The 55,437-nt window shown below is 43.0% G+C and overlaps 1 long non-coding RNA gene across 1 annotated transcript; it reads right to left on the reverse strand.

Annotated features, from left to right (window-relative positions):
* Nucleotides 1-2,769: 2,769 nt before the first annotated feature.
* On the reverse strand, nucleotides 2,770-7,288 carry LOC140200855 (uncharacterized). Its single transcript, XR_011886744.1, has 3 exons — nucleotides 7,170-7,288; nucleotides 6,913-7,003; nucleotides 2,770-3,501 (listed from the first exon to the last, which is right to left on the reverse strand). It is a non-coding gene; the product is annotated as an uncharacterized lncRNA (long non-coding RNA).
* Between the last annotated feature and the right edge of the window lie 48,149 nt (nucleotides 7,289-55,437).

A 55,437-nucleotide genomic window follows, 5' to 3' on the forward strand; every position in this document is an offset into this window, starting at 1 on the left:
TCTCTTCCCCATCCCTCATCTTCTCCATTTGTCCATCACTCTCACCTTCCTCCCTCTGGTTCTCCTCTTTAGTTCATGTTCCACTGCCCTCTCTTAGCAGGTTCCATCTTCTTCAGCCCTTTGTTACTTCCATTTGCCACCTCCCAGCTTCCTACATTATTCCCACTCTCCCCTGTCTTCATCGACCTATCACTTAGATTCAACTATCACCCATTAGCTCTTATGCCACCCCCTTACCCCAGCCTGTTATACTAGCTTCTCTTCCTCTTCCTTTCCAGTCCTGATGAAGGGTCTCAACCCAAGATATGAAATGTCTACTTCCCTCCGTAGATGCTGTCTGACACACTAAATTCCTCCAGCTAAATTGTGTGTGTGTGTGTCTTTTTTGTTTTAATTCCAGGTTGTTGTGAAATTAAATTCCGCAGCTGTCAAAGGAAAATTTGTGCTCATTTCTCTGGTTTACTAGTCCAGTAAGTTAACCTGCTCCACCATTTTTGTGACAGTTTTGTTCACAAAATATATCTTTTATTTACGTGCAACAAACAATCTGATTCCTGACATAGGATTTTGATTCAAAACGCCGAGAGATCCTAATTCTGCTCACTCCCCCCCCTCCACAGACGGTGCTCGAACTGCTGAGTCCCTCCGGCTGAGTGTTGGTTGCTCCGGATTCAGCATCTGCTGTCTTTGGTGTTTCCATTTCATTTATGTCTCTTTGTATTGATTAACGAACCATTATGTGAAATGAATTAAAGTAGTCACAAATCATAGAGACAAGAAATTCTGCAGATGCTGGAAATCCAAAGCAACACACAGAAAATGCTAGAGGAATTCAGCAGGTTAGGCAGCATCCGTGGAAATGAATAAAAAGCTGAGTCCCCTCCTCCTTCCCTTTCTCCTATGGTCCATTCTCCTCTCCTCTCCAGCCCTTTACCTTTCCAACCTACCTGGCTTCACCTGTCACCTGCTAGCTATCCTCCATCCCCTTCCCACTCCACCTTTCTATTCTGGCGTCTCGCCCCTTTCTTTCCAGTGCTGAAGAAGGGTCTGGGCCCGAAATGTTTATTCATTTCCATCGACGCTGCCTGACCTGTTGAATTCCACCAGCATTTTGTGTGTGTTGTTCTTAATGTTCACAGTGCTTCTGTAACATGATGCCGTTGCTAATTCACCAAAACCCTACTGATCCTGAGTTGATGTATATTTTATTCCCCATGATTCCTATTTCTAAATGGGCACTTCCTTCCTGTCCTCCCAGCTTTTTATTCTGACGTCTTTCCCCTTCCTTTCCAGTCCCGAAGAAGGTTCTTGGCCCAAACACCAACTGTTTATTCACTTCGATCGACACTTTCACATATACTTAAGTGAAACCACAGTGTCAATGTTAGAAATAGATTGTGCAGGTCTAGAAGGCTTGGTTTCATAAGAAAATATCTCTGATTTGTGACTGAAGATATAGTAAAAAAAAATTGTGAACCTTTGGTATTCTCTGACCAAGGTTTCTGTGAAGTGAATCATTAAGTATATTGAGGGCTGAGACAGATAACACCTTTTGGACATTAGTTAAGTCAACGGTTACGGCACAGGGAAGTAGAATTCAAGTCGATTTGATCCACCGTGATTTAATTGAAAGGAATGGCCTACTTCAGTTCCTATTTCTTATTAAGTATTGGTCAATAGTAATGCAGAAACTTGTTACTTGTTACATACACCTGTTAGGGTGCATTCTCCAGATACCATATAAGGTAACCATAGCCTCCAGCCAGGAGCAGATGTCATCAGGTGGTTCCCAACCTTCATCAAGTGTTTCAACCCTTAACCCCAACACTCTCCAGTTGGTGGGCTGGCAGTGGTGGCTAAATCTCTGCCCATCTGCTCCTGGCTTCCAGCTCTCCTCCTCTCGCCTACTCCAAATCCAACAAGAAGCTCGTTCTGCCTCTTCCCCCATCCTACGAGCTGCTTGTTTTTTGCTCCTTTCGTCCAGGCCCAGATCTGACAACAACCGCCATGCTGATTTGACTGGGAAACCTCTGCAGCCGATCTCCACAGGGAACAACCATGCCTGCCATCCCTTGTCTTTACACTGCTGCAGAAAGGGCTGGTACTTCAAGGCCTTTTTCTCGTGGGCCTCTTCCCATCCCTCCTCCCACGGCACAGTCAGCTCAACCAGAATTATTTTCTTGTCTTCAGTTGACCACAGTACAATGTCCGGGCATAGGGTTGTGTGCACCACATCTGGGAACTGCAACCTCCTTCCCACATCGACCCTCATCTCCCAGGACCTGGCCATTAGCAGCAGTTTGGGCTTTGGTTGTTTGGTTACGAAAGGCCTAGCTCCCTCTTTGATGAAGGTGATGGCCTTCCTCAAATCTGTGCCAGCCGTCCCCTTCTTGCATCTCTCCCGCTCTAGTGTGTCAGCAAGAGCCAGAAGCACCTTATCATGGTGCCACCTGTACCACCCTTGAGTTAGAGCTGTTTTACACCTGGACAGTATATGAGCCAGTGTCCCCTTTTGACCACAGACCTTACAGTTCGGGTCCTCTCTCATCCCCCATGTGTACAGATGTAGTGGCAAAGGAAGGGTGTCATAAGAATATTTTCAATCAGCAAATGCACTGATACCTATGCATTTCCATGATTTGTCCTTGGTTTCTTTGAGGTAAACGTTTCTTGTATTTCTAGTGCTGTGAGGCTGATTTAAAGATACATTAATGATATTACAATTTAATTTTCATAACAAGAGAAAAATAAATTTAATATTGATCTCATTATACATCCATTTTGGTTGGAATATTCCAACCCTGCCTGTTGCTTTCAGTTGGCTCCAAATATCAATGACTATCATTGATGCAAAGGCATATAAAGGATTTGAAGAGGATTTCCCAGCTTTTATTAAGCTCACAAGTTGCATTTTTGTATCGACGTGAGGAGAAGTGCATTAAGTGGTAGAGAAGTTGTTATATTTACATATACATTTGAATATTTTATACAAACAATATCCAATCATTATCACTGGTGAGAGAATCACCAATCCGAAGGAAACAAGACTACAGACAAATCCTGTACAGCAACTTCTACACTTACTAGAGCAGTCAGAGTTCTCTGTGGCAGCCAGCTTATCTCCCTTCTCCTGGTTCTGCACTGAGATTGTGCACTGAGTGTTGTTCACCTTTTCCAACGTTTCAGTGATGGTGCAAGAGGCATAGTCTCTTTCCCCGTTTACCTTGCAGTGATCTGTTATACTACCTTCAGTATCAGGAACGCTAGCTATGAAATCGGCTCTGCTGCCAGGTAAATCTGCTGAATTTGATTTGACTTGTAAGTTACAAGAAGGTATTTTCCTCTCAGTGGACAAACTCACTTCATTTGAAGGAGTAAGCTCAATATAGAAAAGTTTCGTATCCTCCACTTTCAGATTCACTTCAGATACCACTTTCACATTCTTGCAAGATGACATGTTAATGCAATCCTTCACTTCTTAGGTGCTTCTGTAGTTAATGCCTGAAGAAATAAGAACATATATCAAAAAATTAGTTGAACTCCAACATATTTGATTGCAGCATCTGTTATGAAATGTAAAATACTTATTAGAACATAGAACATAGAAATCTACAACACATTACAGGCCCTTCGACCCACAATGTTGTGCCGACCATGTAACCTTCTCTGGAAACTGCCTAGAATTTCCCTACCACATAGCCCTCTATTTTTCTAAGCTCCATGTATCTAAGAGTCTCCTAAAAGACCCTATTGTATCCACCTCTACCACTGCTGCTGGCAGTGCATTCCACACACCCACCTCTCTCTGTATGAAAAACTTACCCCTGACATCCCCATTGTACCTACTTCCTCGCACATGAGTTAATTTTCCAATGAGAAAACTGACTTGGAATCCGTTCCTACGTACTGTCCAAATTGATTATTTCCACAGAGCAGGGTGATGTGGAGTGTACATGTGCAGGGTCAGGATAATGAAATCCTTTTCTCAAAGTTGAACTGTTGAATTTGGTAGCTTTAATCATTTCTATTTCTCAATGCAATTTCATCATTCTCACAGTAAATTTAGTACTTGAAGGTCAACCTCTCACACGCTAAAAGATGAACCATATTCTGAATTCTGTTTTTCTAATTACCAGCTCACCGTATGTATTTGTCTGGATGGCACACAAGCAAAAGCTTTCCATTGTATCTCGTGTACTACCAATGTGAATCAACAACAGAGCCTGCAGGACCTCACCATTCTGCTACCAGTAGATGTTGTTCTGTATGAAATTGTAACCTTTTGGTTACCCTGGGTGAATGGGCCAGTAACCCAGGTGACGTAGGGAAGAACAGAAGTTAGACACTGGGAAAATCAGTGGACCTGTTCAACTTGTGGTTATATGGATCTAGTGTTTCCGGGCGTATATGAAAAATAAACTCCTCTCGGGCTTCAAGCAGGGTACAGGAATCGTGTTTAGTTTTATTTCAGTGGCCTGCTTCACCGGGTGGTCCCAAAAGCCATTGGCGCAGCGCAGTAATTTTGTGCCATCGAAGTTAATCCTATGGCTGTTGTGAATGCAGTGTTCTGTTACCGCCGATTTCTCCAGGTAACCCAAACGGATACACCTCCTGTGCCCATGCATCCCATCTGGCCGATACACGCTGCTCTGCGTTCACAGGGAATCCTGTAAACACCAGCTGACCTGAGTCCCAGGGCATCATAAACCTGCATTAGCTGTGACTTGAGTTCCTTACACATTTGTGGATGGTATTAATCCGGTATTTCTTCAGGATCCTGGTGAATATTCCAGAAACTGTGGAAATATAGGAAAGACAGCCAGTAGCAACGGGCTCCTCCTCACTGTTGGGTTTCCTGTGTTTTCCATTGGCCTTTTAAAGAGCTCGATTGATTTCCTTCACCGTGTAGCCATTCTGTGGGAATGTTGTGTGTAATAGTTTCACTTCCTCATGGAGACTCTCCGGGTTCCATGGTTTCTGGAAGGAGCACCAGGAACCTGAAGAAATACCGGATTAATACCATCCACAAACCCGTGAGGAAATGAGTCACAGCTTATGTGGGTCAAAGGTGACCTGGGACTCAGGCCGGCTGGTGGTTACAGGATTCCCTGTGAATACGGAGCAGTGTGTATCGGCCAGATAGGACGCACATTGGAAACCCACGTCAAGGAGCACAGGAGGTGTATCTGTTTGGGTTACCCGGAGAAATCGGTAGTAGCAAAACATTGCATTTGCTATGGTCATAGGATTGACTTCGACGGCACAAAACTACCGCACCAAGCCGATGGCTTTTGGGACCACCTGGTAAAAAAGCCATTGAAATAAAATTAGGGACATTTTTCTAACAAAGACGAAGGTCTTGCTGTAAGTAATAACCGGAATTTGATTGTAAACAAGATGGGACAGCAGACACCTGATTGGATGGAGACAAACCAATCAGCAGGGACGGGCTACTGGGGTATAAATACCACCGGACTAGACATACCTAGGCATCGTCTTTGATGAAGATGTCAGAGTCTGTCATTGAAATGTCGGTTAAAGTCGATACCTCTAGCCGGCTGGAAGCCCGAGATGGGTTCATTTGTGATTATATGTTTGGAGGAATAAATCACAATCTTACTTGTGAGCTTGATATCAATTGAATTTAAAGCAGAATGCCTTGACATATTGGCTTCCTCTATCCAATATTGCTCCGAAGGTGTCTGAAATGGGAGGATGAAGGAGAAGGTGTGGGGAAAATATGACCCTGATTTATCGCACTATCTTTACTGAAAACTACCATGAAGTCAAAAACTGGCAATTCTTCATATCTCTCTGTTGTGTTCTTGGCTGGATCTAGATTACAATAATAATGAAGGTGAATCTGATGGATCCTAAAATGAGCCTCAGTAAGTAATTTGTTGAGATTCAGTGTGGAGTAGGTCCTTCCGGCCCTTTGAGCCATGCTGCCCAGTGATCCCCCAATTTAACCCTAGCCTAATCACGGGACAATTTACAATGGCTAATTAACCTACTAACCAGTGCATCTTCGGACTGTGGGAGGAAACTGGAGCTCCCGGAGGAAACCCACGCGGTCACGGGGAGAACATACAAACTCCTTACAGGCAGCGGAGGGTACTAAACCGGGTCTCCTGTTCTGTAAAGTGCCGTGATAACCACTACACTGCCGTGCCACCCTAACAGATCAACAGACGTCACACAAACACAGTATAACAAGGGGTCCTTTACTTCATTCGCTCTTTAATGAGAGTGATAAATTAGAACAGCACAAGAAACTGCCATTGTTGGAAACACTGAAATAGAAACATAAAATGCTTGAAACACTTCCGAACAGATAAACAGTTAACATTTCACGCTGCTGAAGGGTCTCGGCCCAAAATGTCAGCTCTTTACTGCATTTCATAATTGCTGCCTTGCTTTCTGAGTTCCTCTAGCATTTTACATGGTTAACATTCAGGTTATTTTTTAGCAGAAGCAAACGGTACATACAGGGCAGTGCAAAAGTCATAGGCTCAATTATACAGCTGTGGTGTCTAAGACTCTTGCACAGTTCTGTGGTAGTTTTATGTACTGCTGCTGCCATGAAAAAACAAATTTTCATGGTGTATGTGAGTGATGATAAACCTGATTCTGATATGGGTCTCTATTGTGGACTGAGAGTGGAAAGGGGGCAGGGAGAGGGGAGTCATGGTTCGGAAAAGGAGAAGGGAGAGGGGAGGGGACAGGAAGCACTGGAGAGACATCCTGTAATGATCAATAAACCAATTATTTGGAACCAAATGACCATATACTGTGTGTGTGTATATATATGTGTGTGTGTGTATATATATACCGAAGACTTTTTCACGGTACTGTACATGAAACATTTGTTTCAGGCTTTGCAGTGAGTTGAGGTCAGGCGTACTCAATTACCTTAGCCAAGTTTCCTGATGGTCACTGTGGTACCAGAAGGTGACAGCTGAAAGGTTATTTGGCCCTTACGGCAGTGATTCTGATCCTGTTCCTACATGGAAACAATTCAGCAGAATTTGTAGGACAAGAAAACAAAAGCAAGAATTCCGTTTTGCAGAAAAATAAATAATTCTTTAAAAAAAACTTTCCTGTCAAGCTTATTTTTAAAAACTCAGAGGAGTTAAGATGTAATGAATTGCTTAAGCATTGGTTCTTACCTGAATTGTATCAGCAGTTCAGAAATGTTTTCAGAAAGTGAACCTATCTGCTGCATTAAACACCTCAATGCTTACTGGGCTGTGCTGGGAGAAGTGAGAGATCATAAATGATTGAGATTCTCAACGATCTGCTGTTATGACACTTGCAAAACATTGTTTGATGACGTCTTTTCAAGCAGAATTTACATAAAGGCCAAGCCTCTCTATGGCATCTGAACCATTCCTTCAACACTCTACTGAAGTATTCCTTCCCACATTCCTCTTCGGTCCAGCTTGCTCCAGATAACCACCACTCCTGCAAGAAAAAAAATCCCTCATATCTCCCTTAAAATTTGCCTCTCTCACTTCAAAAACTTGGGCTATTCTCTTTGGAGCGAAGAAGGATAAGAGGTGACCTGATAGTGGTGTACAAGATGATAAGAGGCATAGATAGAATCAACGGCCACTCTTATTTCCCTAGACAGAAATGGCTTATCTGAGGCAACAGAATTTACAAGGTGATTAGAGGGAAGTATAAAGGGTATATCAGGGCTAGGTTTCTTTACACAAAGATTGGAGAGTCTGTGGAACATGCTGCCTGGGGTGGTGCCAGAGGGACGTTTGAGAGACTTAGATATGCACAAGGATGAAGAAAACTGGATGGTTATATGGGAGGGGAGTATTAGATTGACCTTAGAGTAAGTAAAATTGTCGGCAGAACATCAACAGCCAAAGGACCTGTACTGTGTTGTTCGATGTTCTATGTTCATCTTAACCTATTCTCTATATTTCTGGACTCTCTGCTCTGGGAAGAAACCGCTGTCTATTCAAAGTTCAAAGTAAATTTATTATCAAGGTGCATATATGTCTCCATATACAATTGAGATTCATTTTCTTGTGGGCATACTCATTAAATTCACAATAGAACAAAAACCATAATAGAATCAATGAAAGGCCGACTGACTTGGGTATTCAACCAAAGTGCAAAAGACAACAAACTGCAAATACACAATTAAGGAAATAATAGTGATATAAGCAATAAGCAATAAGTATTGAGAACATGAGATGAAGAGTCCATAGGTTGTGGGAACATTTCAATGATGGGGCGAGTGAAGGTATTCCCTTTGGTTCAAGAACCTGATGGTTGAGGGGTAATAACTGTTTCTGAGCCTGGTGGTGTGAGTTCTGAGGGTCTTGTTCCTTCTTCCTGAATACAGCAGTGAGAAGAGAGCATGTGCTGGGTAGAGGGGTCCCTGATGATAGATATTGCCTTTCTGCAACAGTATTTCATGTAGAAATGCTCAATGGTGGGGAGGCCTTTACCCGTGAAGGACTGGGCTATACCCACTACCCTTTGTAGGATTTTCTGTTCAAGGGCATTGGTGTTTCCATACCAGGCTGTGATGCAGCCAGTCAACATATTCTCCACCACACATTTATAGAAGTTTGTCAAAATTCTATCTGTCCTTAATAATTTTATATACCTCTATAAGATTACCTCTCAGCCTCTCTTGGTTTCAATGGGAATAAACTAAGTCTATCCAATCTCCCCTTATAATTCCTGTCCTCCATTCCAGGCAACACCCTGATGAAGCTCTTCTGCACATTCTCTATTGATCCCACATCCTCCCAGTTGAGTGGCAAGCAGAAATGTACATAATATTCCAGATGCAGACTAACAAAATTTTGGTGTAACTACAAAATGACGTCCCAATCATTATACACACCTCTGCCTGTGAATGCAAAGCCTCTGTCAATACAATATCCACAACTTTCAGTGCTAAGGACTTGCAGGCCAAGGTACCTTTTTACTCTCTTAAAGAACCTGCCAAGGTACCTTTTTACACTCTTAAAGAACCTGCCATTTATTCTATATGCCCTACCAAAAGTCGACTCCCGTTATCTCACATATGTCGGGATTAACTTGCATCTGCCTCTGCTCTGCCCAACTTTTCAGCTTATCAATGCCCTGTTGTATATTTGGGAAACCTCCTTTGCTTCCTTCAGCTTCACCAATTTTTCATAGTATCTGGAAACTTACCAGTCAGAGTACCTGCATTCGCATCCAAATTATTTACATATGTTACAAAGAACAAAGGTCCCAGCACCAATCCCTGTGATCGATAGATAGACACTTTATTGATCCTAATGGAAATTACAGTATCACAGTAGCATTACAAGTCCACTGACATACAAATTAGAAGTAGAAAGAATAAAAAATATGTTACTTCAACCAGTCTAACGGGAGGGGGTCATCACTTCCCTGGCTATAGATTGACCCATTATAGAGCCTGATGGCTGAGGGTAAGAATGACTTCATATAGCACTCTTTGGAGTAGCACAGACATCTTAGTCTATTACTAAATGTACTCCACCGTTTCAGCCAAAGTGGCATGCAGAGGTGAGAAACATTGTCCAGAATTGCCAGGATTTTCCACAGAGTCCTTCGTTTTTCCACAGCCTCCAGTATGTCCAGTTTGACTCCTATAACAGAGCCAGCCTTTGCAGACATCCCACCCTGCAAAAACTCATTTCAGGGAGGTAGCACCATCAATTTGCGGGAGACTTCTGGGAGAGGTGGGATATCTGCAGTAGAGTAGCTCTTTAGCAGCTAGCCAGCTAGTTTAAATAACGTTAGCTGTGCTAATGAACGAATGACACCTGTTAAACTCACCTCAACATGTCTTTTACAGTCCTAACCCACCATGGGCAATAGAAAAGTCACTGTTGCAAACAGTGCAGCGAGCAACACTGTCATTACTTTGACCCCTATTAGGCTGGGGTACACTTTAGTGTAGTCTGGGGTGACTTACGTTTTTTTTTAGAACACTCTGCAATGGCGCGCTCTCGCTTGCGCGCTCTCTCTGTCTGTCCCGTGGTCGCTCGCACGCTCTCAAGCGCTCTCGCTTGCCTTCTCTCTCGATCGCTCTCTCTCGCTCTCTCGCTGGCTTTCGCGCTGACCCGCTCTCCCCTGCTCTCCCCCGCTCTCTCGCCCTCGGGCTCGCACGCTCGCTTGCCTTCGCTCTCGCGCTCTCTCTCGCTTTTCTCTCGCTCGCTCCCAAAAAGATTGATTTCCGTGATATTGTATACAATTTGCGGGCATCAGGGAGCCACTATTAATATGTGGGAGACTCCCGGAAGTTCTGGGAGAGGTGGGATGTCTGCCTTTCTAATCAGTTTATTAAGCCTGTTGGCATCACCCATATTGATGCCATTGCCCCAGCACACCACCACATAGAAGATTGTACTGGTGACAACAGACTGGTGGAACATGTGAAGGAGAGGCCTGCACACTCCAAAGAACCTCAGTCTCCTCAGGAAGCAGAGGTGACTCTGGCCCTTCTTCTATACTGCCTCCGTGTACACACAAGTTAAAGTCTTCCATTCAGAATAGCATCTGTGCATCACTACTTTCTGTCTCCCACCGTCAAGTGACTTCTGGATTCATTTCGCAAGCATGCCTTGGATGCCATTTGCCGTAACCTTCTAAACCAGTCTACCACACAGAACCTTGTCAGAAGTCTGACTTGCATTACGCTCATCCCATTGAAAGAAACATTCTTCTGCACCGGGACATGTGGTAGAACTCCCGAATAAGATCAAGACCCATTCAGTTTGTTTTGTACCATCCAGGTCCAAACCAGGATGATATAATCATATGATGCAACCACAGGCTGTGTGTGGCTGATCATAACAATCGGCCTCCAATGAGTGATTAAACAGATCTAGACATGGACAAAGAAAAACTGCCAGTATTGGCAACCACAGGACAAAAGTCATATCCTCTTTGAAAGCATTCTGCTGTAATCTCTAATCTTGGACGGGAGTAGAGAGAGCAGCGCGCCTGCGTGTGCACAGCCCTCCGGTGAAAATGATATCGTATCTGTTAAATAGGGGCCATGGACAATTCTGATTTGATGGAGAATTGACGTGAAAGCACAGAGGAACATCTGGAGAAATTTCTGAAATGCTTGTTCGCTGCTGTCGTTACTGCGTGGTCGGGAATCTTTTGGAGGGTAGGCCTCAAAATCCCCGGCCTTGCCTGCTTTTGGCGACCGAGAAGGAGGTCGAATCATTTGGACAGAGATGACGCTCAGTACTCGGTGTCGGAGAGCTGATCAGAGCTCAAAGTTTTCGGATGACTCAGAGTCGGACTGTGGTCGGCATGGCAGGGAGAGTTTTTCTTCCTTTTCCCGTCTGCATGAGATGTGGGACTTTCGAGAAACTTTGAACTTTACTGTGCTCATGGACTTCTTCATCAAGTCATGATATTGTTGCACTGTTGTAACTATATGTATAATTATGTGGTTTTGTCAGTTTTTCCAGTCTTGGTCAGTCCTGTGTTTTGTGATATCACACCAGAGGAAATATTGTATCATTTCTTAATGCATGCATTACTAAATGACAATAAAAGAGGACAACGTGTCTTCATAATCTAATCTAACCTAATCTAATCTAATTTTAGACAAATCATATACCACAGCTGAAGCGCACCTTCAATAACTCCAAAAGACTGAGGTTGGGTAAAATACTGAAAGGCTTTTATTCGCTGTACAATACGACCTCCACAGTGAGTGTCTGCCCCCGGACTGAGGGGGAGGGGCAAGGCGAACACCTTTATACAGGATTCTGTGGGAGGAGCCACAGGGGTAGTCAGCAGAGGGGCATGTCCAGACAGTTAACCCAGTTACAACATATATATGGTTTACCACAACAGCCCAAAAGAAAAAACTTGCACAATAATAAAACAGCATCAGCTCCAACCATGAGTCTTTTTCTATTTAACACAGTCACAAAATCATGTATACAGATTAGTTTTAAACCCATCCATCCCCCATTAGAGAGATTTGTTCTGGAGCTGCTCCGGCCTATGGTCAGGCCACACTTAGATCCCCTCCAGTTTGCCTACCAGACCCGACTAGGAGTTGAGGATGCCATCGTCTACCTGCTGAACCGTATCTATGCCCACCTGGACAAGCCAGCGAGCACTGTGAGAGTCATGTTTTTTGACTTCTCCAGTGCGTTCAACACCATCCACCCTGCTCTGCTGGGGGAGAAGCTGACAGCGATGCAGGTGGATGCTTCCCTGGTATCATGGATTCTTGATTACCTGACTGGCAGACCACAGTACGTGTGCTTGCAACACTGTGTGTCCGACAGAGTGATCAGCAGCACTGGGGCTCCAGAGGGGACTGTCTTGTCTCCCTTTCTCTTCACCATTTACACCTCGGACTTCAACTACTGCACAGAGTCTAGTCATCTTCAGAAGTTTTTGGATGACTCTGCCATAGTTGGATGCATCAGCAAGGGAGATGAGGCTGAGCACAGGGCTACGGTAGGAAACTTTGTCACACGGTGTGAGCAGAATTATCTGCAGCTTAATGTGAAAAAGACTAAGGAGCTGGTGGTGGACCTGAGGAGAGCTAAGGTACCGGTGACCCCTGTTTCCATCCAGGGGGTCAGTGTGGACATGGTGGAGGATTACAAATACCTGGGAATACGAATTGACAATAAACTGGACTGGTCAAAGAACACTGAGGCTGTCTACAAGAAGGGTCAGAGCCGTCTCTATTTCCTGAGGAGATGGAGGTCCTTTAACATCTGCCGGACGATGCTGAGGATGTCCTACAAGTCTGTGGTGACCAGTGCTATCATGTTTGCTGTTGTGTGCTGGGGCAGCAGGCTGAGGGTAGCAGACACCAACAGAATCAACAAACTCATTCGTAAGGCCAGTGATGTTGTGGGGATGGAACTGGACTCTCTGACGGTGGTGTCTGAAAAGAGGATGCTGTCTAAGTTGCATGCCATCTTGGTCAATGTCTCCCATCCGCTACATAATGTACTGGGTGGGCACAGGAGTACATTCAGCCAGAGAATCATTCCACCGAGATGCAGCACAGAGCATCATAGGAAGTCATTCCTGCCTGTGGCCATCAAACTTTACAACTCCTCCCTTGGAGGGTCAGACATCTTGTGTCGATAGGCTGGTCCTGGACTTATTTCATAATTTACTGGCATAATTTACATATTACTATTTAATTATTTATGGTTTTATTACTATTTAATTTATGGTGCAACTGTAATGAAAACCAACCTCCCCTGGAATCAATAAAGTATGACTATGACTATGACTATGACTATTAAAATTATTTTGTTACTCTAATCACCTTTTGCCATTTATTCGAGCAATCATTACCAATAAGCAGAATTATTTACCGCAATGCAACCCTTCCATCACTTCAATCATTTCAGTTGATCTTTTGTATATTTTTAAAATTATAACACCATTTTTGTACAGCAGAAGGAAGAGATGTGCACAATATTCCAAGCACAAGTAAACTAATGATTTATAAAGAGATAGGACTACATTGCTGTATCAGCCTTTCCCATAACTTAAGCTTCAAAGGTTCTACTGAATATTCTATTACACCAGTATGCTCAATGTACCTAATAAACTACTCAAAATGCTGGAGGAGCTCAGCAGGCCAGGCAGTGACTGTGGAAAACAGTCAGCATTTCAGGCAACGCCCTTCTTCAGGATTGGAAAGGAAGAGAGCAAGCCAGAGTAAGAAGGTGGGGGAGAGGGGAGGGGAGGGGAGGAAGAGGAACAAGGTGGCAGGTGACAGGTGAAACAAGTGAAGTAAAGAGCTGGGAAGTTGATTGGTGAAAGAGATACAGGGCTGGAGAAGGGGGAATCTGATAGGAGAGGACAGAAGACCATGGAAGAAAGGGAAGTGGGGAGGAGCACCACAGGGGAGTGATGGGCTGGTAAGGAGATAAGGCAGGAGAGGGAAACAGCAATGGGAAATGGTGAAAGGTGCTGGGGGCAATTAGCGGAAGTTTGAGAAATTGATGTTCATGCCATCAGGTTGGAGGCTACCCAGACGGAATATAAGGTGTTGCTCCTCCAACCTGAGTGTGGCCTCATCACAGCAGTAGGTGAGGCCATGGACTGACATGCTGGAATGAAAAGAGGAAGTGGGATTGAAATGGGTGGCCATTGGGAATTCCCACTTCTTGTAAGTCCCCTCTCCCACTTTCTAACCCTTTCCTTTCCTTTCCAGTCCTGAAGAAGAGCCTTGGCCCAAAGCATCAATTGTTTACTTTCTTTCCATAGATGCTGCCTGTCCTGCTGAGTTTCTCCAGCATTTTGTCTGTGTTGCTTTGGATTTTCAGCATCAGCAGATTTCCTTGTGTTTGTGACACTATTCAATATATTGTTTCTTGGGTAACGATCAATTACATTCTTCCAGTCCCAGGTAACTCTATTCATTAATGATATCTAGAGAATATGCTTAATGCCCTTTATTAATTCCAGGACTTCCACGGGATATGAAATTGCTCCCTTAGATGGAGTGGTTTCCGTGGGAGTTGTAAACACGCTTCGTTCATTTGGACTCATTTTTGCTTATGGCACATAGCACACAATCTAGTTTTTAGAATGTCTTTCATTAAGGCAATTGCATTCCTAGAATCTTTATTTGTTGATAGTAAGTTACACCGATAAGTTATGAAAGCAGAATTACGTCAAGAATTAATTCTACTTTACACTTGTGGAATTTGGACACTGTTGTTAATGATACTATTTTTGGAGCTGGAACAAGTTCGGAACTATTTTAGCCACAATGGAATGTTTATATATAGCACTAAAACACTTTCAACATATTTCTCAAAAACTAGCTTCTTACCAGTTTAACAGGGTTCTGGCAGCAAAGAACGATCTGTAAACTCCTGTCAAGTTATAAGCCTGGAGGAAAGAATTGGAATGATAAATAGTATAACACCATTTGGCAAAACTTCTGCTTAATTAGTGTGGGGAGCTAAACCTGAAAATTTCCCTCTAAAGGAGCCAGTGGTAAAGATATAAAGCTTCAATCATGTAAACTAAATTGAATTAATAGTGGGTAAGCCTGCTGATCAACTGTGTGCATACTTGAAGTAGATACAATCCAGAGCAAATGCACAGCTCAAAAATAAAAGTTATACATAGCAAACTAAATATAGTTTTGCATAAGTAGATCGAGAAGTGAAATTCAATTGACTAGGGCACCCACAGAAAGCAGAAACGCGAATGAAGGAACCAATGAGAGGTGCAAGAAAGGAACAGGAAAACAATGTTTGGAAGAGGAGCAAAACACTGGGAAAGAGTTCCACTATTGTTTGAGGGGACATGCTGGTCTTGTATCTCAAGGGCTTGACCATTGATCGTGGGACTCGAGCTTGAATCTCATTGTAACAGTTAAATAGTAATAAGTAAACTGAAAATTAAAAGACAGGTTCAGTAATACTCTTAAATAAAAATTTTCCTGTCATAAACCATGTTGATTTTAATGAGTGATGTTATGTATTTCTAAGTACCATGTTACAGCGCACTTAATAATGGATTTCAGGATTTTGCCGCAACAGACATCATGCTAAATGGCCCATAGTTCCCTATGTTTCCCACCTCCATATGTCCATAAGACCATAAGACATAGGAGCAGAATTAGGCCCATTGGCCCATTGAGTCTGCTCTGCCATTCAATCATGGCTGATCCTTTTTTTCTCTCCTCCTCAATGCCAGTTCCTGGTCTTCTCCGCGTAACCTTTGATGCCATGTCCAATCAAGAACCTGTCAACCAGCAACATCACATTTACTACCTTCCAATCTTATGGGATCATTCCTGGATCTGAGGAATTTTAGATGATCATCCTAAAATATTAATTAACCATACAACCATATAACAATTACAGCACGGAAACAGGCCATCTCGGCCCTTCTAGTCTGTGCCGAACTCTTACCCTCACCTAGTCCCACCGACCTGCACTCAGCCCATAACCCTCCATTCCTTTCCTGTCCATATAGCTATCCAGTTTAACTTTAAATGACAACGTCAAACCTGCCTCAACCACTTCTGCTGGAAGTTCGTTCCACACAGCTACCACTCTCTGAGTAAAGAAGCTTCCCCTCTCTTTTTTTTCAAATCCTATAGGCAAGGAATCACGCTCAGTGAATTGACTAGTTTTAGTCCATTTAACTTTCTAGTATTTTCTCATTAGTGAAGTTAATGCCTTAAAATTCCTTTCTATGATTTGTTGATTTCATTTCTGCTACACATACTATGTTTTCTGTAGTGAAGATACATTCAAAATTTACTTCGGATATTTCTTTTCTTGGGGTCTACACAGTACTCACTTTACTAGGTACACCTTGCTCATTAATGCAAATTTCTAATCAGCCAATCATGTGGCAGCAACTCAATGTATAAAAGCATGCAGACATAGTCTAGAGGTTCAGTCGTTATTTAGACCAAACATCAGAATGGGGAAGAAATGTGATCTAAGTGACTTTGACCGTGGAGTGATTGTTGGCGACAGATGGGGTGGTGTGAGTATCTCAGGAACTGCTGATCTCCTGGGATTTTTCATGCATAACAGTCTCGAGAGTTTACAAAGAATTTTGAGAGAAACGAAAAAAAATCCAGTGGCAATTTTGTGGACAAAAACACCTTGTTAATGAGAGAGATCAGAGGAGAAAGGCCAGACTGGTTCAACCTGACAGGAAGGCAACAGTAACTCAAATAACCACACATTGCAACAGTAGTGTGCAGAGGAGTATCTCTGAATGCACAACATGTTAAATCTTGAAGACAATAGGCTATAGAAGCAGAAAGCCATGAACATACCTGAGTGACCTCCTAAGGAGTTTGCAAAGGTTCAGCATGACATCTAAAACTTTGATAAACTTCTATAGATGTGTAGTGGAGAGTATATTGACTGGCTGCATCACAGCCTGGTATGGAAACGCCAATACCCTTGAATGGAAAATCCTACAAAAATCAATGGATACGGCCCAGTCCATCACAGGTAAAGCCCTTCCCATCATTGAGCACATCTACAGCACATGCTGTCATAGGAAAGCAGGATCTAAAATCGGGGACCCACTCCACCAAGGCTGTGCTCTCTTTTAGCTGCTGCCATTAGGAAGAAGGTAGAGAAGTGTCAGAGCTCACATCTCCAGGTTACTAACCCCAACCATTAGGCTCTTGAATCAAAGGGGCAAACTTCACTTAACTTCATTTGCCCCATCATTGAAACGTTCCCACAACCTATGACCTCACTTTCAAGGAGTCTTCATCTCATTTTCTCAAAGTTTATTGCTTATTTATTTAACACTATTATTATTTATTTATTTTTGTTTTGACACAGTTTGTGGTCTCTTATGTAAATTAGTCTGGTCTTTCATTGACTCTGTTACGGTTACTGTTACTATGCCATGAATATATTGAGTATGCCTGCAAGACGATGAATCTCAGGTTGCACATGATGACATATATGTACTTTGATAGTAAACTTACCTTGAACTTTGTACACGAGCAATCTGATAAAGTGCTCACTGAGTGTATATTCATTTTTACTACCCGTTTCCTTTCTACATGGTTGAAGAACTTCTTACAATCATGTTTCCTACCAATTCTCAAATATCTTTTTCCTGTTTTCTAATTTTTTTTATAGTCATAGTCATAGTCATACTTTATTGATCCCGGGGGAAATTGGTTTTCGTTACAGTTGCACCATAAATAATTAAATAGTAATAAAACCATAAATAATTAAATAGTAAAATGTAATTTATGCCAGGAAATAAGTCCAGGACCAGCCTATCAGCACAGGGTGTCTAACCCTCCAAGGAAGGAGTTGTAAAGTTTGATGGCCACAAGCAGGAATGACTTCCAATGACGCTCTGTGTTGCATCTCGGTTTTGATTATTTGTTGTTATTTCTGAAAGCCTCTCAATCTTTCGGCCTATTATCCACTTCAGCAGCAGTTTTCTGGCAATGTTGATTGGGACTTTGCATTGGATCCTACATGGAAAGTTTTGGTGGGGGTGGGAAAGAGGAGATTTTCAATGGACTGTCTGATCGGCATAAGCCAAATCAAGAAGAATTTTCCACAGCTCCTGGATTGGAAAACTCATTCCAAGAAGTCATACAGTTTAAATTGCAGAATGCAAACACATCACATTAGTCCTTTGCCGAGAATGATTTGAAGATACGTTACGAAAATGGAAAAATTACTTTCCTATGGAATTGGCATTACCTCCTAGCTACATGGACATCTCAAAGTAAATCATGTCAGAAAAGAAAAATGGAGAAGACAGAAGCACAATTGGAGACAGAAGAGAGACAATGAGAGCAGATTACAAAGAAAAATAGCCGCATGTGTTTACACAAGGGATACACAAGAGACCTTTAAAGCAGTAGGTATACTCAGCTCATTTTTATTAATGGAATCTGAATTCTTATCTTGGAAGATATTTGTTTCCCTAACACTGAAAAATGATGTTCATAAGTTGTAAAATAATAGCTCTCATCTTTCTCTTTATTCTTCTTGCAAACACACAAAAATTATTCAGTCATGTATCATGCTGTAGACATTCTGACACTATTATTTTCAGAAATTGATGTGGAATATTTCTAAATCTTTTATATTCTGAACACATCCATTACATAACTATAATAAGTAAAAAACAGGTCGTGTGCCTTGAGTTATTGAAAGGGAGAGAATACCTCAGTTACTATTTAAGAAAGTTTAAAGCAATTAAAAATGCTTAACTTTTTTTGTCCTTTAACAGACCAACACCTTTTTTCCTTCAGAAGGTTAAAGAAACTCGGCACGTCTCTGATGACCCTCATCAATTTTTACTGATGCACCACAGGAAGCCTCCTATATGGATGTGTCATAGCTTGGGATGGCTACTGCTCTGCCCACGACTGCAAGAAATTGCAGAGAGTTGTGAAAACTGCCTAGTCCATCGTGAGAACTAGCCTCCCCTCCACCAAATCTGTCTACACTTCCCACTGCCTCCGGAAAGCAGGCAGCATAATCAATGACCCCTCCCACCCCAGTTACTCTCTCTTCTCCCTCCCCCCACCCTTCCATCAATCAGAATATACAAAAGCTTGAGAGCACCAGGCTTCTACCCCACTGGCGTGAGATTCCTGAATGGATTTCATCCTCACAGAGGGACCAGAAGTGAAGAGAGTGAGCAGTTTCAAGTTCCTGGTCAAGATCTCTGAGGATTTAACCTGGTCCCAACATATTGATGCAGTTATAAAGAAGGCAAGATAGCAACTATACTTCATTAGGAGTTTGAAGAAATTTGGTATGTCAACAAATACACTCAAAAACTGCTATAGATGTACTGTGGAGAGCATTCTGACAGGCTGCATCACTGTCTGGTATGGTGGTTACTGCACAGGACCGAAAGAAGCTGCAGAAGGTCGTAAATAGGTAGTTGGCTGTATCTTGGGTACTAGCCTACAAAGTACCCAGGACACCCTCATGGAGTGGTGTCTCAGAAAGGCAGCGTCCATTATTAAGGACCTCCAGCACCCAGGGCATGCCCCTTTCTCACTGTTACCATCAGGTAGGAGGTACAGAAGCCTGAAGGCACATACACAGCGATTCAGAAACAGCTTCTTCCCCTCTGCCATCCGATTCCTAAATGGACATTGAACCCGTGAACACTACCTCACTTTTTTAATATATATTATTTCTGTTTTTGCATAATTTTTAATCTATTCAATATACATATACTGTATAAAGTATACTAAATAAGATTTATTTATTATTATTATTATTTTTATTTTATTATTTTTCTTCTTCTTCTATATTATGTATTGTATTGAACTGCTGCTGCTAAGTTAACAAATTTCATGACACATGTGGGTGATAATAAACTGGATTCTGATTCTCTTATATGATAAAATCAAACATTTGATCTCTCACTCTAGTATAAAGGCCTTGCATTTTATTATCTACCTGTACCTGTAATACTATATTCTGCATTCTGTTTTCTTCCTTCTGTGCTATCTCCATGTGCTGTTGTTTGGCATGATCAGTCTGTATGGCAAACAAACAAAAGAATTTCACTGCATCTCATTAAAAAAACCATTACCTTAAGTCTAAGAAATGATATATATTACCTTCCAAGTCTATTGTGTGTGTGTGAGTGTGTGTGTGTATTTTTGTGTGTGTGTGTTTGTGCGTGTGTGAGTGTGTGTGTGTGTTTGTGTGTGTGTGTTTGTGTTTGTGCATGTGTGGTGTGTGTGTGTGTTTGTGTTTGTGCGTGTGTGTGTTTGTGTATGTGAGTGTGTGTGTGTTTGTGTGTGTGTGTTTGTGCATGTAAATGTGTGTGTGTGTTTGTGTGTGTGTGTGTGTTTGTGTTTGTGCATGTGTGTGATTGTGTGTGTGTGTGTTTGTGTGTGTGGTGTGTGTGTGTGTTTGTGTTTGTGTTTGTGTGATTGTGTGTGTGTATTTGTGTTTGTGTGTGTGTTTGTGTGTGTGTGTGTGTGTGTGTTTGTGTGTTTGTGTGTGTGTGAGTGTGTGTGTGTGTGTGTGTGTGTGTTTGTGTGTGTGCGGGGGGGTAATCGGTATTTATTGCAAAGATATCTTAAAATTTTAAAGGTGAATGTTATCAAGGATAGTAATAAAGATCAGATTGTGGAGTTATAATTCCTGTAACGTCAATTACTTACAGAATCCAAGCCTCTACAAGCAATATTACAGTACAGTATGTGATTCCAGCTCTAGAACTTGCTCCCTCTAAATGGTACTTCAGTCTCTGTGTACTGCCTTTGCTTACCTTCTCATTCGGTATACAGTTCTCACCATTCTCTGCTTACAGCCTCATTCTGTTTGCAATTCCCACTATTGTTAGGGAAATGTTATTCAAATTCATCATTTCTCTTTCTTTCTTGTCCTTTCCTCATTCCCTGTTTGATTTTTAGCATAATGCCTCTGGATGCAGTTTTCCAAGGATGTGGACTGTGGTGAGGGAGTGATTTCAGTCAGGTGAGGGTGTAATATGGGGGAGTTGAGGCAATTGAAGGTACTTTGTCTCAGATTTGATAAACTGAAGTCCAAGCATTGAATGGTACAATATATCAGGAAAGGCCCACATGATCTAGATACCTTGTTCCAGGAGTTGGTCACACCCATATGGAATGGATCAATAAAGAGGGACAGGAGTGTGTGACAATATGGGACAGGTATCGGGTCCCAGAAGATAACTGTATTGGAGCCTCAGCTTGTGAACTTGTCTCCTTGTGTCTCCAGACCTGATGCAGAGTTTCAACTCAGAACGTTGACAGTTCCATTCCTCGCTCAGGTGCCTCTCGATCTGCTGAGTTCCTCCAGCAGATTGTTGCTTTTGAACTTGTCTAAACAGGTAGAGGTTCTAGCAGTCTGCTGGATTGTGCTACGCGGGACTGTTCAAGTTGGTAGAGTGAAGTGGGATGTGATGATAAATGGGAAGAGTATTGTTCGAGAGATAAACACCGTTTGCTCTCTATATTTGTGAACACGAGGCCTGGAGGCTGTTGCTTATCCATTTGCTGAGTTAAGGGCGGCTCATTAAGGCTGAAGAGGAATGCAGAATTGTTGGGAAGATCCAGTTGTCATTGGTCATCTGGAAATCAATATAACAAAGGAAAGGTTCTGTTGAAAGTTTGAGGCATTAGAGTATTGATTATAGGGGTTCAGACAAATTGCAGAACTGAGCATGTAGGATAAATATTGGTATGGGAGAAATAGATATCATTTCAGGGACACTGCTAGCTGTACTGAGGGAAAGGGGATGTTCTGTTCAATGAAGCCCACTAGGATGGGTTTTATTTTAATCAGTCTGGGTGCAGTGTCCCAGCAAATTGAACAGACTTTTAACACCGTAAATTGGCGAGTTGTTTTGTTATGTGAAACAGGGACACCTCTTTTTCCCTTATAATGGAGAGAGAGCCTGTGGTATGTTGAATTATCGGGTGAACGAGTAGTCTTTGGGGTACTGCAAGTCTGTGTCTTTATTGATGCTTTGTTGCACGCTTGTGTGCTCGGTGGAGGGTGGGGAGCTGGGGGGTGTTTGGGTTCTAACATTTAATTCTCATTCATTCTCTGTTTTCATGGACGTTTGCAAAGAAAGAGAATTTCAGGATGTATATTGTATACATTTATCTGACATTAAATGTACCTATTGAAACTTAACTAACACTGTAGTTAAGGCTTTGAAATAAACAGATAAGTGAGGAGGAAGGAGGTTCCAGGTTAAGGGAACCTTAGAAAGTTAAGAGAAAGGACAAAATGATAATGGATGTAGGAGAATGGGTAATGATAACCAAAGATGCCAGGAAGGGTCAAGAGCAGACAAACCTGAGAAGATATGGGTGGCACTGGACCTCAGTGGTAATGCAGACCATAGTATAAATTAGGGGATTAGATGTGTATGTATAAGGGTAATCATGGCAGACTTTACATATAAACTGAGCAAAACAATAGTAGAGCTACTAGGACTTGATGTTTCAATCCTTATGGTAAGTCGGCACTCTCGATGTTGGCAGTGGGCTTGCAGTGGTGACAAAGAGGGAGGGTAGGTACGTCATCGGGGTCATCAGGTGGACACCCTCTTTCTTTGACGTTTCATTGATAAGCCCACGGCGTCTCCAGAGGGCTGAACGGTGCTACCTGGTGTCCCAGATACACCCCCCTCAGTTCCATACCCTCCTGTCTTCATCTTGCAGCCCAGTTGTTGTCTTTCCTTTTAATCCAGATCCAGTTGCTGCTTTCTTCTGCTGCATTTGACAAGGACTTGATTGCTTGTTGGAGGGAGTGACCCCTCACCCCCTTCTTCTTCAATAGACTGGTCGTAGATGTAGCAACGAATCCCCAGCATCCCACTTCTACAGGGAAAATCTTGGTCTGCCAGCCATTCTGGGCAGCTTCAGTTGCCAGTTCAGAGTACTTGGTCTTTTTCCTCTCATAAGCTTCTTCGACACCATCTTCCCATGGTACTGTCAATTCCAGAACATTTGCCAGCTTGGCTGTTGTGGACCACAGGACCATGTCTGTCCGGAGTGTTGTAGCCGCAATGTCTGGGGGAAACACAAGCTTTTTTTCCAAGTCCACATCCACTCCCTTTAGAATCTTAGAACAGCAATTAAATCACCTCTAGCCATTTTTTCCCCGGAAAGAATATTCCAACTCTGCATAATAGTATATCATCAAGTAATCCCGCCCTCATCGTCTCATTCTAGTTGAACTTATGTAAAGCTTCGGTTAAAAAAACATTTTTGTACTTCAGAAATAAGAAATATACACCATATTCCCAACGGCAATGCAGAACAATCATTCATAAAGTGACAGGATTATTGTGATATCAGACTTTCAATATATCTCAAAATCCGTTTTGATTTATTCATTCCTAATAGACGTCGTTGCAACAGTTTAAATGTATTTTTAATTCATACTTTGTATTTCTCTCCATTAAATCTTATCTGGTGACAACATGTTCAAACAACCTTACAGCTTATGCTTCTGTTTATTTACTATTACTTTCATTATGAAGCACAAATTTAGACACTGCCTGTGATTCTTAGTTCCAGATCATTTATGAAGTCATTAAAAATTCCCCTGAAGTAGATCATTCTGTGATGCAGAGTGCAAATGTGGTGCCACATGCTGATTTGGTCATCGTACAACCAGCTCATCAGAATTATATTTATTACCACTGACTTAACTGACATGGTTTCTGCAGCAACAGTATAGTGCAAAGATATAAACCATTATATAAATTACAAGAATAAGCAAAAGTTAAATGTTATTAGTGGGTCAAACACCATTCAGAAATCTGATGGCTGAGAGGAAGAGGTTGTTTCTGAATCATTGGGTGTGAGTCGTCAAGCTCCTGTGCCTGGTCCCCAATGGTAATAACCAAAAGGGGGAGAGCCCCAGATGGTGAGAGCCCTTAGTAATGCATACCACCCTCCTGAGGAGCCGCCTTTTGAAGATGTCCTTGGTGGTGCGAAAGACTGTGCCCATGATGCAGCTGGTTGAGTCTACAGCCGTCTGTGCATCGGGGCCTCTATACTAGGCTGTGGTGCAGCCAATCAGAATACTCCATCATATATCTATAGAAATCTGTCTTTAGTGATCAATCAACTTAAAACATCTGTAAAATATTTCCAATCATTCCTGCTTTCTTAATTTTCAATACTGACTGTTCCAGAAGAATTATTATCAAAATACCTTATTAAAATCTAAATAAATCACTTCCCCAGTCTTAACCTTGTCGAGTTATTTGTCACTCCCTCAAAGTAACATACACTTGAATGAGACAAAATACACCTGAACGCGACTTCTTTTAATCACTTTCTGACTGGTCAGCAACTGTCAGCAGGCTGGATGGAGAGCGAGGTGTCTCCCAGTGGAGGTTTGTTGTAGGGGATTCACAGCCCATTCTTTAATTAGAGCCTTCAGCATTTTGGGCATCGAGGGAGAGAGGAAGAGGAGAGCCATCCGCAGTACCACCGATGGGGCAGAGAGGGCCTCAAGATGGCTGTGGCTCAAAAGAGGGGAGCCATGGAGTCATAAGTAGCTAGCCATCTGGACACAAGCTGGGGTCTGATCAGCCCCGGCTGGGTCACCTGGAGGAGGTTGTATGATGTTGAAAGACCCGAAACACCCGATGATTCTAGGAACACCAACTGAAGATGTGTCCAGAAGCATCAATAGATGTATGTACACAGCTTATTGTCTTATTTCATAGAAACATAGAAAATAGGTGCAGGAGTAGGCCATTCGGCCCTTCGAGCCTGCACCGCCATTCAGTATGATCATGGCTGATCATCCAACTCACTACCCTGTACCAGCCTTCCCTCCATAAACCCCTGATCCCTTTAGCCACAAGGGCCACATCTAACTCCCTCTTAAATATAGCCAATGAACTGGCCTCAACTGTTTCCTGTGGCAGAGAATTCCACAGATTCACCACTCTCTGTGTGAAGAAGTTTTTCCTCATCTCGGTCCTAAAAGGCTTCCCCTCTATCCCCAAACTGTGACCCCTCGTTCTGGACTTCCCCAACATCGGGAACAATCTTCCTGCAACTAGCCTGTCCAATCCCTTTAGGATTTTATACGTTTCAATAAGATCCCCCCTCAATCTTCTAAATTCCAACGAGTATAAGCCTAGTCTATCCAGTCTTTCATCATATGAAAGTCCTGCCATCCCAGGAATCAATCTGGTGAACCTTCTTTGCACTCTCTCTATGGCAAGGATCCTTTCTACGTTTTTTTCTTTCTTTAATGAAGTTTCCATAACTTAACCTTGAATGACCAAACTCTTGGGTAACAGTCAAATATCTTCTTCCAATCCCAGATAAATTACTAGTTAGTGATATCTTAAGAATATGCACTAGATGTCCTGTAATTTCTTTCATCAGTTCTAAGTCCTCCACAGAATAAATGAAGTGAGGCAGAGTATCAAGTGGCTCCCTTGATGGACTGTTTACAGTGGGAACTGTAAACTTATAGATATAAACTCTCTTCATTCGTTTTGATTTAATAAATAGATTTGCTTCTGACAGTGCAGCCTGGAATGTAGTTTTAGAATGCTTCCACCCAGGTATCCTCTTCCTCAGATGAATGGATAAGGTTAAGTTATACAAGGCAAGTTTCCAAAGCCAAATTACATCAAGAATTACTTTACACTTGTGGAATTTGTACACTGTTGATAATGATTCTATCTTTGGATTTGGAACAAGTCTGAAGCTATTTTAGCTACAATGAAATATCCTATGTATAGCGCTAAAACACATTCATGACATACAGGAACTAGCATGGATAGAGCATTGGCTAATTGGCACAAGGCAAAGAGTGGGAATGAAGGGAGCCTTTTCTGGTTGGCTAGTGGTGTCCCACAGTGTTGGGACCATTTCTTTTTATGCTCTATGTCAATGACTTTGTTGAAGGAGTTGATGGTTTTGTTGCCAAGTTTGCAGACGATACGAAGATAAGTGGTAGTTCTGAGGAAACATGGAGGCTACAGAAAGTCTTAGATGGAGTAGGGGAATGGGCAAAGAAGTGACAGATGGAATACAGTGTCAGCAAGTGTATGCTCATGCACTTTGGTAGAAGAAATAAAAGCGTTGACTATTTTCTGACTGGAGAGAAAACTCAAAAATCTGTGCTGTAAAGTGACTTGGGAGTCACTAAATAGGTCATTAAGAAGGTACTGATGGAATGTGAAAATAAGCTAGCCAATAATAATATTAAAGAGGATACCAAAAGTTTCTTCAGATACATAAGGTGTAAAAGAGAGGCAAGTGTGGTTATCAGACAGTTGGAAAACGATGCTGGAGACGTAGTAAGGGGGACAACGAAATGGTGGATGAACTGAATAAGTATTTTGCATCAATTTTCACTGTGGAAGACAGGAGCAGTATGGTGGAAGTTCCAGGTGTCAGGGGTCATGAATTGTGCGAAGTTACCATAGCTAGAGAGAAGGATCTTGGGAAATTGAAAGGTCTGAAAGTAGATAAGTCACTTGGATCAGATGGTGTACACGCCAAAGTTCTGAAAGAAGTGGTTGAAGAGATTGTGGAGGCATTATTAATGATCTTTCAAAAATCACTAGATTCTGAATGGTTCCAGAAGACTGGAAAATTGCAAACGTCACTCCATTCTTCAAGAAGGGAGAGAGGCAGAAGAAAGGAAACAATAGACCAGTTAGTCTCACCTCAGTGGTTGGGAAGATGTTGGAGTCGATTACTCAGGATGAGGTCTCAGGGTATTTGGAGGCACATGATAAAATAGCATGGGCTCCTCGATATGGGGAGAAGGTAAGAGATTGGAACTGAGAGGAAAATTGGATCAGCTAAGATGAAATGGCGGAGCAGACTCGATTGGGTCAATGTCTTAATTCTGCTTCTGTATCTTATGGTCTTATGGGAATCCTCATGCAGAATTCTCTAAAGATTTATTTGTAGGTTGAGTCTGTGGTGAGGAAGGCAAATGCAATGTTAGCTTTCATTTTGAGAGGACTCAAAAATAAAAGCAAAGATGTAATGTTGAGGCTGTATAATGCACTGCTGAGGCCTCACTTGGAGTATTGTGAGCAGTTTTGGACTCCTTATCTAAGCAAAGGATGTGCTGACATTGGAGAAGGTTCAAAGGAGGTTCGTGGAAATGATTCCAGGATTGAAAGGCTTATCATACAAGGAGTGTTTGATGGCTCTGGGCCTGTACTCAGTGGAATTCAGAAGAACAAGGGTGAATCTCATTGAAGCCTATCGAATGTTGAAAAGCCTCGACAGAGTGGATGTGGAGAGGATGTTTCCTATGATGAGTGAGTCTAATACCAGAGGACACAGCCTCAGAATAGAGGGACATCCATTTAGAACGGAGATGAGAGGAATTTCATATGCCAGAGAGTGGTAAATCGGTGGAATTCTTTGCCACAGATTGCTGTGGAGGCTGTCATTGGGTATATTTATGGCAGAAGTTGACGCTTGATTAATCAGGAGTGAAGCGACATGGGGAAAAGGCTGGAGATTGGGTCTGGGAGGGAAAATAGATCAGCCATGATGAAATGTTATAGCCGACTCCACTGGCCTAATTCTGCTCCAAAATCTTATGGTCTTATAACAAGTTGAAGAGAAAGGACAAAATTATAATGCAGTTAACACTAATGATAACCAAAGATGTCAGGAGAGGAGAGAACTTACAGACCCGACTACACTGGTGACAATGGACCTCAGTGGTAAAATAGTCAACCGTATAAATTTAGAAAATGAGATTTTACGTAACATGGAGGAATTTACATATTGCCTGGGGACATCAAACTTGCAATAATAGTGTAGAAGTCAAATCCATGGAGTGTGAAAGAGATCATTTTCTAGTTTGGGAAGTTGTGGAACCAACATGGATATAGGCTTACTTTTTAGAGTTTTAGTAATGTACTATGAGAACAGATCACTTGATGATTTGGACACAAGAACAGTGATCATGATATGAAAGAATTTCGTAAAAGAACTGAAAGTGAAAATGACTTCAATCTGAAACTAACATCTTAAACCCGAGTAAAATAAATTGCCCAGGCGTGATCATGAATTGGCTATGGGAGGGAAAATCTATTAAAAAGAATGACAGCGCAAACATGGATAACTTTTAAAATAAATACTGTACATAATTTACAAGTAGTAAATGTTCTATTAAAGCAACAGGAGTCCAGCAGGAAAATAGACAAGCCAAAAGTACCTGGAGAATTTAAGGATTTCATCAAAGTGAAAGGCCAAATGATGGAGTAAGCCTCAGGACTTGGAAAGTTTCTGACTTCTCAAAGGAGGATTAGGAAGGGGAGACAAATCTGAAAGCAGATGGTTTGAGTTTTTTAGATGTATAAAAAGCAATAGATTAGCAAAGCTAAAAACGTAGAGTTTACAGACTGAGGAGAAATTATATCGGGGAATAAAGAACTGAGAGATAAACTAAAGGCATATTTTCACATCGTTTCACAGAGGAAACATGGAAAACCTACCATAAGTCTTGAATAAATCAGGATTTGAAGTAACTTTGTAGTCATAATAACTGAAATGACTGAAATAACTTGTCATCTCACTACAGGAAGGATGTGGAAGCCATAGAAAGTGTGCAGAGGAGATTTACAAGGATGCTTCCTGGATTGAGGAGCATGCCTTATGAAAACAGGTTGAGTGAACTCGGCCTTTTCTCCTTGGAGCGACGGAGGATGAAAGGTGACCTGATAGAGGTGCATAAGATAATGAGAGGCATTGATTGTGTGGAGAGTCAAAGGCTTTTTCCCAGGGCTGAAATGGTTGCCACAAGAGGACGCAGGTACAGAGGATATGTCAGGGGTAAGTTTTTTACTCAGAGAGTGGTGAGTGTGTGGAACGGGCTGCCGACAACGATGGTGGAGGCGGATACAATAGGGTCTTTTAAGAGACTTTTGGATAGGTACATGGAGCTTAGAAAAATAGAGGGCTATGGGGAAGTCTAGTAATTTCTAAGGTAGGGTCATGTTCGGCACAACTTTGTGGGCCAAAGGGCCTGTATTGTGCTGTAGGTTTTCTATGTTTCATACAAACATGAACATAGGAAAAATTGAGTGGGAGCATCCCGGGATTTTGAAAGAGGTTAATATGGAGATACAGGAATATTCAGAATTCTTAGGCACATGTTAAAATTTCTGTAAAGCCAAGATGCTTTCAAAAATAATGAAATTAAGAGTTTCTAAATATCAAAAACATTTCCAGAACAAGCAGTAAACAGTAAAAAACTAAAACAAAACAATATTTGGTGTGACCACCCTTTGCCTCTAAGACCGCATCAATTCACTGTCACGCACATTTGTAAGAAAATTGGCTGGTGGGCTGTTCCAAGCATCTTGGAGAACTTGACACAGTCCTTCTGCAGACATAGGCTGTCTCACTTGCTTCTGTCACTCTAGGTAATCCCAGACAGCCTCAGTGATGCTGATACCAGGGCTCCATGAGGCCATACCATCTGTTGCAAAACTCCTTGTTCTTCTTTTCACTGAGATAGTTCTTTAGGACTTTGGCCATGTGTTTGGGATCATTGTCCTGCTGCAGAATTAAGTTGGGAATTGGACACTTCCCTGATGGCATCGTGTGATGGATGAGAACCTTTTCATTTTTTACTGCTTCGAGGATTCCATTAATTCAGACCAGATCACCAGCCTCATTTGCAGAAGTACAGCTCCAAACATGCAGGGAACTTCTGCCGTGCTTCACTGTTGACTGCAGACACTCATCAATGTAGTACTGTCCAGATCTTCTACGGACAAACTGCCTCCTGTATGAACCAAAAATGTCAAATTGCTGAAACTGTTCAGCATCCCAGTCCTTTATGTGTAGGCGAGTCTCTTGGCTTTGTTTCCACTTCGGAGGAATGGCTTTTTGGCAGCAACTCTTCCATGAAGACCTCTTCTGACAAGACTTCTTCTCCAGATTGTAGCAGGGTGTATTTGGGTCCTGGTGGTTTCTGAGAGTTCAGAGCTGACAACAGTGCTGGACTTCTTCCAGTTTAGAAGGGACGCCAGTCTGATGTATCTCTCGTCTGCTACACTCAGTTTCCATAGCCAACCATGGCATTTCTGATCCTCAGCCTTGCACATTTCTTTGTGCTTCTTCAGAAGAGCTTGAACAGCACATATTAAAACTCCTGTCTGCTGCAAAATTTCTGCTTGGGAGAGACCTGGCTGATGCAGGATGACCACCTTGTGTCTTGTTGCTATGCTCACTCTTTCCCTGGTGTAAGATGTGATGATATGAAGGTTAAAATGTCATATCTGCCACATCCTCGCCTTTTAGTTTGGCTGTTCTTCACCCACTTCTGTTTCAGTTAATCAGTTTAGTTCATTCAACTCAAGTTGTTACTGATCATTAGCACCTGTTGGTTATCGTTGTTTAATAATGCATTTAATAATACCTACAAAGTAATCAAGTTTTTTATTTGAAACATGGTCTACGACTTAATGTGTTACTTCCTTTAATGAAATACAGACATTTCTCTGTAACGTTTAACTTTTTGGAAAATGAATGCTTTTTTTCTACTGGCACATTAATGCAGAAGACAAAAAATAAACATCAAAAACAAACTTTTTATAAAAAATCTCAGGTGCCTAAGACTTTTGTACACTTCCATAGTGGCTGCATTGGTTGTTATCTTCCAAAATTCCACCAAATCCAGAGAGGTGCCCAAAGGTTAGATGCTAGCAAATGTAGCAGCACAGAGTTAACAGAGAACTATAGATCAGATAGATAGACTAGTATCAGTAATAGTGGAATCCACTTTTTAAGTACTGGTAACAAGATAGTTGGAAAATAGTAATTTGATTGGCCATTACTGAACATGAAGTTATGAAAGGACGATCATGTCTTCTTGCTGGAACCTCTTGAGGTTGTAACTACCAGAAAATATAAGAGGAAGTTTTGATAAGGTGCCACACAAGAAATTATACAATAAAATTAGCATGCAAATTATTGGGCTTATTTACTGGCATAGATTGAGGACTGGTTAATTGACAGAAAACAGTTGGGAAAAATGGGTCATTTTTGGATTGGATGGCTGTGATTAGTGGAATGTGGCCAAGATCAGTGAGATCCCCAGATGTTCACAAATGTATCAATGATTTGGATGTTACATGTCCACGTGTGCTGATGATACGAAGCTAGGTGGCAGTGTGGACTGTGAGGAGGATGCTAAGAAGCTTCAACGGTTTGAACAGGATAAGTGACACAGGCCAGTTAGAATATAATGTCAAAAAATATAAGGTCATCCATTTTGGTAGGAAAAAATAATAAGACATAATGACGAGAGATTGAATACTGTTTTTGCTTTGAGGGACTCAGTTTCTTTGTATACCCTGTGCTAAAAGTATTAATAAGCAAGTAAACAGAGAGTATGTTGGTTTTATTGTAGAACTATTTCAGTAGAAGTCTCATGCTCTGAGCATATGGATTTATTGTGTGACTGCACTGAGAATATTTTGTATGGATCTCACCACCACGCCTGAGGAAGTTTAGACTTCTAGTACAGCAAGTACGGAAGAGGTTCATCAGAATAATTTCTGGGATGGCAGGTTTGTTGTATGACCAGAGTTCACACAGACCTGAAGCACTGCTGAGTTTTGAAACATGGAAGATGATCTGCTCAGTGGCCACTTTATTAGGTACCTCTTGTACCTAATAGAGTAGATACTGAGTGCACGTTTGTGGCCTTCTGCTGCTGTAGCCCATCTACTCAAGGTTCAATGTGTTGTGCATTCAGAGATGTGGATCTGAATTACTGTCGCCTTCCTGAACCAGTCTGGCCATTCTCCTCTGACCTCTTGCATTCGCAAGGTGTTTTTGCCCACAGAGCTGCCGCCCACTGGATTTTATCTTTTGTTTTTCACATTGTTCTCCATAAAGTCTAGAGGAGCTTGTGTGTTAAAGTCCCAGGAGATCAGCAGTTTCTGAGATACTCAAACCACTCCATCTGGCACCAAAAATTATTCCACTGTCAAAGTCACTTAGATCACATTTCTTCTTCATCCTGATGTTTGGTCTGAACAACAACTGAACCATGTTTGCCTGATTTTATGTATTGAGTTGCTACCTCATGATTGGCTGATTAGATATTTGCATTAATGCTCACACACACACACACAAAATGCTTGAGGAACTCGGCAGGTCAGGCAGCATCTATGGAAAAGAGCAAGTAGCTGGCATTTTGGGCCAAGACCCTTCTTCAGGACTGAGTGTATTAATGAGCAGGTGTGCTGGTGTACCAAATAAAGTGGCCTCTGAGTGTATGTTACTTGTCCAACATTTAGACAGGCTGGAAGACAAGATGCTAGGAGATTGGTTGTCTTGGATGTACATCCAAGTCACTGGAGATGTTCATTGGTTGGTCCACAATGAGGGGGCACAGTCTTAAAATACAGGGTATGGCTACAGAAGGACTTAAACAGATTAGAAGAATGAGCAAAAGAAGTGGGAGATGGAAGACAGTTTTGGGAAGGGTCTGGTCATGCACTTCGGTAGAAGAAATAAAAATGTAGACTATTTTCTAAATGGGGAGGAAATTCAAAAATCAGTGGTGCAAAGGGACTTGGGAGTCCTTGTGCAGGATTCCCTAAAGGTTAATTAGCAAGTTGAGTCTGGTGAGGAAGGCAAATGCGATGTTAGCATTCATTTCAAGAGGACTAGAATATAAAAGCAAGTAATATTGAGGCTTTATGAAGCACTGGTGAGGCCTCACAGAGTATTCCGAGCAGTTTTGGTCCCTTATCTAAGAAAGGATGTACTGACATTGGAGAGAGTGCAAAGGAGTTTCATGAAAATAATTCTAGGATTGAAAGGCTTATCATATGAGAAGCATTGGATGGCCCTAGGATTGTGCTCACTAGAATTCAGAGGAATGAGGAGGGATCTCATTGAAACTTGTCAAATGTTAAAAGGCCTCAAAAGAGTAGATTTCGAGAGGATGTTTTCTATGGTGGGGAGGCTCAGATCAGTAGACACAGCCTCAGAATTGAGGGGCGTCCTTTTGGAATGGAAGTGAGAATTAATTTCTTTAGCCAGTGAGTGGTGAATCTGTGGATTCTTTGCCACGTGCAGCTGTTAAGGCAGAGGTTGATAGATTCTTAATTAGTAGGGGCATGAAGCGATATGGGGAGAATGCAGGAGATTGGGACTGAGAGGGAAATGGATCAGCCTTGATGAAATGGCAGAACAGACTCGATGGGCCAAATGGCCTAATTCTGCTCCTATATCTTATGGCCTTATATAGAACTGAGATGAGGAGAATTTTTTTCACTCAATTGAAGAACCTGGTGGAATTCACTACCACATGGGGATGTGGGGGATTACTTGTTGAATATGTTTTAGAAAGAGATAGTTAAATGTCTAGAATCAAAAGGTATCTACAAGTGTGGGAAGTGAGAAGAAATATTGTATTGAAACAGATGATCTCTTTCAATTGTAGAGCAAGTGAGAAAAGACAAATAACCTGGTCTACTCCATTTTAATATGTTTCTCTTCTCCCAAGGACAATCTGACCACTTCAGATTGACACTGAGTAGTATTACTGTTGTGTTATAACCCACCATAAGCACGGTGATCAACATTTACCAGGTACCTCCTGCTATAAGAGCAGGCTAGAACTGTTCTCTTATCCTGCAGTGAGTCAGGATAAGATTTCCTATTGATTTCCCCAACCTTTACAGCAAGGAATATAATGGAATTGGTCTGCTCTCACAAAACTCATCCTAAGCAAAAGACGACTGCAAGGAACTGCAGGGGATTGTGGACACAATGGAACCAGCCTCCATTCCATACACTCTCTGCTCTTCTCACGGCCTCAATAAAGCAGCCAGAATAATCGCAGATCCCACTCACCCTGAATACTCTGCCTTCTCCCATCTCACATTGGGTAGGGGATACAAAAGACTGCAAGCACATCCCAGTTAGACTGAAGAGCACCATTACAAGACTATTGAATGGTTCCCTGGTACAACAAGATGGACTCTTGACCTCACTATCTACTTCATTTTGACCTTTCACCTTACTGTATACCTGCACTACACTTCCATTGTAACTGTAACACTTCATTCTGCTATTGTTTTACCTCATGCTATCTTAATGCACTCGTGATGAATTGATCTGTATGGAAGCCAAGTGTTTCACTGTACTTGAGGACAGAACAATAATAAATCAAGTTACCAATTCACCTTACAGCTTACGTCACTGTCACTTCATCCACCACCCCAAACATTGCTTCCCTTCACCGCCAGAAATCCATGGCTACAGGGTGTATCATCATGAAAGATGTACTTCCATTTTCATCTAGGCTTCAACAGCATGTATTGAACCTGCAACCAAAGAAGTACAAGGAGATAAGCAGATGGTTTTGAATAGCATTGCTTGCAAGTTCCTTTCTACTGTAGGCCAGAGATGAATGTAACTGAATTGTCAAAATATCTTTACACAAAAGGTCCGTTGAATCTATACTGACTATTTACAGAGCAAACTTGTCAGTCCAATTCACCTCTTCTTTTCCTGAAGAACTGCAATTATTCTTCCTCAAGTCCCTACTCAATTCTCTTTTGAAGACACAAAGTAAGAATATTTCAGCGAATTCCAAACCATAACTCTTCCTTCAATAAAGAAAGCTCTTCACACCCTTGTATCTTTTTCACAAAAATGTTAGAACTGCTTCCTCTTGTCTATGAACCATTTGTCAATGGGAACATCTCTGCTTACTCAAACTAAATGAATCTTTTTCACCTCAATCAAACCTCTCACACGTGACCTACTTTGGAATGAGAAAATACTCCAGTTGTGGTGTATTGTACAGGATAAACATAACTTCGTCCCTTTAGAACAGAGAATGAGGAGGAATTTTCTTCTGCCAGATGGTGGTGATTCTGTGCAATTCATTGCTATGGACAGCTGTGGAGGCCAAGTCATTGAGTATATTTAAAGTGGAGGTTGATGGGTTCTAGATTAGTAAGGGTGTCAAGGGTTACGGGGAGAAGACAAGGGAATGGGGTTGAGCAGATAATAAGTCAGCTATGATGGAATGGTGGGGCAGAATGAGCTAATTCTACTCCTATGTTTTATTGTTTTATCATCTGACTTCTCACCTTCCTGACTTCACGGTTGCTCTTATTTCACAACACACACTGAGGCTGTCCTTGGACACAGAGCCTCTGCTTCTCCCCAGTAACCTTTCCAACAGCACCTCTGATATCCCTTTTCTGGAGGTTTCCAGTATGCAAAACTCCTTCATTGTGGTTCTTAACCAGTCTTGATGCACCTTGGCAACAGTGCACAAGGCTGACATTAAACCTGAGGTAGGTGTACATCTGGGATCTTCATTGTCCTTAAGTCTCTTTTACGTGGCAACGTGATTCCCTGTTGAGGTACCCAACTCAAACTGAGCCTGGTTAAGGCTGCTTAGCCTCTCCACGAGAAGCAAAAGCATTGTCAAAGCCACCCCTTTTTTCAACAGCTGCCCAATCTCTTCCACCAGAGTGGTTTCATCCAGGCTGCCTTGAATGTACATAGTCCAATGTTCTGCGAGCTTCCATTACTCCAGTGCATTCTGGGAGAGGTAAAGCACTGTCTTATTGCACCAAGGACTCAGCTGCCTCATACGACTCATATGACCCAAATGAATCCAAGTCCACTTGCGAAACTGTCAAACATGAGCAAGTGGGTAAATGTGTACAATCAATGCCATCATTCAGTAAATGATTCACTGAGTTATCATAGCTTTATTAAAAATCTACCATATGGCTAAGATCTCTTAAGTATCTTAAACAAAGGAAGATTTGGTGGGCAGAGGCTTTTTCCCTCAGGGCTCCTTTCCGGAGTACAAACTGCAACATATCCTCCTGGGCAGATTAACAATGGCTCATCATGAATAATTCCCTGCTGGCCTCAGGTTGACCTAGGCCCTCTTTTACAGCTGATGGTGGTCTTCAGAAAGGGGAAGCTGGGAGAACACACCCCAGTTCCCAGTGAGGTGTCAGTGTAGCAGCTTCAAGTTTCTGAGCCTCAGCATCTCAGAGGGTTTATCTTAGCCCCAGAACATTGCAATCATGAAGAAGGCACACCAGCTGCTCTAATGTATTAGGAGTTTGAGGAGATCTGGTGTATCACCAGAGATTGCTGCAGATTTCTTTATTTTTCCCTTTCAGGGTTCTTTTGAAGACCCTGACCTGGAGTTACACGCAGACTTCGGTTCTTTACGGGAGTGGGACCCGTTCTCGGGGTTTCTGGACTGGCTGTTGTTCAGCACGCCAAGGGGTAGGCCTGAGAGGCGGCCTAGTGTTTGGAAGCCTAAGACCTTGGGGCTCTGGAGACGGGCGGATCGAGGGTCGGAGTCACGGCAGGAGACTCGTGAGTCATCAGGGAGGCCAGAAAATCTTTCACTGAGGGCCCGAAGACCCGAGATCTTTGCGATCTTTGGGCACAGAGCTTGTAAAAAGTGATGAAACGGATTTTTTAACATCATAAACCAATGGATTGTTGTTATGTATCCCACTCGCTGTGAAAATGGGGGACACCTCCCTCTCCCTTGCCAGGCAGAGAGAAAACCCTGTAGGTTGCCGAATGCTGGATGAATTGCGATAGTCTTTGGGGTAACTGCAAGGTCTGTGTCTTTGCTATTGCTTAGGTCACGCTTGTGCTCCGTAGCGGGAGCGCTTTTTGTTTTGCCGGTGCGAGGGAGGGGGGATCGTTGCTTGCCGCTGCCTATGCGCGAGAGGGGGGACTTTGGGGTTCTCACATTTAACTGTCATTCACTCTTGGGGCACTTCTCTATTTTCATGGATGTTTGCGGAGAAAAAGCATTTCAGGATGTACATTGTATACGCTTCTCTGACATTAAGTGAAACCTCTGAACCTTCGAACCCACAAACACTATCTCATTCCTGAAGAAGGGCCTCGGCCCGAAACATTCACTCTTTGCTCTTTTCCATGGGTGCTGTCTGACCTGCAGCGTTCATCCAGAATTTTGCGCGAGTTTTTTGGACTTCCAGTGCCTGCAGATTTTCTCATGATTGTGAGACACTATCTCATTATTCACCTTTTACACTATTTATTTTTGTAATTTATAGTAATTCTTACGTCTTGCACTGCACTGCTGCTGCTAAACAACAAATTTTACCCCATGCGTCAGTGAGAATAAACCTGATTCTCGCTCTGATCCTAGTTTCTTCACCACATTCCAGGTGACGAGGTGAATGGGCTAACCACCAGATATTTTGTCAAATTACCTTGGATATTTGATTAGAGTAAAGTTCATTTAGGTGTGTTGGTCGATTGGACTCAGATAATTGAGACTCAAATGACAGTATCACATTACTCCCTCCTTTGTACCAGTGATTTTCCAATAATCATGTGCAAAGAAACACCACATTAGCAAAACCGCCCAGCACTTTCAACACATTTCCATGGCACTGCTGACCTGAATCATTAAAATTGATTTAAAAAGTCAAGATTGCTTTGCTCAGTGTGCAGCTAACAAGGTGCAAATGGTCTTGGACCAAAGATCAGTTGATAAGATGTCCTGGTAACAGGTTTAAGGCAATTTGGATTGGCTGTAATAAACTGGTGATTCATCTACTGAAACCAAGTTGAGAACGGCTGTGGCTTTAGCAGGAAGTGCAATCACTCGGTTCGAGCAGCCGAGGCAGTAAAGGAACAAGATTGTTTTAAAGAGAAAGTACTAGCAAAAACTCACAGCACAGATAGAGTTGAAGTTTGAGGAATTTGAAGTTAATTGTATATACTCAGGCTAAGGAAAAGAAAAGTTGATGGGAAAGAGGGCAAATCTGGAAGTGGAATTATGATAAGAAGGAATTACTTCTCACATCTCAAAAACAGAAACCATGAGTGGTTATTGATCTACAATGTTATCTCTACTCTCTCTGCTGACAGTGCCTGTTTGACACTTTCGGCATTTTCTGTTTTGATTCACACTTCCCCTGAGGTGTTCTCCAAAGATGCTTCTTCATCACTTATTGGCCCAAATGATTCTCTTCCTCAGAAAATACTGGAAAAAATCAGCAGGTCAGGTGGCATCCTTGGGAAGAGAAACCAAGTTATTGCTTCAGGTCACAGGTCTTTCATATTTTTTCTGAAGAATCTTTGACCTGAAATGTTCACTTTCCACAGGTGCCACGTGACCCGCTGGATGTTTCCAGCATTTTCTCTTTTAATTTCAGATTTTCAGCACATGTAGTTTCTGTTTTTAATTTTCTTCCAGCAGTTCTTCATCTATCCTTACACTGACTGGAGCCTTTCTCAACCCACAGTATTGCAGGTTCCTAAAATGCCCAGATGGAAATCCCACTGCTCCTTGCCGTCCACCGGTTTGTGATTGAAAGACAGAAGATTTCTTCCAGTAAAGATCAAGAAAGACAAGTGCAACAAGATGATGGTTGCAAAAGCTGGATATGACCAGAGCCACACACCTAGGCAAAAGAAATAAGGCGCTATCTCACCTGAGCTCTTTTATCTGCATCAGACTGGTTCAAAGTGTGTTGTTAGTTGTTTGTGTTGATGAATAGTTCCATTTGAATTAGACTGAGTTGACAGGTTTGTGTTTGAAAGGCAATTCCTCACCAGTGCAATCACATTCTTCCTTCTGGTGTGGTGACCAGAATTGTATACCGTGTTCCATTGGTAACCCGTAATTCCCTTGCTCTCATAAGGTTATACCCTAGCACCATGATGCTAAGAATTGTGTATGCCTTCTTAACCAGCGTATCAATCTGTGCTGCTGTCTTAAGAGATCCTTCAATATGTACTCACTTTGACTCACTGTGGACATACTTCCATGAATTTCAGTTCTGAAAGTGATTTGTTTACTTTTATTGTTTGCAAGATTTTTTCCCCAGCACATTGGGTGTTTGATGGTCTTTTTTAAGTGGTTTCTAATGTGTTTCTTTGCTTTGTGGCTGCCTGTAAGGGGACAAATCTCAAGGTTGTATATAGTATACATACCTTGATAATAAATGAACTTTGAACTTTGAACTCTAAAGTCCCTCTGTTCCTCAGTATTTTGTGGAGCCCTTCCATTCATTGTGTGTATCACAGCCTTACAAGTCTTTCCAAAGTCATTTTACAGGATTGAATTCCATCTTTCATTTCTCTTTCCATGTTAACGATACATCAATATTGGTCTTTACCCAAAGACTACACTCCATATTACTAACAACACTTCAATTTCTGCATCATCTGTGAACCTTCCAATTACACTTTCTACTTTCACATCCAGATCCTTAACATATATACAAGAAGATCTGCAGATGCTGGAAATCCAAAGCAACACACACAGAATGCTGGAGGAATTCAGCAGGTCAGGCAGCATCTGTGGAAAAGAGTACACATTGATGTTTCAAACTTAGACCCTTCACCAGGGCTGGTTAAAAAGATGAGAAGTTAGAGCAAGGAGGTGGATGAAGTACAAGGTGGCAGGTGATAAGTGAGACCAGGAAGGGGGAGGGGTAAATTAAAGAGCTGGGAAGCTGATTGATGAAAGAGATAAAGGGCAGGAGAAGGGGGTATCGGATAGGAGAGGACAGAAGGCCATGGAAGAAGGGGAAGGGGGAGGAGCACCAGAGGGGGTAATGGACAGGTAAGGAAATGAGGTGAGAGAGGGGAAAGGGAAAGGAGAATGATGAAGGTGGGGGGGGGGAATCACAGGGTGTTTGAGAAATCCATGTACATGCCATCAGATTGGAGGCTGCCCAGATGGAACATATGATGTTGCTCCTCCAACTTGAGTGTGGCCTCATTGTGGCAGTAGAGGAGGCCATGGACATGTTGGAATGGGAAAGGGAATTAGAATTGAAGTAGGGAGCCATCAGGAGATATTGTGTCCGGTGCTCCAGGTATGGGGTCCTGTATATCAGTGAGACCCGACTTAGATTGGGAGACCGTTTCACCAAGTAGCTATGCCCCATCCACCAGAAAAAGTGGGATCTCCCAGTGGCCACCCTTTTCAATTCTACTTCCTGTTCCCATTCCAACATGTCTGTCCATGACCTCCTCTAATGCCAAAATGAGGCCACACTCAGGTTGGAGGAGCAACACCTTATATTCTGTCTGGGTAGCCTCCAACCTGATGGCAAGAAAATTGATTTCTCGAACTTCTGGGAACACCACTCCCCCCTCTCTTCACCATTCCCCTTTCTCTCTTTCACCTCATCTCCTTACCTGCTCATAACCTCCCTCTGGTGCTCCTCCCTCTCCTTTTCTTCCATTGCCTTTTATCCTCTCCTATCCGATTCCCCCTTCTTCAGCCCTTTATCTCTTTCACCAATCAGCTTCCCAGCTCTCTACTTCACCCCACCCCTCTCCTGGTTTCAGCTATCACCTACCACCTTGTACCTCTTCCTCCCCTCCCCCCACCTTCTTTCTCTAACTTCGCATCTTTTTTCTCCAGTCCTGCTGAAGGTTCTTGGCCCAAAACATCGACTGTTAACTCCTCTCCATAGATACTGCCTGCCCTGCTGAGTTCCTCCAGCGTTGTGTCTGTGTACCTGAACAGTTAAATAACCTAAATGTAGAAACCCAAAGTTTGGTGAGTCCTGAGGACAACACCTAGGGGTGACCGGGTCCGGAGAAACTTCTAGGTCAGCGAATCCAAAGGCTGGAAGTCCAGTGTCTGTGAGTCAGGAACTGGAGGTCAGAGGCCCAGTGGCAGCCTCTGAGTGAGGGTGGGAAAGGGGCTTGCTTTGTTGTTGTTGTTGATTGTTGCGTGTGGTTCTGCTGACCATTGTGGTGCTGGGATGTGTGCTGACAGTTGAGGGCTGCCCCAGCACATCCTCAGGTTGTGTTAGTTGTCAATACAAACGACGCATGGTCCGATGCGGGTGTGATAACCAAATCCAATCAAAATCTAAATCTAAACAGCTGGAGCTTCAACATCAACTCCTGTGGTGCATAACTTCCTGCTTCCTATCGCCAGGCTAATCTATCAAATTGTCCCGGATCCCATGGGTGTTTACCCCTCAGACCAGTCAGCAGGAAACTGTCAAAAGCAAGGTTATGTAGACTACATCAACCAATCCCTTACACAACAGTGAGAGGTGAGGAGGTAGTCACAATCAAATTATTCAGTCATAATCTTTCCTTTTACTACCCTTAGTGAATCCCTGTCTCTCCAAGTGTGGATGAATCTGCTCGCCAAGATATTTTTCCAATAATTTCCCTACCACAGATGTTAGACTCATTAGCATGTAATTTGTTTACAAGTGTAAAAAATTTGCATAAGATATTTTGCTTCGACCATATATCTTTCAAATGAACCAGTTAAGTGACAAAACAAAACAGTCAAGCTGGGGAACATATTATAGAGCAAGTGATATTATTATCTGCTCCAGCTGTTCAAACAGAGAAAGGTGCAGAGGATTCAGGAAATGAGAAATGCAGTGGGAAAATGCTTCAGGCAACATGGCACTGAGTGACTGGAATTGTCCTAGTTTTGACTCTTGAGTTAAACAGGCTCACAAACCAGGTTCAGCATCCCTAGACAAGGAAGACCCGTAGAGTGAAGTTAACCGAAAGCTGTGCTAGGCACAGTTGAAGATCTGACACTTATTCAGACCTTGCGATTAGATCACTATAGCTAATTTTTTCCACATTCTTGAATACTCCATTGCAGCTGTCTTGGAAACTGGTCATGCATGGACTGTCTGAGAGATGAATTCATATGGGGCACTGTCCTAATATGTATTCTTTATAAACCATGCCATTCCTAGAGTCATGGAGAAGTACAGCACAGAAAAGGCCCTTTGACCCATCTAATCCATACCAAAACTATTTAAACTGCCTTCTCTCATCGCCCTGCACTGGGACCATAGCCCTCCATACCCCCTTTATCTATGTACCTATCTAAACTTCTCTTAAACATTGAAAGCAAACTCACTTATGCTGGCAGCTCATTCCACACTCTCATTCACTCTCTCTGTGTGAAGAAGTTTCCCCTCATGTTCCCCTTAAACTTCTCAGCTTTCACCCTTAAGCCATCGCCTCTGGTTGTAGTCCCACCCAACCTCAGTGGAAAAAGCCTGCTTACCTTTGCCCTCTCTATATCCCTCACAATTTTGTATACCTCTATCAAATTTCCCCCAATTTTCTACATTCCAACGTATAAAGTCCAAACCTATTCAATCTTTCCTTATAACTCAAGTCCTCCAGACCCAGCAACATCCTTGTAAGTTTTTTCTGGACTCTTTCAAAATTGTTTACATCTTTCCTGTAGATAGGTGACCAAAACTGCACAAAATACTCCAAATTAGGCCTTATCAATGTCTTCTACAACTTCAACATAACATCCCATCTCCTGTATTCAACATACTGATTTATGAAGGCCAACTTGTGAAAGTCCTACTTATATCTGTCAATTAAGATCAGTTTTCTATGGCAATGTTTCTCTGTACAGTTTTTGACAAAATTACATATACTACATGATTTTGTGTGCTGGGATGTCCGCAGAATGCAAGACTGCAGAAGATGACCGACCCCAAAGACGCTCAGCAGGAGAACTAGCTTGGCTGGACATTGATATCACTGCTAGAAGCCAAGTACGTTTTGGAGATCAAGGATCTTTGATAGAGCATGGTGCAGACTACACTCTCTTCTGGTCAGGCAGAAGTAGCAACGAGAACAGACTGTCAGAGGTGGGCTTCACAATCAAAAACACCATTGTCAATAAACTTCAATGCCTACCGGTCGCACACTCAGATAGACGTATGCCCCTGCAACCCTGCTGCAAGACAACCAATTCGTCACCCTTGTAAGCGACTACGCCCCCACACTGCAAGCTGACACTGCTATCAATGAGGCATTCTAGGGGAGCTGAAATCCCTCCTACTGAAAACATATAAGACAGACAAGATCATCGTCCTAGGTGACTTCAGTGCCAGGGTAGGTAGAGAGGTCAAGGTATGGCTGGGAGACTTGGGTCATCATGGTGTTGGAAACTGCAATGACAATGGGAGGACACTCCTGGAAACCTGGTTATAACAAATACACTGTTTCAACAGAAAGCCAGGTTCAAGATGACCTAGAATCACCCCCCAATCCAAACACTGGCATCTCCTGGACTACATCCTGGTGCGCCAAAAGGATGCGCTGGACGTTCTACACATCAGAGTCATGCCAAGCGCAGACTGTTATACGGATCACAGACAGGTCAGGGTGAAAGTCAGACTGGCTATCAAGCCAGCAATAAGGAAAAGGGGGACAATGGTCAAGGGGACTCCAGGTGGATAAGCTCTTTGACCTCCGAGATGTATTCCCGATCAAGCCAAAGGAGAAACTGGGCAGCAAAGGCACCCCAAGCGCAGACTCCGACACAGGAAGGAAATGGAAACATGCGGCTATTGGGGTAGATGGGTACCCTCAAGAAGAGACAAGTACTGGTCTGAGGAAACTGATGTTGCAACTCGGAACCTGCTCCAGATCAAACACTCCTCCCATCAAGTAGTGCTGTTTAGACCCGACGACCAAGCGGCCAAGGCAGAACACAGAGCTGCATGCTGCTCCTTCCAAGTCAAGCCGAGAGAGATGCCAAACGACTGGTGGACTGCCCTAACAGAAGGAAGACAGCACTATCCATCCAGACACCGGCAACACTCAAGCTTTCTACAAATTGCTGCGTATAGTGCGTGGTCCGACTCGTCAGATGCAAGCCCCTCTACGCTCATCCGACGGCTCCAGCCTGCTGACAGGCAAGGAAGCCATCATGAGGCAATGGACAGAGCACTATGAGAGTCTTTTCGGGATATTTGTCAATTACAAGAGGCATCCATTGAAATGATCCCCCAGCATGAGGTCAGGCTTCAGCCTGAGGGCCTGCCCACTCTGGATGAGGTCAAAGCCACTATTTCCAAGCTGAAATACTGTAAAGCCCCAGGCGTTGATGAGATCCAAGTGGAAGCATACAAGATGGCGGAGAAATTCTCCTGAGTGAACTCACAAACCTGTTCACACCCTGCTGGGAGAAAGGTTCAGTTCCAAATGACCTACGTGACACTGTAATTGTCTGCTTGTGCAAGGGGAGAAATTAGATTGCTCAAACTACAGGGGTGTTCCCCTGCATCTGCATGCAGTCCAGAGAGGTCAGGTGACCTGTCTGACCCATTCCCCATCAGTGCCAGCATGAAACAAGGCTGTGTTTTTGCACTGACACTCTTTGCCATTTTCTTCAGCATAATGCTACAGGAAGCGAAAAAGACCACTTTAGAGATCATCTACAGTACGTTCAGTTCCCCACTGACGGAAATATTTTCATTCTCGACTGCCTTCCCGCCAGAACAAAGCCCATACTCGAGCTACTATATGCGGACGACTTTGCTCTTTTCACGCACACTGAGGATATGCTACAGGCTGCAGTCACAGTTTGCCAAAGCTGCAAGGGGTTTCGTCTTAACGGTCAGTCAATGATGCTCCATCCGAGGCCCCCTCATCGTCTTTACAACCCACTTCGGGTCATCATTGATGACCATCCTCTCACCACAGCTGAGCAGTGGTCAACCGTTGTCTCCATGACTGGGCAGCGTCATCTCCAACCATCTACGCTAGTAAGGGACATTGACAAACGACTCACCAGAGCTGGCAGAGCCTTCGGGCACCTCCAGAAATGCATGTGGAAGAACCACCAACTGCGTCCGTCCACAACAATCCAGGTGTACAGGGCTGCTGTTGTCACAACACAACTGTTCAACTCCAAAGCCTGGGTCTTGTACGACAAGCAAGTCCAGTTGCTCGAGCGCTTCCATCAGCACTGGCTCCACTCCATCGTGGGTACTATGGCAGAATCATGTCTCCAACAATGAGGTCCTGGAGGAGGCTCAACATCCAAGCATTGAAGCCATGTCTCGTATGGACAACTCCAGCTTACTGAAAGCAGCACTCTATGGAGAACGCCCTCAGGGCAAGAGAGATCGTGGTGCCCTGCGCAAGAGGTACAAAGCAGCAGCTCTCTCAGGTAAATATTGAGGTCAATGAGCGGCTGCAGGTGGCTGGAGAATGCTGATCCCTGGAGCAGCCGAGGATTTCGAGGAATCCCAAAGAGTGACTGCTGAAGAGAAGAGTAGGCACAGGAAGGATAGTTCTACCCAAGAGCCTGCATCCCAGCTGTTCCCGACGGCTCCAGGGTCCACAGATCGAGAACTGGCACCGACGATCGAGCTGTTGCTCCTGAGGACCTCTTCTTCCCTCCTGATGTTCGCAAGTGAAGAGCCTGCCATCACCATCGTCATCACATGTAGTATCTGTGTCAGACTGACCGCAGTTTTGAGTTACTAGAACGTTACATTCCAACGCCACAAGATCCTGTCAGGCCACTCCTTAAGGCCAATTTATATTTATGCGTCGAATCGACGCCATACCCTACGCCGTAGCCTGACGCTCACCTCCCCAAAAATGTAACTATGTGTCGTGGCGACGCAGACCGCAACAACTGTGATTGGTCCGCCTGGTAGCATCGCATTTTCTCTTACGCATTTCCGGTTGCTTCTTTTCGTTAAATCGTCAAATCTACCTGCCGGCATCCGAAAATATTTGAAATGCATTTCTTCGTCCATGTCTCTCAGTGGCCAGACAAGCACAGAAAATTTACCCTCTTTCTGCCTCAGTCCGTTCAATGGTCGTACACACCATCTCCTCCAACGTCTTCTCTCTTTTCTGCGTTCCAGTAATTTCAATAAAAGTAACTCTCACTCAACATTTATTAGCTCCAACTCCAACATGATGCGCTCAGTTTCAGTCGCCATTGTTTGAAGTACACAAAGAAACTCAACCCATTGGCATAGGAACCCCACCACCAACTAACGTTTTAATGGTGAATTGCAGAGCGACGCAGACACACCAATGCACAAGTATAAATGCACACAATGGCGTAGGCCACTTGCGTAGGCTACGGCGTAGGCTATGGTGTAGAGCTTACGCAGAAGTATAAATCAGCCTTTAGGACCTTGAAGCAACAACAGTGTCACCTCTGCATCAAGCAAGAGACTGAAATCGTGTCTTTATCACTTGCACCATTGTTCAACAGGTGATGCTGCTGCCTCACGACTCAAGTGACCCCAGTTTGATCCTAACCTCCAGTGCGATCTGAATGGAATTTGCACGTTGTCCTGTCACTTTCGTGCTCTTGTTTCCTCAAACATCCCAAACACGTGCTGGTTGGTACCTGAATTACTCCTAGTGTAGAAGGTGGCAGGAAAAATCAAGGTAGAATTGCTGGGCACGGGAAAGGAAATGGCTGAGTGAATAACTGGGAAAACGGAATGAGAGCAGTATCACGTCCCCAGCTCACTAGCTGACATGGTACCGTCAATAACTATTTTGTTTCAGCTTATGACCTAGCTAGAAAGTCAAGGCCACCACACCCTGGCTAATATACAGTGCCTATAAAAAATATTCACTCCCCTTGGAAGTTTTATTGTTTTACAACATTGAATCACAGTGGATTTAATTTGGCTTTTTTGACATTGGTCAACAGAAAAAGCCTCTTTCATGTCAAAGTGAAAAACAGATCTCTACAAAGTGATCTAAATTAATTACAATTATTAAACAGAAAATGATTGCATAAATATTCACCCCCTTCTAGTCAGTATTTAACAAATGCGCCTTTAGCAGCAATTATAGCTTGAGTCTGTGTGGATGGGTCTCTATCAGCTTTGCACATCTGGACACGGCAATTTTTCCCGATTCTTCTTTTCAAAGCTGTGCAAGCTCTTGTCAGATTGCTTGGAGATCGCCCTTTTTAAGTCCAACCACAAATTTTCAATTGGATTGATGTCTGAACTCTGACTTGGCCACTCCAGATTATTAACTTTGTTGTTGTTAAGCAATTCCCGTGTAGCTTTGGCTTTATTCTTGGGGTCATTGTCTTGCTGGAAAACAAATCTTCTCCCAAGTCGCAGTTCTCTTGCAGACTGCATCAGGTTTTCCTCCAGGATTTCCCTGTATTTTGCTACATTCATTGTACCCTCTACCTTCACAAGTCTTCCAGGGCCTGCTGCAGTTAAGCGTCCCCACAGCATGATGCAGCCACCACCATGCTTCATGGTAGGGATGGTGCGTTTTTGATGATGTATGGTGTTTGGCTTACATCAAACATAGCACTTAGTCTGATGGCCTAAAGGCTCAATTTTGATTTAATCAGACCATAGAATATTCTTCCCACTGACTTCAAAGTCTCCCTTCTGGCAAACTCCAGCCGAGATTTCACGTGAGCTTTTTTCAACAGTGGCGTTCTCTTTGCCACTCTCCCATAAAGCTGAGACTGGTGAAGCACCTGGGCAACAGCTGTTGTATGCGCAGTCTCTCCCATCTCAGCCAAGGAAACTTGCAACTCTCCAGAGCTGTCATAGGTCTCTTGGTGGCCTCCCTCACTAGTCCCCTTCTTGCACTGTCACTCAGTTTTTGAGGATGGCCTGCTCTAGGGAGATTTACAGCTGTGCCATATTCTCTCTATTTCTTGATGATTAATTTAACTGGGATATTCAGTTCTTGGGAATTCTCTTGTATCCATCTCCTGACTTGTGCTTTTCAATAACCTTTTCATGGAGTTGCTTGAAGTGTTCTTTTGTCTTCACAGTGTAGTTTTTGCCAGGATACTGACTCACCAGCAGTTGGACCTTCCAGATACTGATGTATTTTTACTACAATCAATTGAAACCTTTGATTGCACACGTGATCTCCATTTAACTAAAACCAATTGGCTGGACAGTGATGATTTTGTCTATCATATTAAAGGGAGGGGGGGGGTGAATACTTACGCAATCAATTATTTTGTGTTTTATATTTTTAATTAATTTAGATCACGTGGTACTCACTTTGACACGAAAGAGTCTTTTTTTGTTGGTCAATGTCAAAAAAGCCAAATTAAATTCTCTGTGATTCAATGCTGTAAAACAATAAAACACGAAAACTTCTGTGTTGGAGGGAGTGAATACTTTTTATAGGCACTGTAGACGTGTCTGGCGCTGTGGGTTGGATACCTTGAGATTCAGCAATTCTTGTGTCTGTGATTTCCACATAGTCATCTGAACCTTACAAGGAAATGTTCCAACTTCAGTTCATATATAAAATTGAATTAATGGGTAATTTTGGCTTTACTGGGTGTCTGTCTCAAATCCTATAATCCATGGTCACAATGGACAATCTTAAAATTCATAATGCACTTGGTGATGCTCTGTTAAGTGAGTATTTAGGAAAATTGTGATAATTGTAGAGAGGGTGCAAAGTGTCACTGGCCTATAGTTTTAACGTGGAAGCAGAAGAATTCAACAGTAGTTTTTGTTGGGCTGATCAGCAATGATGAGAAACATTAATGAATTTTTATGGTAGTACAAGAGGGCATAATTTTAAGATGATTAATTGGAGAAAAAAATAGGGGAACACCTGAGGTAAGTACATTACACAGAGTGGTGAGTGTCGGGGGTGGTGGTAGAGACAGATATATTAGGAACCTTTAAGAAACTATTAGATTGACACTTGGATGATAGAAAAATGGAAGGTTAGCTTAATCGGAGAATAAGTTCAAAGGTCAGCAAAACATCATGAAACAAAGGGACTGTATTATTTTGTAATGTTCCTTATTCTATGAAATCCTGGAAATATGAAATACAATACCAATAACAACTGGCATCCTGTCACACTCACCTCAATAATAAGCAAATGCTTTGAGAGGCTGGTCAAAGACTACATCTTTAGCTCATTACCACCCACACTGGACCCCCTACAATTCACCTACCGATCGACAAACGACGCAATAGCCACTGCTCTACATACCGTCCTTACACATCTGGAGAAGAATGATGCTTATGTGAGAATGCTGTTCTTGAACTACAGCTCAGCATTCAACCCACAGTTCCATCCAGACTTGACAAGAAGCTCAGAGACCTCAGTCTTGACCCTGCCTTGTGCAGCTGGATCCTGGACCTCCTGTCCGATCGTTGGCAGGTGGTAAGAGTGGGCTCCCTCACCTCCACTCCTCTGACTCTCAACACAGGAGCCCCTCAGGGCTGTGTAGTAAGTCCCCTCTTTTACTCCCTGTATACCCATGACTGTGTGGCCACCCACAGCTCCAATCTGCTAATTAAATTTGCCAACAACACTACATTGATTGGCTTTATTGCAAACAATAACGAGGTGGCCTACAGGGAAGAAGTCATCTCTCTGACACAGTGGTGTCAAGAAAACAACCTCTCCCTCAATGGCACAAAAACAAAGGAGCTGGTTGTGGATTACAGGAGGAATGGAGACAGGCTAACCCCTATTGACATCAATGGATCTGGGGTTGAGAGGGTAAACAGCTTCAAGTTCCTCGGCATAAACATCACCGAGGACCTCATGTGGTCTGTACACACCAGCGCTTCTTTCACCTCACACAATTGAAGAAGTTTGGGCCCCCAAATCCTAAGAACTTTCTACGGGGGCACAACTGAGTGCATTCTGACTGGCTGCATCGCTGCCTGGTATGGGAACTGTACCTCCCTTAATTGCAGGACTCTGCAGAGAGTGGTGCGGACAGCCCAGCGCATCTGTAGTTGTGAACTTCCCATGATTCAGGACATTTACAAAGACAGGTGTGTAAAAAGGGCCCGTAGGATCATTGGGGAACCGAGTTACCCCAACCACATTCTGTTCCAGCCACTACCATCCGAGAAATGGTACCGCAGCATAAAAGCCAGGACCAACAGGTTCCAGGGCATCATCTTCCACCAGCCCATCAGACTGATGAACTCACGCTGATTTGAGTATATTCTATGTTACATTGACCGTTCTACTTATTATAAATTATTATAATTACTATGATTGCACATTGCACATTTAGATGAAGCCATAACGTAAAGATTTTTACTCCTCATGTATGTGAAGGATGTAAGAAGTAAAGTCAATTCAAAAGAAAATTGATCATTCATTAGTCTATCACCTAAAGGTGGCTAGATTATCAACATAAGGGGTACTGGAGTGGTGAGGTGTGGACAAAAGTGCACAATACTCTGAAGGTCTTACTGAAGGGTGATTAGCTACTGTACTTTTGTAACATGAAAAAAATTCAAGTTTGTAATCTGGACTGTGTAAACCATAATGCAGTATATTGTAATGTCATATTTAAGTTTGCTGTTCCTTTATATTGCTGGCTTTAAAATGTCTCTCATTTTATCAAAGGTTACTCTAAAGCTTTTGAGATCACAAGAGATTCTGTAGATGCTGGAAATTCTGAGCAACTCTCAAAGCAGCCAGGAAACCTTGTCTACGTACCATCTACACACAAAAATTTCAGGAACACCCGTCTGATTACTGTCCCTGGTAGATGTGGCTGGGCATCAAGAGCATTACTGAATATGCAAGGAAAAGCCACGCCGACTCTACCAATGACACCTCCCTCCTTGATGCTCTAATCAGTTTTTATCCGCGCTTCGAGACATGCAGCACAACACCGGCTACGAAAGCTACCCCTCCCCCTCCCCCACCCCCAGCCCCTCGGGCGAGCAGTCACTGTTTGTAACAGCAGGAGACATGAGAAGGATTTGGCAGAGAATCAGCCCCTGTAAGGTGCTCGGGCCAGACAATATCCCAGGCCGAGTACTCAGGGAGTGTGCACACCAGTTCACTGACATCTTCAGTTCACACATGGTAGAGGATTACAGATATCTGGGGATACGAATTGACAATAAACTGGACTGGTCAAAGAACACTGAGGCTGTCTACAAGAAGGGTCAGAGCCGTCTCTATTTCCTGAGGAGACTGAGGTCCTTTAACATCTGCCGGACGATGCTGAGGATGTTCTACGAGTCTGTGGTGGCCAGTGCTATCATGTTTGCTGTTGTGTGCTGGGGCAGCAGGCTGAGGGTGGCAGACACCGACAGAATCAACAAACTCATTCGTAAGGCCAGTGATGTTGTGGGGATGGAACTGGACTCTCTGACAGTGGTGTCTGAAAAGAGGATGCTGTCCAAGTTGCATGCCATCTTGGACAATGTCTCCCATCCACTACATAATGTACTGGGTGGGCACAGGAGTACATTCAGCCAGAGACTTATTCTACCGAGATGCAACACAGAGCGTCATAGGAAGTCATTCCTGCCTGTGGCCATCAAACTTTACAACTCCTCCCTTGGAGGGTCAGACACCCTGAGCCAATAGGCTGGTCCTGGACTTATTTCCATCTGGCATAATTTACATATTATTATTTAATTGTTTATGGTTTTATATTGCTATATTTATACTCTTTTCTTGGTTGGTGCAACTGTAACGAAACCCAATTTCCCTCGGGATCAATAAAGTATGTAAATCTATCTATCTATCTATCTTCATGGACATCTTCAACACTTCACTCATCTAGGCTGCTGTCCCCACACACTTCAAATCAACCACCATCATCCCTGTACCAAGGAACTCTACACCTTCAGAACTAAATGACCTCCGCCTAGTGGCACTGATGCCAATCATCATGAAATTCTTTGAAGAGCTGATAATTAAAAACTCCATTCCTGCTACCAATATGCTTACCGACAGAAATCCCATAGAATCTGTCATGCACCTGGCCCTGACACACCAAGAAAACACGGACACTTATGTCAGAATGCTGTTTCTGGATTTCATTTTGGCATTCAACACGATTATGCCACAGACCTTGCTGATCAAACTCCTATTCCTCGGTCTAATTACATGACTATGCAACTGGGCATTGGACTTTCTATCAAACAGACCTCAGGTAGTCAGGATGCAAAAACCGCTTCTCCCTCCCCGTCATCCTTAATACAAGTTCAGCCCAGGGCTGTGTGCTGAGCCCACTGCTGTCCACTCTGCTCACACATGACTACACGGCCAAACACCTGAGCAATGACATAGACAAACCCTTCAATGACACGACAGTGGTGTGTGGCGCGTGGCCAAGTGGTTAGGGCATTGGGCTCACGATCGGAAGGTTGTGGGTTCGAGCCTCGGCCAAGGCAGTGTGCTGTGTCTTTGAGCAAGACACTTAACCACACACTGCTCCAGTCCACCCAGCTGAAAATGGGTACTGGCAAAATGCTGGGGGTTAACCTCGTGATAGACTGGCGTCCTATCCGGGGGGGAGTCTTGTACTCTCAGTCGCTTCACACCACAGAAATCGGCATAAGCACAATGCTTGGGACAGACTTTAACTTTAAACATGACAGTAGTGGTCTGTCACCACCAACAATGATGAGATGACCTACAGAGAAGAGGTGGGTTATTGACTTTAGGAGAACTCGCACCATTCATACCCCTTTTCACATTGGTGGCATAGCAGCGGAAACTGCAAGCGGTTTCAAACTTTTGGGAGTTTCACATCACACACAACCTCTCATGGTCCCAAAACACACCCTACATAATCAGGAAAGTTCACCAATGCCTCTCTTCAGCCTCTGAGGAGCTGGAAGAGAGCTGGACTTTGCACATCCATATTCCGGTCATTCTACAGATGCGAGTAGAGAGAATCCTAATAAGCTACATGAATACTTGGTGTGGAAACTGCACTGGGCCGGAGAGGAAGGCTCTACAATAGGGAGTCAAAACTGTCCAACGCATGGCTGGTACCAGCACACCTGCCATCGGGGACATGTATCCAGAAAGATGCCAGAAAAGGGCCAGCAACATCATGAAGGATCCCACACTCCCTGCTCATGGACTATTTGCCCGACTCCCCTCAGGAAGGAAGCTATGTACCATCCATGCCTGGACACCAGACTCAAAAACAGTTACTTTCCACAAGCAGTAATAATGATCAACACCTCCACCCACTAACCCCACCACTACTATATTATTGCTCATCAGTCATCATACATACAGCATAGCGTCATCTTATGTGTAAAGACTATCTATTTATTGGGTGTTTTGTTATTATTCTTGTTTCTTATCTTTTATGTTTTTGTGCTGCATCAGATCTGAAGTGAGAAATATTTCATTCTCCTAAAACTTGTGTACAGGAAATGACTTGAGGTGAAACTTTTCCTTCTGTTTATCAATGTTGGATCAATTCTAAAGAATCGTGGATTTCCTTTATTAAGACGAGTTAATGTATTTGTGAGAAGATGTTGCTCATTTCTTGGTAACAGTGCACCAGCATATGAAAACAACAGGGGGATAATCACCTTTCATGGTATAAGATAAACGTCATAACACTTATCTTCATTCCCCGTTTCTTAGCTTCTGCAGACTCGTATATTTCATCATCACTTTTTGGGTAGTTTGTTCATACATAGGCATATTTGAGAAATTTGCATGGGCAGTGAATTGCCCTCATGGGGTATCAATCCGTTTTCTACCAGTGATGACAGACAGTCAGTCAGTATTGATACAGGCTGTCCAACTGTTACGTGCAATGAAGCATGATAAGCCATTTCCTCGAGTGGCCAGAAAATAAGTTGAGCCATCAGAAGTTTGGGGATTGGAACTGGAATTGCTTTATTATTGTCACATACACCAAAATAGAGAGAATAATTTACTTTCTCAAGCCATCCATACAGATCATTTCAAAAAATAAGTATATTGAAGTAGTACAAAATCTATTCAGTATAACTCAGCATGTGGAAGTGCATGCAAAGGTTCATTTATTATCAAAGTATACAACTCTGAAATTCTTCTTCTCCAGATAGCCACAAAACCAAGCAAGAAAAGAAAGGCAGCGCGATCATCAGCCCTCAAATCCCACCTCCCCGTAGAAGAAGAAATAAACAAAACTGAACAGGCACATCAACCCTCAGATCCCTCCTCCTGCACAAAAAAATGAGCAAAACGGATCAGGCATATCGACTCCAAAATCCCTCCTCCCACACAGAAAGTGAACAAGATCTGAAGAACTATCCTAAAGTCATAGGACCATAGAACAACAGAGAGCAGAAATAGGCCACTTGGCCCATCCAGTCCGTATCAAACCATTAATCTGCCTAGTCCCCACTGACCTGCGCCCAGATCATAGCCCTCCATACCCTCCCATCCTTGTACCTACCCACATTTCTCTTAAATGTTGAAATCAAGCCTACATCCACCACGTGCTGGCAGCTCATTCCACACTCTCACCACCCTCTGAGTGAAGTAGTTCCTCCACATGTTCCCCTTAAACTTTCACCTTTCACCCTTAACCCATGACCTCCAGTTCTAGTCTCACTCATCCTCAGTGAAAGAAGCCTGCTTGCATTTACCCTATTAATACCCCTCATAATTTTGTATATCTCTATCAAATCTCCCCTCATTCTTCTACATTCTAGGGAATAAAGTCTTAACCTATTCAATCTTTTCCTGTAACTTAGGTCCTCCAGACCTGACAACATTCTTGTAAATTTTCTCTGCACTCTTTCAACCTTATTGACATCTTTCCTGTATGTAGGTGACCAAAACTGCATGAATATTCCAAGTTAGGCCTCACTAAATTCTTATACAATGTCAACGTAACATCCCAACTCCTGTACTCAATACTTTGATTTATGAAGGCCAATGTGCCAAAAGCTTTCTTTATGACCCTATGACTGATGCCTCTTTCAACGAATTATGGATCTGTACTTCCAGGTCTCTTTGTTCTACCACACTCCTCAGCGCCCTACTGTTCACTGTGTAAGCTCTACTCTGGTTTGTCCTCCCAAACTGCAACACCTCACACTTGTCTGCATTAAATTCCATCTGCCATTTTTCAGCCCATTTTTCCAGCTGGTCCAGATCCTGCTGCAAGCTTTGATAGTCCTCCTCACTGTCCACTACACCTCCAACCTTGGTGTCATTCACAGATCCACTGACTCAGTTAACCACATTATCATCCAGGTCGTTGATATAGATGACAAACAACAACAAACCCAGCACCGATCCCTGCGGCATGTTACTAATAATCCCAAGCCTCCAGTCAGAGAGACAATTGTCTCCAATCACTCTCTGGCTCCTTCCATGAAGCCAATGTCCAATCCAATTTACTACCTTATCTTTAGTACTGAACGACTGAAGCTTCTTGGCCAACCTCCCATGCTGTACCTTGTCAATGCCTTTGCTTAGAGTCCATGTAAACAAAATCTACTGCCTTGTTCATCAACTTTCCTGATAACTTCCTCGAAAAACTCTGTAAGATTGGTTAGACATGACTTACCATGCACAGTCCTAGAAGACAGCGGCGTGGCTAATGTAGACGAACTGAACACACTGATAAGGGAGAGGGAGAAGTGGAGAGTCCATCATCGTGCCCGGCACCGGCCCCCTAGGCCTGAGTCGACATAGTAGTAGTAGTAGTAGTACCATGCACAAAGCCATATTGACTATCCCTTCAACGCACATCAAAGTTGCTGGTGAACGCAGCAGGCCAGACAGCATCTCTAGGAAGAGGTACAGTCGACGTTTCGGGCCGAGACCCTTCCTAGAGATGCTGCCTGGCCTGCTGCGTTCACCAGCACCTTTGATGTGTGTTACTT

The sequence above is a fragment of the Mobula birostris genome, chromosome 7 (assembly GCF_030028105.1).
Source record: "Mobula birostris isolate sMobBir1 chromosome 7, sMobBir1.hap1, whole genome shotgun sequence".
In the NCBI taxonomy this organism is placed as follows: domain Eukaryota; kingdom Metazoa; phylum Chordata; class Chondrichthyes; order Myliobatiformes; family Myliobatidae; genus Mobula; species Mobula birostris.